At 37.1% G+C, this 72,089-nt stretch overlaps 3 protein-coding genes across 4 annotated transcripts; 1 reads left to right on the forward strand and 2 right to left on the reverse strand.

Annotated features, from left to right (window-relative positions):
• Positions 1 to 17,591: 17,591 nt before the first annotated feature.
• Positions 17,592 to 23,325, forward strand: LOC110785672 (uncharacterized). Its single transcript, XM_021990153.2, has 7 exons — positions 17,592 to 17,784; positions 19,511 to 19,798; positions 19,995 to 20,050; positions 20,153 to 20,231; positions 20,317 to 20,455; positions 21,900 to 22,013; positions 22,691 to 23,325. The coding sequence occupies exons 2-7, from the start codon at positions 19,632 to 19,634 to the stop codon at positions 22,880 to 22,882; spliced, it is 747 nt and encodes a 248-aa protein (XP_021845845.2). The 5' UTR covers positions 17,592 to 17,784; positions 19,511 to 19,631; the 3' UTR covers positions 22,883 to 23,325.
• A 497-nt stretch (positions 23,326 to 23,822) lies between these two features.
• LOC110785673 (phytanoyl-CoA dioxygenase) lies at positions 23,823 to 33,805 on the reverse strand. Of its 2 annotated transcripts, XM_021990154.2 has the most exons (9): positions 33,589 to 33,804; positions 33,387 to 33,508; positions 33,229 to 33,289; positions 30,841 to 30,909; positions 30,538 to 30,656; positions 26,893 to 27,040; positions 26,668 to 26,812; positions 25,818 to 25,904; positions 23,823 to 24,201 (listed from the first exon to the last, which is right to left on the reverse strand). In XM_021990154.2, the coding sequence occupies exons 1-9, from the start codon at positions 33,641 to 33,643 to the stop codon at positions 24,159 to 24,161; spliced, it is 849 nt and encodes a 282-aa protein (XP_021845846.1). In that variant the 5' UTR covers positions 33,644 to 33,804; the 3' UTR covers positions 23,823 to 24,158. The 2 variants fall into 2 exon arrangements, with proteins under 2 accessions (XP_021845846.1, XP_021845847.1); XM_021990155.2 differs by lacking the exon at positions 30,841 to 30,909 and having other exon boundaries at positions 33,589 to 33,805.
• Positions 33,806 to 53,458: 19,653 nt separating this feature from the next.
• Positions 53,459 to 54,487, reverse strand: LOC110785664 (uncharacterized). The gene has a single exon (XM_021990146.2). It carries the CDS (start codon positions 54,485 to 54,487, stop codon positions 53,459 to 53,461), a length of 1,029 nt encoding a protein of 342 aa, XP_021845838.2.
• Between the last annotated feature and the right edge of the window lie 17,602 nt (positions 54,488 to 72,089).

Here is a 72,089-nt window from a genome sequence, read left to right on the forward strand (position 1 = left end):
AATAACTTGTTTGAATTGCATGGTTGCTTTAATTTCAAGTTATTATTCATGATAAATGTTTAGACTTTGCATGCTTCAATGTATGTTTTAATTATTGTTTATAATTAAATATCTTGCACTGCAATAAATCCTTTTAGAAAGGTAACAGTAAATTTCCTCGATCGGTAGTGAATCCAAGAACGATTCACGGAAATGAAGAAAGTGAGCAATTTAAAATGTACGTTTCTTATAGCGACTTTTATGGTTGTTTTCGAATATCAAAATCGAATGGCAAACCAATTGGTGCTTGTGAATTCAAAATACACTGTAGTTTTGAGATCATAAAGCATTGAGTTTAATACGCTCAGCTTTACCAATGGTTAACAACCTAATATCTTTGTCCATTTAATTCTCGAATGAGTCTAGTCCCTAGACATTCGAATAGATCGATGCTTAGAGAACTTTAGAAGCTTCTGGTAAGATCATCTAGTTGAAACAAAATATTCAACATAAATGGTAAAGAACCTTGTTGGTGACATTGGACATGTCTAACAAAGTATAAAAGTCAACACTAAAGAATTCAATTCTTAAGACTATAAGAAAGGGTACAAGAAATAGGAAAACAAAGGAACAAATGAAAGGAATTTACGATTCCGGTTCTACCTATAAGTTTAAAGAGAAGTGACCTAGCAATCAAACTTCCTTGGTATCATATACCGCTTGAGGTTCTTACTTCGGTAATAACTCAAACAATGGAAGCTAGGATACACTAATGACCTACAAGTGGGAAATAAAGCATGGCAATGCTACATTAGTTGTAGGGTCATCTAGTTTGTTTTAAGTCCTTTCAAGGCTGGAACTTAATGGCTATTTTGTTCCATAATCAGCATACCTAAATTTCTGCTTCAAACACAGAAAGACTCACATTCAAGAAAAACAAAAACAATGTTTGTTTGTTTATTTGAATGAAATGGTCAATTACAGGTTGAGTCAATATGCTTGATTAAAACAAACAACTCTTTAAAGAACTTTACTAGGTTCAAATCAACCCCTTGATTTGAGTTCCACTAAATCTTTGGCATTGTTGCTTAGACCATATCAACAAGTTAACATTCAAAAGCTCTATTTTAATGGACTTTTGAAAGTTGATTGATTTCTAGATCAATTTAAGACGACAAGTCTTACTTGTTGAAAGTAACAAAAGATATGAACTATTGTTAGAACGCCTAGACAATAGAGTTCAAAGCTAAAGAAAGATTTTATGACTTTATTATTTCACATGGATTTGAGTGAATATAGGTTTATTTACTCAAATGTGATATAAGTTGAATCTGTTTGGCTAGTTCAAAGATTCAGAAGTATAAAATCCACTTGGCAAGAAATCATAAAGATCTAGGTTAGATCATGTTGATGATTACTTGAGACCAAATATGATCATCAATGATTGTGTGTTGTAATTTCACAATCTAGGTCCATAAGATATGGCATATCTAAGTTGGAATGATCGAAGTCGATTAGTACTTGATTCGATCAATGATGAATCATAAAGACTTTTCCTATAATTTCTAAAACAAAATGCTCAACTACCACCAAACTAAACCAAATTCGTCAAAGCTATTGAAAATAATTTCAGGATATCTTTTCAATTATATATATCTAAAGAGTTGCTAAACTCAGTGGGAGCTTAGTGTTTGTTATTCAACAAACTAAGGCCCAAGTCTAGATATATGTTTCATTGTGATTTATTCAAATGAGACACAAGGGTATTGTTTCTACCACGAATTTTTGAGAACATAATGTTTGTTTGCTCGAAATAATGTCCTTTTGGAGATTCGTTTCCAAAATGACAAGTGGGAGAAAATAGACCTCGAAAGTTTTCGAGGCGAACAACAAACATAAACGGACATTCCGGAGGCTTTTCGAAGTGCTTCAGAAAATCCGAACTTATTCTGAAAGGACTTTAGAAGTAGCTTTTAAAGAATAGACATCTCTTAGAAGACTTTACAAGTGCTTCAAGGAGAATAGAATATTCAAAGGACTCTCAAAGTGCCTGTTGATATTCTATTGTTTGATGTTCTATACCCAAGTAGGCATAGAGTTCAAGTCACTGAAACTATGAGACTCTTCTATTAGATAGTGAAGAAACATAGAGATCAGGTCAATGAAACTATGAGATTCTTCTATTAAATAGTGAAGAAACCTACAACTTGCAGTCAAACTATTATCATGTAGATTAATTAGTTTGTGACTTGTAAGAAAGCTATGACGAAACCCAGATTCCCAAAAATGGTTAGAGGCCATATATAGACTCAAATGTTTTAAATGGTTAGAGGCCATAAAACATACTCAATGTTTTGATGACAAAATTGAAATTTTGTTGATTTGCAAGAATGGGTTCACACCTATTGGTTGCAAGTTTGTTTTAAGGATAAAAACCATCAAACATGGAATTGTGTTCACACACAAAGCTAGATTAGTTGCTAAAGGTTACAAGCAAATTCATGGTGTAAATTGTGTTGAAACCTCATGCATAATCGTAATGCTCAAGTCTATAATTCAAGCAATGATTGCATATTGGTACATATAGCAATTGGATGACAAAACGTATTCCTCAATCAAATGTTGGAATAAACTATGTACATGGTATGTCATAGGATTTGTGGATCCAAATAAATGCTTGAAAAGGAAAGCTAGCTTATAAAATCTAAGTACAGATTTAAGCAAGCAATTGGGAATTGGAACTGTATTTTAAGTGAAGCTAATAAGCATTTTAGTTTCATAAAATATACATGATTCTTATAGATGTATAAGAAGTTTAGTGGGAGTACATAAAAACTTATTTGGTCCTATGTGTATCACACACATATCTCTCTATTGTGAAATAACATTCAAATGCTAATGACTTAGATTTGAAATTATTCATCAATGATGGACCATGGCGAAACTTAGTACATACTGGGTATTAAGATCTATTTACAAAAATCTTATGATATTGTTTTGGATTAAGTAATGGCATTTACTAAATCAAACACGAAAGTCTCCATTGGAGATATTCGACCCATGTGAATAAATCTAAGTAAAGGATGTTTGAACTATGTATAAGCATTTACTAAGTTAAACATCAAAGAGTCTAAATGAGATTCTTAACCTATATTATATGTCAAAGAATTTAGCTGGATTCAGTATCTGCTGAAATTGAATAAGCTAAAGTTACATGAATAGAATTCAATTGGGAATTATTCTGCAAAAGAATTTATCATGTATGATATAATATGAGGATCGCCAAAAACGTATCGTATGACTTTAGCCATGACGAACATATACCAATCTCTATTGATCTAAGTGAAAATCAACTAGATTGAGATCAAGAATACTTATGGTACTTGAAAAGGTACATAGGAATAGTTCTTGATTCAAGGAAATAAAGATATGCTAAATATTGATGCTACACGCATAAACACTGGCAAAGGATCAAGCAAGACCCTTTGGAGTTAACCATTGATAAGGACGAGCTAGAGAGCATCGTGTTTTGAAATGGCAACATGGATTGGAGACCATGAGTTGTTGCGTGGGAAATTAAAATAATAATTTCTATGTTCTAAGATATAGTTGGAGAGTCTTCCACATATCTATGAACTGCTTGGATAGGTAAATCCAAACAAAGCATCACTAGCAACCTATACAGTTGAAGTAAAAGTAATTATTGCCTAAGAAGCAATAAAACAGGGTTGTTTAAAGTTCTTCACTGAACTTGGGAAGATCACCTATCTGCTGGCTTGATGGTTCTTCATTGAAAAATGCGTAGAACCACTCTTGAAGCAAGAAAAAGATCTGCTAACTTGATGGTTCTTCATTGAGAAATGCGTAGAACCACCATTGTAGCGAGAAAGACTAGATCACAAAATAAACATACTCAAAAGATCTTATCATCTATCTCGAAGAACATTCGATGAAAAGGATATTAAGATTGGCAAAGCATGATAACTAAACCTATGCAACAAGTGAGAAGCAACACTTACATTGTAGCACTGGAAATCAAGCATAGCTTTGAATTCCATGAATTGTTTTAGAAAATGGGTTTGAGGCCCATGGTTATAAAACATTGGGGTTGAACATTTATCATATATGAAATGTATTTTCATATTCCATTTAATCTTGGTTTAGTATTAAATGATGAGTCCCTTCAAATTGACGATATATTCAAGATAGACTGTCAGGACCAGTCCTGTGACTAAGAAATGTCTGTCAAGTGAACTTGAATGTCAAAGATTGAAAATGGTCCCTAATCGGAGTTTTCTATAAAATTGGACGCATAGAAAACGTTAGACGATTAGAATGCAAGATGACTAGTAGTTCTGTTTCTTGAACTATGTGGACATGGCAATGTCATAATCATTTGCATAGATACTTACTTTGGGAAGACTAGTATCGGACAAGACCTATGAAACTTTACTGTAAGAGATGAAAGTCTGTCATAAGTAAATTTCATTAAATTATTAGACACTAAATCCTCAATACCTGAGTGATTTGAGATTACTTGTTTGAGAACTGGTTGCTTTGACGTTGACCAACCGTCGCACCGTAAAAGGAGGCTATAAAGGCAACGCTCAGGTAATCACCTATCAAACGAAGTCTAATCTCAAGATCGCAAGATTGGGATTGTCCTCCCATAAATCGGGAAGAGATGCTTGAAAGTTGTACAAGGCCACTCGGAGAGCTAGAAACTGTGAAATGCATGGCCGTGCTCGGATGAATCATAGGCTATGATTATCTGTTTATTTGATCAGTTGAACTCTGAAACCGAGGAACACCTCTGGACATAATAAGGATGACAACTCTTACCTTATGTTCAAGAGCAAGCATCGAGCGACAAAGGAATTAGGAAATGCACACTTGTCCCTAAGGACAAGTGGGAGACTGAAGGAAATAATGCCCTTGGTCCAAGTATGCATTCTATGTTAAGTCTAATAAATGCGGTTCAGTATTAATTAACAAGTTAATAATTCAGTGAGATCAAGTGAGCTGAATGCCTAGCTAGAGGCCGCTTCAGTTCAAGTGGAATTAATGATATTAATCCACAGCTTACTCTTGACTGAACCCGTAGGGTCACACAAATAGTACGTAAACGGATCAAGTATTTAATGGCATTAAATACTCCATCTATGAATATTCGGAACCGACGGATCTTGGTTTCAGTGGGAGCTAAGATCGTCACAGGCAAGAAATGAATACTCCGGAAACGATGATATTGCCGGAAACGGAAATATGGATCGTATCGGAAATATGAATATTATCCAAGTCGTAGATGTTGCCGGAAACGGAAACATGGTACGTATCGGAAAATATTATTGGAAATGGAAATATTACCAGAATCGGAAATATTGCCGGAAACGGAAATATTGTCAGAATCGGAAATATTACCGGAATCGGAAAATAATTCCGGAAACGGAAATATTAAATATTTGTTCGAAACGGAAATTAATTCCGGAATCGGAAATATTAAATATTGTTCGTATCGGAAATAGATTCCGGAAATGGAAATTTAATCGGAAGCGTATCGTACGAATTAGCATCGGACGAGGCTTGCCGGACGAAGGCCCAGCACGAAGCCGGGGCCATCGCCCAGCAAGCATGCGCGCCACAAGCCCAGCCAAGGCAGCGCCCAGGCCTACCGCAAGGCAGGCCCAGCGCGCGCCAAGGGCCACGGATGCGTGGGCCGTGCTGCGTGGGCTGCTGCTCGCACGCGCATGGGCAGCCCTTGTGGCTGCCGTGTGTGTGTGTGAGTTTGTGCTCATGCGTGATTCCTGAATCTGCAAGAGTCAGTGTATGATTAAATTTCTATTCCTAATTGGATAAATTAATTAAATAGAATTCATGTAGGATTCTAATTTCAATTAATTCGTATCCTACTAGGATTACGATTCCTTTTCCATAACTCTATAAATAAAGGCCTAGGGGTCATAATTTATACACAAGTTTCAAAGTATTCAAAAGTGAGTTTTTGAGAGAAAATTAAAACACATCTTGCTTAAAAGTGCCGAAATTTTCTAGTACCTTAAGGGCGATTCTAGTTGGTCAATCTTAAGGCGGATCCGGACGTGCTGTGGACTATCTACGGAGGGACGACACTTGGAGTCCTAAAAGACTTGTTCTTGTTCGGTTCGGGCGCAGCTAGGGAGGGCACGCAACAAAGAGTATGCATCTAAATTATGCTATATGATTATGTGTAAATAATATGTTGTCCTGGGTTAATGGTTGTTTCCGCATGATCTATGTAATGTCATATGTATCATAACCTAACAAGAAGAAGATTCCCCTTCGAATTTCTCTTCGTCTTCTATTCGCGCCATGAAATCCTACACAGGCTGAAGACTTGGCTCAAGACGAGGGGCAATACTTGAAAAGAGAAGGCGTCAAAAGGACAGGTTGACGCCCTCAGTTTGACGTAGCCCTTGCATAGTTAAGAAGAGAGAATTGGGAAGGATCAAAATCAACAAACAAAATTTCTCAAAAGAAAGCATTACCTGATAGATCAAAGAGAATTTTTGAAGAAACTTGATGAAGAACTGCAAGAACAGGGCTTTGAAGGTTGTGGCGGCGCTACAGTGAATTTCGGTGGATGTAAGACGCCGGAAATCGCCTCCTCTTATAGCTCTCAAATAATCACTAGAAATGAGGGGGAAAGTCACTCAAAATGGCCACTTATTTACGCGTCGTCATCCCATTGAACACTCCAAGAGCAGTGAAAACTAACGTCTGTTTTCACTCCTCATGAGGGGCAAATGATGTGGGCTTGAATATCTCCACCATAAGGCCCAAAGAAGCTACAATGACCAATACAGGCCAGCTGGGCCCAAGCCTAGGAAGTAGGCCCAAACCTTGGTACCTAAACGAAATAAGAGCACAGCCTTATTTTGGAAAGCCCACCTTCTCTGAGAAGCCAGGCCCAATTTGTAAAAAGGCTCATCATTGTTGGCCAAATGACACGTGTCCTAAATCCCCAAGGGGCACGCATCCCACAGCTAGGGTTGAGGGATCGATTCCCAAGAAACCCTAGCCCTATAAATAGCTCAGATCCCAAGGTAAGAGCAATCAATTCATTCCCACCAACCTAAAACTATCTTTGCTCTGCCTTCTCTCTACAAGTTACTTATCTCTCTAGCTTATACTTACTTAAGCATCGGAGGGAATATTCCTACGGAAATATTCTTGTTTTGCAGGTTGCCGGAAGTTCGTGCCAGGTCATACTTGATACCTCCGAGAAACGCGTACCACGTCAACATCGTAAAAGATCCCACAACAGTCTACATTTTATGATCTCCAATATCTCCCAATTACCGCCCACGATAACATTTAAAGACTCTTAAATATATTTATTTTTTATTTTGTTCTATACAGGCATTAATCAACAACTTTTATAAAAGATTCGTTAGTCGTCTTCTTCAAAATGGTCAATTAATTGGTTCTTTTCTTCATCATATTTGTTTGGTTATTTTGTCGACAAAATGGGAGTACATTTTACAAGTACTCGTTATACCTCATAGTTCATATTATTCTTTTTATTAAATTTTCTTGTTATAAATAAAAAAAATATTACTTTACCAACCATAAACCTTGTTATAATTAGTACCATATAACGATTGGGTGTTATCATCTTATATATCGCGACTATAGTCTTGTACTTTTGTATTGTTGTATGATTTTATTATCATTCATATACTTCTGTATGGTTGTTGGTATCTAACTAGCAACAATTTTATTGCTACACTTTTCATACAGAGTACTAAATTCATGTAAAACATTATTGGATTATATATTTTCAAAATATGATATGTTTACTAATATACTTTAAAAAGCGTAAAAGAAATTTGACTTTAAATTTTAATTAATATATAAACCAAAATGTTTTCATGTAAAACATTGTTGGATTATATATTTTAAAAATATGATACTTTACTAATATGCATTAAAAATCCTAAATGAACCTCGAATTACTAAATGTTGTAGATATCTTTTATGATGGATGGGTACACCTATTGTGTTAGGATGATTCACTATGCACATTATATGATCTCCATATCTCTCAATTACCTACCCAAAAGGTGTAAGGGTTCTTAAATAATTTTGGTGTTGTCCAAAATGGAGAAAGAAGCACTTAAGTTATGAATAGGTGTAAATATAATAGGAACATGATAAATCGATTGAGTACGTTAAATAGAAAATCATTTTCTTTACTTACTTTGTAATTTACCACCACACTCTTGTTTTTAGGTTAGAGGTTTTTATTACAACTAAAGCTATTACAGAGTATTACAATAATGTTTTCCACTTTAAATATTTTATGACAACTGAATTTTTATTAGGAAAATTTGTAATTATTAATCCAACCTTTGCCCGGTTTTCTTTAATTAAGCCTAACTATGCGATATTTCTAAATAATCCAACCTTTATGACCCAACTACTATTATTAAGCCTGGATGACCGGTTACCTGCTACAAAGTCAAGGAAAATTTGTAATTATTAATCCAACCTTTGCCCGATTTTCTTTAATTAAGCCTACCTATGCGATATTTCTAAATAATCCAACATTTATGACCCAACTACTATTATTAAGCCTGGATGACCGATTACCTGCTACAAAGTCAACGTTAAAAACGTTGACAACCTAAAGTTGGTTTCCCTGCTAAAATATTGGACAAGTCATCATCACTTGCCACCTAAACAAGGATTTCATTTTTTTTTCTCAAAAAACCCTTAACCCTTCTCTTCTCTGTACCGTGTTTCAATTCATCTCTCCTCCATTGCTGTTGCTTCAACCACAATAGTACTGGTTCATGACATCATCAACGATTTTCTTGTGGAAATAGGTGACTTCATCCACGCGCATTCAAATTTCGTCTCCAAAATCGTACAATTGAAGGTGAACTTACGAACCTTAGCGGTTTTGTTCCTGTTTTAGTAAATTTTGAATTTTGGGCTTCCTTGATGGTCAGTTTGTAAAAACCCGAACTGTTGCAATAATATAGTTTTTTTATGTTGTGGGATGTTGGTTATTGTGGTCTTGTTAAAAATTTAGAAAGAAAAAAAAACCTTGAATTTGAAGAAGATCAAGATCCAGCAGGCAATTGCTTTACCCCAGCCATAGCAATTGCTGATTATTTTTGATGAACTTCGAATGGAGAGGTATGAGGGATCGACAATGGTGAAGAAGAGGTAGAAGAAAAATAATGGAGAGGAGTTCAGAGATGAAGCAGAAAATCGCAGAGGAGAGAGGAACGAAAATTAAAATAGCAATTAAAGAAAATAAGGGGGAAAAAATTATAATTGTTATATGCCACGTAAGGGTGAATACCGCCTATAGCAGGTTAGTAACTTGTTAGGCTTAATAATAGTACTTGGGTCATAAAGGTTGGATTATTTAGAAATATTGCATAGGTAGGCTTAATTAAAGAAAATCGGGCAAAGGTTGGATTAATAATTACAAATTTTCTTTTTTATTATAATATTGTATGAGGTTTAAATCTTTTATTACAACTAAATTTATTATTGCACTAATTTTTTGCGCTTTAAATATATTATTGCAACTTCATTTTTATCATACTAGTGATTTTAGATTCAAGTACCTAGACGTGGGACACTGAGTCACACAACACCTCATTCTCAAAAATTGAGTTTTTGATTGTTTGTTTTGATTTTGAATGCAATCATTGTAATCAATGTTTTAAGTTTTTAATGTATGTGGATGACACGTGATAGGAGGAGGGAGAGAGCCCGTGATATTATATACATGTACTTCATTAAGAATTTTTTCTAATAGATGGCTATAGATAGGTTACCTTATACAAATACGTACAAGTAGCACTAATGTCTAATTATCACGAGATACATTGGCTTATGATAAACTAGTCTTATATGCACGCGATGCGTGCGAAATTACATAAAAACTTAAAAATTTATAATTGCAACTCATCCAAACAAATATTAAGCAAGAAATTATTCGCAAAGTTCATATTTTAAAAACATTAAGGCCATACTATAGGTCAATTTTGCAATCTAAATTCATATTTACCTAATCACAACGGTTGCATCAATCAAAAATCTATTTATGTAAGAAATGTAAATAATAATACAAAGTGATAAACATTTTACATTAGTTTCATCTCCTAATATTTGCTGTTGAAATACTAACACTTAGACCAAAAGATATCCATGCTAGACAATTATACATCTTAAAAGAATGCCAAAAAGAACCATACACAACAGAGATGTGATCTTGGTGAACACACTTGGCTTGAGTCAGGTGTCTAAGATCATAGCTTTTTCTTTTTGCAGCAAACAACACAACACACAAACCTTAAGTACTCTTTCTTTCTTGCGAGCAAGATTATGAGCCTTAACCACCTGATCCCTACCCACTTTAATACACACAAAATAGTCTAAGTTTCTAGCAGCAGAACGAATAATAGAAATTAAAGAAGTAATATGGGCAGCAACTTTCTTCGGTTCCTTGATGGCTTCTACCGCTTCCAAATCTGATTTTATCACGACATTGGAGGCAATTTGAGCAGCCTTAGTCAACCCCCACCAGATGGCATAGCACTCTGTTCCTTGGAGGTTGATCCGTGTCTTCTTCCCAACTCACTGCTGCTTGACTTTCTTCCTGCCTTTCCAAGAAGCATCAACCAATACAGCAATAAACTCATTTGCCTGCATCATGAAATACATCGAGTAGCAACTAAATTTGAACCGATAGAATTACACGCAGCAAAACCAAACTACCGGCCTTTAGGACGATTAAAATTTCAAAGACAACTGCCACAATTACATCAAACCAGATATAAGGATCAACTAATGGAGGTCCCCATTTCCACCCGAGATTGAAAATACTACTCCATTCCATGTTATTTGTCTACTTGACTTGCTTATTATGTTTCATAATATCTGTCACTAAAATGTCAATGTGCTAGTACTTGTCAATGAGCACAATCAAAACACAACATCAGCTCATCACCAGCAGCCTAAAATTCAACACAACACCCACTAAACAAATTCAGCCTAAAAACCCATTTCTATAAATCAATCATCATAAATAACAATTCAACCCTAATCCACTCACAATAGCAATTCAAATAAATACAAACAAAACAGTCTATAGACAAATGCTCACTCTAATGCACCACAAAATACCCAAATTAAACCAAAAAAACAACATCTAATCACAAAATGCAGGTGAATAATAATACGAAAAATACCTAGAAAACAATACTCAAAAGACAACAAAAAATGGAAGGAGATTTAAAAAAAATATAAAGAGGAGTGAGAGAAAACAGAAGGAAATCAGATAGTGTGTTTTGAACCCAGATGCTACAGGGGTTCAAAACATTAGATTACACGAAACCTCCCCGGTAGGCTCGCACAGGAAATAAGCAACCTGTTTTTCTCCAGACTCGGATAATATACTCATTGTTTTCTTGGCGTTAAAAAGTATATCAGGTTGTTTCTTACTAAATGAGACACGGAGGTTTCCTTTTTCACCCTCTGGTACATTCTTTATTTCCACAAATTCCAAAAGAACCTGATAAACATAAGTAGAAGAAAATCATAAATTACTGGTATGTATAACACCAAAGTTAAATAAATTTTCAAATTCAATAAGTGTACAGGCTTCAAATGCAGAATTCACTATAAGTTTGTAACATTGTACCTGATATCCTTAACAAATCATGAAAAGATTTCATATGGTTTTAGATATAGTCAATTCCATTCAGAAAACTTTAAAGAATGTAAAGAGCATTCAATCCACATTGACAGTCATGCCAACCATTATACAAAAGCCTTCATCATAAAATATTACAATCAAAGTATTTAAAATTGCATTGAATCAGATCATACAATTTCAATAATAATCATAGTAAAGCCCGATATTTTAATAATTATCAATATTTTAAAAATAATCACACAGAAAATAAAGGAAATAAATAAAAATTATCAAAAAGAATTAACCTTTGAAAGAATAATATCAAGCAGCTCCGCCCCAGCTTTCAAATCGTTCATCTCTGAAGTATTACTGCATAATAAAATGATCAATTAAAATCAAATTAATTCCTCTAATTTAAAACTAAAACTAAAAATTAAGGAAAAAATAAAAACAAACATGCCTCATAAAAAAATGAAGAATAATTGCCCTTATAACCGTGTAAGGAAGAATCAGGTTCTCAACTTATCCCTTGTAAGGAAGAATCATGTTCGCTGCTTATATCGACAAAAAAAAATAAAAAAACAAAGAGTAATTCTAGAACAGCCAAATACCAAGTTCAAACATTACATATGTTCTAAAAATGAGCTAATGGTGAAAACTAATCACAATTTTCCACGAACCCCAAATGCACAATTAAACATCAATCGGTGAACTCCAAAATCAGGAAATTAATACACACTAAAAAGTAAGGAAAAACAAAAAAATAATAGAGGGAGTAATGATGAATTCCAAAATCAGAAATGGAAGAATACCAAATTTGTGATCTGGATATCTTGCAGATTGTAGAAAGGTTCGATTTTTATTTAAAAAAAAACCACCTCAGAAAACACCTGCAAAATCGAGAAACAAACAGAATGTGATATTGATCCAACAAAAATCAACAAATTAACCTCAAATCAAATTCAAAATTAAAAAGTCTAGGAGAGATAAACAAACAATTCCATAAAATAACAAAAATTAAAAAGTGTTTGCATTATTCTTCTGCCTGTACTATTTCTGAACAAATTGGAACAAAAATGAACAATGTTTAGAGAAATTAGCACAAAAACTGTAAAAAACCGGATGAAATTAAGAAGAAATATTACAAATTCATACTGCAATTGATTTTTCAGTAACTCAATTATACAGATGCGTTAGAAGGCCTATTGTTCCAGGAATTGCTAAAAACGTCTAATTGCAAGAAAAGAAAGATATAAACATACCTTCAATTTCGATGAGCCTCCAAACAATGGAAAACATGACAATCTTCAAGAATTTCGGCGATGGATTTCCCAAAACCCAAAACATTTGTTTTCTCAAATAAAAATAATAATTTCAAAATTTTCTAGATCGAAGAATTACCAGCGAAAATCATAACCCGATTACCAGCGAAATCAATTTGTCGATTCAAATGCGTTTCGAAAACCTGGAATTCCGAAATCTCCAACCCCAAATTCATCAGCTCCTACATTTGTCGCAATTTTTGTACAAAACAATCAGGAACGCCTAGAAGTAATGAAAGGCATTTGATTAAAAAAAGTAAAAAATAAAAGGAATTGATTGTAGGAGAGATCGAAGATGAGATATTGAGTGAAGGGAGGAGAGATCGAGATGAGAGATTGAGTGATGGGAGGAGAGATCGAAGATGAGGGAGGAGAGAGAAAGTAGGCGAGAGTGAATGAGGCGGAGGAACTCTAACCCTAGAAACGAAAGTGAGGGCCCAGCAAACAGTCAAGCATCCGTAAACATCGAAAGGAGGGGTATTTTGGTATTTTTCAAGGTGGACAGAGGAGAGAGGAACGAAAATTAAAATAGCAATTATAGAAAATAAGGGGGAAAAAATTATAATTGTTATATGCCACGTAAGGGTGAATACCGCCTATAGCAGGTTAGTAACTTGTTAGGCTTAATAATAGTACTTGGGTCATAAAGGTTGGATTATTTAGAAATATTGCATAGGTAGGCTTAATTAAAGAAAATCGGGCAAAGGTTGGATTAATAATTACAAATTTTCCTTTTTATTATAATATTGTATGAGGTTTAAATCTTTTATTACAACTAAATTTATTATTGCACTAATTTTTTGCGCTTTAAATATATTATTGCAACTTCATTTTTATCATACTAGTGATTTTAGATTCAAGTACCTAGACGTGGGACACTGAGTCACACAACACCTCATTCTCAAAAATTGAGTTTTTGATTGTTTGTTTTGATTTTGAATGCAATCATTGTAATCAATGTTTTAAGTTTTTAATGTATGTGGATGACACGTGATAGGAGGAGGGAGAGAGCCCGTGATATTATATACATGTACTTCATTAAGAATTTTTTCTAATAGATGGCTATAGATAGGTTACCTTATACAAATACGTACAAGTAGCACTAATGTCTAATTATCACGAGATACATTGGCTTATGATAAATACTACTCCTACTAATTATCACGAACCAAGATTTTATCGTTTTGGACACGATTAATTCACTAACATATATACTAGACTTATTTAAAACTATACATAACATATTAAATACAATAGGGGGTCTACTTTATTCAATCATTTGCAAGCATAATTATTTAACAATGGTTTAGGATAAGAAAAATAGTAGTTACCTTTGTTCATAAGGGGAAAAACCATATATATATATATATATATATATATATATAAACCAAATAATAGATGGGGATTTCGATCGTGTTAGGGTGTGGTGAACATGAATGTGGTTGATCATTGGCTACATTTTTGTCCTTTGACCAAGAATAATATATTCATAGCTAAATAGTTACTAGTATTTTAGTTATTAGCGAAATAAAAGGGTTATAATGATATAATCCCTCTGTTTCATAAAGATGTTATAATTTAGAATTTTGACATTGTTCACAATTGAATAGAATCTTATAAATTATTTCCAATGCATAAGAAAAAAACATATTCATGTGGGGTTTTGTTTGATTTGTCTCAACAAGTACTTTAATAATATCAAAAATTTATAGTTTTTGTTAATAAGTAATTAGATATATAAATTATACAAAATGCGCGTTGGCAAACGTGAAAACTGCAAATTAGAACATCATTGTGGAACGTAGGGAGTAGTATTTTTATTTATTTATGGTTTAGTTTCCTAAAACATATTGGATTAAATAGTTGCATCATTACTGTCTGGTATAATCAAACAAGTTGGAGAATATAAGTTTGAGTATGAGCCTTAGGCCATCGCAACATATAGCAAGTATTAATTTTATTTTGTAAGGAGTAGTACACACTTTATTTTTACTCTTTTCACCTCAAACCAATATAGTAGAGGTAGAAAATCATAGTTGGGGATGCCCAAAGTATTAGGTTAAAATAAATATGAGAGTTCTTAAGGGATAAGAGTTACGAAATAAAAAATACATAAGAAAATCATATTAGGACCTTCCTATTATTCAAAATAAAATTATTCCATTAAATATTGGAGTATTCCTTATTAAACTTTTGTAGTAGGACCTTCAAAAATGTGAAAAACCGTATTTAAAAAATAAGTCCATACTTAAAAACATCTATATTTAAAAAAAAAATAATAATAAATAAAAAAACTTCACATATAAGAAATGTATTTGAATTATTTGATATAGAGTGATGCTGTAAATGTATAATGTATGTATTATACATAGTATTATTTCGAAAGTAAAGATTATTTGAAGAAAAAAATTAAAAAAAAGGATTTTTTTATTTGGTAACATAGACAAGTACAACTGACAAATGGTAAAGATAGAATCCCACAAACACACGCCTACAATTGCGGTTTGATTATTTTTGTTTAATTAATTGAAATTGCACTAGCTTCAAACAGAAATTGATTATTTTTGAATTAATTAAATTGAAATTGATTAGTTTTGTTTAATTAATTGAAATTTTTGTTTATCAATGGCTCTTAGCGTATAGCTTCAAACTTTTATCAATGGTGGCATCAATTTTCATTAAACAATCCTCCACAGAGCATAATCTTTCTTGATAAATTACATGAGTCTTTCAACGGAAATGTTAAAATCATAATTAAATTGATCTCAAAACGTAAAAGTTTCAAATTAAGTAAATACCAACGGCATACACGTATAATAGAATATTGTCTTATCCTATTTGTATATATACTAGTGAATCCAATGATTGTAGGAAGATGATATTGAAGATGAAGGCTAACAATGGAGATTGTGGATGAAGGTTAATAATGGAGGTTTAAATTTAAGGTTGAAGAATAACTTTGAAAATGGAGGTTGTAGATGAATGTTAACAATGGAGGTTGTAGATGAATGTTACGTTTTTATGTTCATAAATAACTTCAAGTATGATGGTTGTGAAAGATTTTTATTATTTTTTATATTGTTGTCGATATTGTAGACAGTTGCAAAAAAATGAATTAGTGATTTTTAAAAAATATTAATTTTACTCCCTTGTTAATCAACCAAACAGCCCTTTAAGTGATTTTTGTCATTTAAATTAATTCTAAGTAATATAAGTGGATCAGATTAACCAATATAAAAATGGACGGCTAAGATCTTTTATATTTAGCGTAGTCGGCGGTAGTCGTCGACTACGGTAGAATTATTACTAGCTTTTATGTATAAAACTATAACTTTTACTAAAACAAGCCTTATATCTATTTAAACAAGGCTAACTTTTATGCATCAAACTATAACTTTTATGCATAAAACCACAACGGTAAATTCTTTATTAAAATCATGTTAAAAATCTAAGCAAATATTCTAAACTTTACATTTTACATACTTAACTTTTACTCTGAAAACCTCAACTTTAACTTTGATATCTGTAACTTTTTCAAACACCAATATTCAGCTAAACCAACACATTTACATAACTTTTACAGGAATATCTCTAACTTTTACATTCATAACTATAACTTTAACTTTGAACGTATAATTAATTTTTCCAATGCATAATTACTCATAACTTCAGAATCAGAAATAATATGAAAACAAGGCTAACTTTTTTGCATCAAACTATAACTTTTACGCATCAAACTATAACTTTTATGCATAACTATAACTTTACATTTCACATACTTAACTTTTACTTTGAAAACCTCAACTTTAACTTTGATATCTGTAACTTTTTCAAACACCAATATTTCAGCCAAACAACACATTTACATAACTTTTACAGGAATATCTCTAACTTTTACATTCATAACCATAACTTTAACTTCAAACATATAATTAATTTTTCTAATGCATAATTATTCATACCTTCAGAATCAGAAATAATATGCCGTTCTTCAGCTTCGATTTCGTTAGTTGCCTCTTCTTCTTTACGTTCCTGTGCCAAAGCATTGTTTTCTATACAATTGTTGAGAAGGTCCTCCATTGCTGCATCTTGAATATCAGGTTCAACCGGAACTTGAATTATTTGAGTTGATTGAATCACACTTCGAATTAGGTTTTCCATCTTAAATTTGATCGAAAATTCAATTGATTTCTCGCGATGCAAATTCCGCGATTTCTTCTGCAATTTCGACGCGATTTCAGAGATTTTGATTGTGATTTCAGAGATTTCGATCGAGGTTTCGATCGAGGTTTCTCTCGTCCAGGTTTCTTCTCTCTCCTCTTTCTGCGTTCTGCGTTTTTTTTCTTCTGTTTAATTTTTTGCGTGAAATTTTGTGTTGTGAGTGAGTCAGCTTCTTTGCTTCATTAATTTCGCACGTGTGAAATTTTGATGTACATTAAATTTAATGTGCACCTGTTGCACCCAAGACTTATTGGTACAGTAATTTACTGTACACCCTTTGTAAACAAGATTTTGTGTAGACTAAATAGCTACAACAACGAATATGCTGGAGACTCCTCTCGAAAAGATTCTCAAACCCACGCGCATCTCGTTCCATGTGATCCGCATCTCTTCTCCTTCGATACTCCGTACTATTTAACCACCAATTATTAAGCTTTTTTTCCTCCAAACAATTTTAACAAGTACATAAATTAATAAATTCGAATCAGAGTTTCTTTCTTCATTCTAGCTTCTTCTCAAGCTTCTGGGTTGCGGATTTAGCTAGCTGTTGTCCTTCTTACTCAGGTTTGATTTATCTCTCTTAATTTCTTTGATTAATTAGCATTGCAATTTTTTAAGATACAATTTATATGATTTTTTTTGTTCCGGTTATTTGTCATCATATTGAATACCGTGATTTTTCTTATAGGCAAGAATTATATGATTCTACTTGTTCATTGTAAATCTGTGACTTTTTAGTTTTTGACAAATAATTAATTATAAGAACAGGGTACTTTTCGGAGATGTAATTAAGTTCATGATTGCAAATTTGCAATTGATATGATTTATCCCTTCTTTAATCATAAATGTTTAAGAAGTCCTTTTTTTTGGGTGTAAAAGGGCATTCAGTTCATAGTAAATAGAAGCATTGCATAGTCAATCACAATCCGCAAGATAAAAAATCCATACAATAACATCCTAGTTACATTCATTGAAGAGTCGAGGCGTCTAGAGTTCCTTGCTATACATCCGCTAATTTGTTCCATTGTTGACCAACGACATAACCTGAACTTCCTTCAACTGCTGGCATAGCTCCCTACAGTAATGAACAACATTAAGATAGATATTAGGAAGGGATCATGCTCCCGCAACATATCAACAACATTTGAACAATCCTTGTAAATGATAGTGGTGCCTAATTGGAAGAACCTTGTTGCCAAATTACTCATATGATCTCGAAAAACACCCGCAAAAGCTGCTGGTTCACCTGTTCTCTTAAAAGAAGCATCCACATGAACCATGTTCCAAGTAAAGGGGAAATTTGTGCCCATAGGAGACTGGATAGGGGTTGGAGGAGGGGAAATAACAAGGACTTTAGCTAAAAGGAAATCCCAGACAGGAGGACCTTTCAAGCAGATGAATTCTTAAGTTTCTAAAAAAGGATGCAATTCGGGCAAATGAGTGAATGATTCTAAATTTAATGGAAAGGGGATATGTTGATCAATTGTGGCTTATCTCCCTTAAGCTATTGAAATCAAAGAACAATTGAATTTTGGTTGGATAGGTTTTTTTTTTTCTAGGTAGGTTTTAGTGTTGAAGTGTGCATGATTTTGTGTTCAAGGACTCGAAAACGGGTTTCCTTGTCTACTTAAGGAAGGTATATGATGAGTATGTTTTTTTGAAACAACTAAGTTAGTTTTGAGTTGGTGTACTTACCAAGGAATACAACCGTCTGGCTTTCAGCAATTAATATTTTGCTCCCACACCCTTAACTAGACAAAATAGGAACATGATTTGAAAGCGTGGTTATTTGCAGACTGTAATGGTGCCACACACTTTTTGAACTTGATTTACAAAATAATCTTCCTCTTGTTTTCCTGGTCTTTCAGGCTGATTCACTTGCTGTTTATGTTTGCTGTTAGAAGAGAAATTGAATGATCTAAAACTTTAGTTTTCTGTGGTAAAATTTGGAGACAAAATCAACAACTCAGAGATGATAACTTAAACTCAATGTTGTGAAATGTGAACATAAGCATGTCCTATGTTTGTAACATCTTATATCGATTTACCTCTCTAGTATAAGGAGAAAGTTGCACCGCGTTAATTATATTGTTTATCTGTTAGTGGGATTTCTTGGGACTCTCAACATTGTTGAAGGCAAATGTATCAAGTACTTTTGGTGTTTCGGTAGTGAAATGCAGTGGAAAAATTTGTCTGAATCCTGATTAAGCACTTCCTTCATGTATTCTTCTTGCATGCAAAATCCTTGATAATTTCGCACTGTTACCTCTATTTGCTACGTTATTTACAGAAAAGCTAGTTATAAGCTCGGCTTGCAACTGACAACAAAATTTCCTGTGGCAACGAGTCTTTTGACTGCTGGCTGTAAGTTACTGTGGGTTGGCAGTTCATGATTAACAACTAAGCAGGAGATGGGTCCCCAGAGTGCATTGAATTCAAGTAGAGCGTTAGAAGGTGTCCATGGAGTGCAGGTGGTGCCACATGCTCCATTTATTGTTGAAGAGGTCACTCAACTTGGGGACCAAAGGCCAACTTGTGAAGATTCAAAAACTAGAATTAGTCGACATGTATTAATGCAGTGAGTGAAAGAAATTTCTTTTCCTTTGTTATATTATACGTATTAAAATACCATATTTTCCTTGTCAATTTGTTTTATCACTTTCATCTGCATATGATAGCAGCCTGGGAAGCATTATACTTTTTACTGACATTTGTGATAACAATGAACCAACACTAATAACTTAATTGCTTGTTTGGACTTTGGACATCATCAGACGTGTGCAGGAGCAAATAGCTATACGTTTAAGACCTGTCCACTGCTCCCATACCGGTATTCTAGAATTCTGCTCATTGCATTTATTTGCTAGATTAGCGTGTATTGTATCTAGTTAAATGCCACTGAAGACACTCATAGCTATCCCTTTGCCTGTAGGTGATCAAAATCTTGCTGAAACAGTTGCTAATGTTGTAACTTCCCTCCCATTTATTGCGCTTGGAGCCCATGCACCTAGGTATTTTCTGTCGCCTCTTTTCTGGTATCTTCTTTCTAAAATTTCACTGCAGTACCTTATCCCTTTTTTTATGTTTGTGACGCAGGAAAAGTTTGAATTCCAAATTGTATGCAAATTCTCTGATTGGAGTTGGAGTTGCCTCTAGCATGTATCATTGTTCCAGGGGCAGGATCAGGAAGTTCTTGAGATGGGTTGATTATGCTATGATAGCAACTGCGACTGTGGTGAGTTTGACATGGAATACTTTGTCATTTTCAGTTAGTTGCACTTGCTTTTACTACAAAATAACTTTTCATTTACTATAAGAGGCCAACAATACTTTCAATGTGAGCATAAGCTGGTGATCTTAGAAATGTGATGGGTGGGTGGATAAATTGACCTTTTGCATTAAATATTTACATTTTAGGGAAAATCCTAACTTTAACTTTGTTAACTTGTCAATTTGTCATTATTTTGTGAATAAATGAGCACAAATTGTTTTTTCATTAAAAAGAAAAGCGAGGTCAGAAAGGCTGCTCCAACAAGCAGAATTTCTGATGTTGTCTACTGAAACTACAAAGTCCAGTAGAAATCAAACCTTCAATTGACCTTTATTTCCTATATGTTCAACACTAGGCATGTGATTTTCACTTCTAAGAACTTCTTTTTTCATCATGCTTAAAGATTAGAGGTTTACTTATTCTGCTATTGCAGGTTATCTAACTACTGAAGAAGTGGCAGTAAAAAAATAAAGTTGAAACATCATCAACATAACTTTCTGGTGCTATGAAACAATCCTAAGAATCATATTCTTTTTCATATAATCTATACTAAACCAAGTACCTACAAAGTTATGAAATTGTTATATGATTCCCCTTCCGTGCAAAATGAAAAGGATCATAAATATTCAGGAAAGATAGCATGTGATTAAATAGATGTCCTGGAATGATGGAGCTCGATCACTGAGTGACATATAAACCTTGAGAATGAAAGACTTCACAGTTTGTCTTTGTATTAGTGTTTATTCTAACTTCTTGTTGGAGTTAGAATAATAGAATGTACGATCCGTAGATTCTTATGATGTTTTCCTAGACCAAAATCTTAACTGTTTAGGCCTTTTAATGTCAGGCACTAATTAGTGATGGGTGGTTTAACAGAAGGCAGACTTTGTGACAAAATTCTCAACATTTTGTTACTAGTCACCGGTAGTTTGTACATAGATAGCATCACATGTGGTATAGAGACCGGATGAACGCATTCTTGATTGAATTAAAATTAACATAAATGTCAAACAAGAAAAACTAGCTATCTTACTCCCATCAGACTGCTTGCTTATACGCTCCCCTCAAAATATAAAAAATATCAAAAGCGGATACGCTTCAAATTGTAGAAGAGATCTGTGCTATGAAGCAGATAAAGTAAATAATTGTGCTGCGTTTTCATGTTCTCAATACACACGAAACTATTTTCCTTCTGCTAGTGGCCAGAGACCAAATGATTATCGGGCTAAATTTCTTTAAACTAGCCATGGAGGAACCTGAAGCCCGTGCCTTGGCTCGACGGTCAAGTGTCTATTTGCTATCTGCTCATCTGCTATAGATATAACTTCCTAGGTTTGCAACATTGTGATTGTAATAGCATTTTTCTTGTCCATAGTCCACATACCTAATGAAAAGAGAATTCTTGCAGTGTCTTTCAAGAGCACTTAGGAGCGAACATCCGAAACTTCTGATGGCTGCATCTGCTGTGTGTCTACCCTTCCAACCACTCATGGTTTCAGTTGTTCATACTGGTTTGATGGAGGTAGATTCTTACACTTCGATATCTCTGCTTAATGTGTTTGAATAAATATGGTTAGTATTTTGGAGTTTTATTTTGAATTTTTTTTCCAAGTAGCAAGTTTTCATCTGGTCCTTTGGGAAGGGAAGGGAGGGGAGGGGTGGGTGGCAGTGGGTGGGGGGGAAGACCTGTTTGCGTAATCGTGAAATTTGTGCTGTGGCCAATGGAAAACCATGCCAGGTCTAGTTGCTTGTAACTCCCTATGTTTCATAATACAATGCACTCATGTAATTCAAGATTGATTACACTTTGACCTTGGGTTTATCGCATACTGGGTAAAACCATGCTTAATTATGTACGTAGTATAACATGAACAATATTATGAAGTTACATTTGAATACGAATGTATTAGATATAGTTTATGTTTCTTAACTGCGTATCATCAATATGGTTTTCAAGATTTTAACTGTCAAAATACACATCTTTCGGAGCGTGGGCGCTTTATATTATGATTGATAGGATATTCAGTAACCTCTAATTTTCAAAAATAATTATAGCAAGGGGGGAAAGGTAGAAAACAATCTTGGCTTACCTTTAATGATACTTCTTTAATGACAGTTGCTTTTTTTATTCATTGGTGGTTGTTTTTGAATATTTTTGTTCTATCGGCTGCTGTTGTACTTAAGCTATCTCTTTTCCAGGTGGCATTTGCTCAAAGGGCAATCAAAGATCCAGAGTTAAGAATGGCTCATAATGTCCACAAGGCATGTTCATTGTTGGGCGGCGTGTTATTTGTTGCTGATGATGTTTTCCCAGAAACTCCATATCTTCATGCGGCTTGGCATCTTGCTGCAGCTGTTGGAGCTGGCACGTGCAACAAGCTTCTTGAGTAGTGCAGGTTTATACACATCACACATTTTTTTGAAGCTTTTACCTATTCTTTTTGGTGAAGCCTAGAGGGTGGAAAAAAAATCTAGGAGTATTGTATAAAATTATTGAATTGGATCTTGTAAATAGTTATGTAGACTGTAGCATCGTATGATGGGGGGGGGGGGGGGGGGGGGTGATGAGGGTGGAACAAGAATGTAGTGGAGTGCATATGCAATGGCAGCTATTGCTGCCTTAGGAACTCAATATGAGATTCTTTGAAATCTTATGTTCGGTACGGCATCCGAGATCAATTAATCAATCTCCAAATGGAGTGAATTGCAGTGTCTCCTAGAACAGTTTCTAACGTAAAATCAAATTCAAGGGACTAATGTTAGATGTACTTTGAGTATTTTTTTACTTTTGGCATATTTAGTTGATATGAATAGATTTTACATGTCTTCTATCGGTGGCTTGTGCCTGTATTCGGCCTTTTGATTCTTCTGAAAGACTTTCGTTGATATAAATATTACGGTTTTAGAAGATTTGTCATACGCGTAAGACGGTTGAGGTTAGCATTGAAAATAATAACCTATTCGATTAGAAACTATAACTATTAGATTATGTCTATTTGACTGGATAGTATAGTTTATAATAGTAGCTGATGCCAATGTGTAACTATTTCATTAAAAATACAACGATTTGAAAAATTAAGAGTCAAAGTCATATGTTAGAAAAGTAAAATTCAATCATGGTGCGATATTTATGAAATGGATGAAGTATAGGATTTTTACGGAATATTATGTACTCCATACATGTTAGCAGGAAAGTAGGTGTGATGAGAGATGTGGGTGAGTTTTTTTAACTAGATGACAGAGGAAGTGGAAAAGAAAATAATAAAATATTAGTTAGACTATGCCATTAAAGAAGATGTCACAATTAAATTTGGATGGACATAAAAGAAAATTATGACAATTAGATTGGGAAGTATAAGATTATGCAAACTTTTAAGGCCCCCATTCACGGCTCATATGAGTCCTATCCAACACTTACATAAAAACACAATAAACGATGTATGAACTGAACGAAACAAAAATATAGCAATTTCCACGACATGACTTTTAAGTGCTAACTGAACCTAAAATAATACGGGGAAAAAAGGAAACAAAGCTTAGTTGGTACTTGCTACTGTAATGTCGAAGTACAATTGTAGTACTGATGCAACTCAAACTACGGCATAAAAACTTGCAATTGCGCCAACAATCGAGAGAACAGGCCCACCAGTCCACTGGAGGTGCTAGATCAGGACACGTATATAGGCTCTGGTTCCTGCTTTCTTCTAATCCTGCAAGCAAGACGACGGGTGGAAGCAGAGTCCAATGAGAACCGAAATATTGGAAACCATGAAAACTTAAAAATATAAAATTCTAATCCTACTTTGTATGTTAAATTTTCTGAAAAAAACTACCAGGTGCTCGGTAGTCATCACTTTACAGATGACTAACAGCAGAGTTTTGTAAACTAAATAAGTAACTGCTAAATTCACATACTGGATACATTGTGAGGCACATCACATTTCCATCTTCTCAATAAATCAGTCAATGTTTCTAATTGTCTAATAAAGAAACTCCTGTGTAGTTAGCGCAAGGGTTTGAATCACTGTCCCTTTACCCACCTAAAACTGAAAAGTGTTTTCTATCTTTCCCAAACTGACACCTAGAAGCAATTCCACTTCATAGCAGCCTACAGTGTTAAGAAGACATATAGTATGACCCTAACAAATCAGGGCAAGAAGAAACATCATCAAAGTCTCCACATTGCACCATTGACTGTTTTGAGCACCAGTTGGGAACTCAACTTGTCTCTAAATTAAGCAAATACATTGCGGTATAAACAACTCAAGCACTTACTGTGTTTAAGTAGTAGCAAGGTAAGAAGACAGGGAAGGAAAGAAAGGGAAGGGGAAAGGAAGGAGAAGGGAGGGAGACGTAGCGTTCCGTTTTCCCTTCAAACTTTAGAAGGAAAGCTTACTTAAAAGGTAAAAGAAGTTGGATCCTCCCATTCACTTCCCTAATCCATATCAACATGAATGACAATGGATCTATCACTTCCCTCCCCTTCCTATCTATTTAAACATATTGTAACACAATTAGTCTATCATGGGCTCATGCCTCATGGTCCCATACTCCCATCAACTGAAAGCGGCGTTAGCAAATACAAACCCAACTTAATCACCAACTCAAATTGACCCCGTCCCTAGGAACAATGGCATCAAGTTTAATTTTGTGACTGGCAACTCTAATTTGACAAAACTAGAATGTACAAGAAAACAGGTCAAACCTTAGGTCAGCTGGTCGGGTTGACAGCTTTCATACTAAATTCTGGTAAAGGCACATACTATGATTTGCATTGGTCCAAATTTTTTTAAAAAGTATACCGGTGAGAGATGATAAACTAAAGTCAAAGAAATTTCATAATTTTAGAGTCAGATTTCAAATCTTCACAAATTTAAGAAATACTGATACAGAAGGCACTTGTGATGGTTCAAAAAAAGCGGCACCATTACGCAGTTGTACTGACGTCAACCAACCCAAACTGGTGATCAAGCATTTTACAACCAAAAAACAATATGATCCAACTAGCAAATCACCAAATACAAATCAAAAGTTACCGGACCCAATTTCACTTGTTTGACAGGAAGAGATCTATAAAAAGTTGACAGACAACAATAACTAAAATGACAGATACCAAGTCTTTTTTCATAAGGGAATTTCAGTTCATCCCAACTTGTGCTCACATATGCAAGAAATAAAGTCAAAGTTCAAACCAATATCATTTTCTCCAAAGGATAAATGAGAACCTCATCAAACAAATTAGTTTATCTCCGATCATACAGTGCAAAAAGTTGGCACGATAAAAATTTAAATAGAATTAGAATGCAAACAAAATCTAAACCCTCACCAATTGTCTTCTGCCCACTTACAACCATCAGTGTCCACCACATGCAAGCTATAAGCATGCCTCGAATTTGGTGACTGGTTCTCAAAACTACAGTGATCATATCCAAAACGAGAAACATGTTATAGATTTTTTTTGAGTGTTCGAAAAAAAAATCCATAAGAGTAAACTAACCTCTGATTAGTGGTGGACACAAACATAACTGCCGTGAACAGTTAGGAATTGACTCGGCTAAAGTTTGGTTCGAGTTCGGTTTGTTTATAACCGAGCCGAGCTTGAGGTCGAAAATATTGTTCGATTAATTAACGAGCCGAACTCAAACTCTATGAGTTCGGCTCGAAAGCCCGCAAACTTTATCAATTTCTTTGTCCAAAAAATTTTATTTTAGAATCAATTGACTTTCGCATCATCAAGAGCAAAAATAAGCTCCTTAATTATATTTCTCAATACCTACTCAACTATAATTAAATCTCTTACCTTTTTTAACTTCGTTTCTTTACATTTTTACTCCTGAATCATGGAAACCAAGATTACTAATTCCAACATATGGTATCAATAACATACATCCCTAATTATAATTAGTTATGATTGATTGCATTTAATTATTTAACACTATATATTTCATAAGATTTTTTTACCAAAAAACTTGTTAAGGTAAATATAAAAGTACAGCTCGAATAATATTTTGGCTCGAATTATTATCAATTGAATTGGAGTCGAGCTCAAACCCGAACTGTGAATCCATCAATCGATCCGAACACGAGCTCAAAATTGAAGTTCGAACCGAACTCGAGCCTGATATACAAATAGTTAAACGAGCCGAGCTTTGTTAATGTTCGGCTCATGGCCATACCTCTGATGAATAAGGTCACCATGAATGACAACCAAAGAACCAGCTTTGACTTCAATTGGAACAAAATCTTTCTGGTCATATGATGGAGATGGACGGTCAAAATGTACCCCTTCAGCATCTCTAATGAATCTTCTCACAAGGCCATCTGAAAAATAAGTTTGAGAAATTTAAGTATTATTTTGCATGTAATTTTATACCACAAGGTTAAACTAGAAGGTCTTATACTTTTTTGAGAACCAGGTATGGCCCAAAGGCAGCCATTGATCACTGTGGCATCTTCTAACGCAAGCCACAATCCTGTGCACGTCTGTGGGTCTGTATAAAGAAATGAATTATCTTGGTGGGGCACCACTTCTCCACCAATACCTGGTTGCTGAAAATGGAAATCTTATGATCAGCTTATTATTACTTCACTATTAGATACCTTGTCCTAGTCTTATATCTACTAGCACCAGGACACTCCTATAACAGACAAGATAGCCAATATTTTGTCTTTTCCAGGAAGAAGGCTTCACATTGGATGAAGGTATGTGTAAAGTCACCGATCTTTCATCTTAAAATGACATTTAACTCTAAAACTCTCTCAACAGAACATAGAATCAAGTATTATGCACTTCAAAACTTCACAATTTCTTACCAATATTTTCAGGCTAATAATCCTTTATTTGGGGAGATGGCTAAAGTTTATTGTGGCTTACGAGAAAGCTAGACTTCTAGGAAGCAAAAGGCAATCTCTCTTCTCAGAAACTCGTGCTTTTTTGAAGATTTGCGAAACAAAAAGCTACTGATCTTTGGCTCCGTTTAATGGAAAACACAATTGTAAAAAGGGAAGTGGAAAGTGCAGGATAGATAGGAAGAGAGAAAAAGAAATGTACGGGGTAGGGAGGAAATTTTGGCATTCCTTCTTTACAAAAAGAAAATGTTTTCCACCCCTTAGTAAAACAAACAAAGGAAAATGAGAAAATCATTTTCCGTTAAAACAGAGCCTTAATCATCACTACAGATCTTAGGATCTACCAGCAGGAATAATTTTCTTGAAATTGACTGTTAATCTATTCTATATTCATTTAGCCATATAGTGATCCTCAGTAGGCCTGATGTAGCCCAATTATCTAGAATTATGTTGAAGATATCATCCCTTGCGACATTAGTATAACAGTTGAAGGGAGACATGTGCTTAGCTTTTAAAAAAGCATACTTTACTAAATACTAGTATTGCGTCGGTTTATAATAGTAATTTTTTCCATTCTTGTTCCTTATCCAATATTTCCTCACCACATGGTGAATAAGAGACTACTCCCTCCGTATATTTTATATTTTTATGAGTCACATGTTGACCGGCACAAGTATAAGGAATCATAGTTGTATTTGATATAATAGGAAATGGGGTAGTTGACAATAAAGAAATGTACAAAAGAACAAGTGTGTAAAAGCAGCAGCAACAATTAATGGTTCTACTTGCAAGAAGGACAGAGAACAGTAGTTTAAGGAAAGGAGAGGAAAGAGAAAGGCATGTTGACCTCAAGTCACTAAACCAGGATATTTATAGCCTCAAGCTACTTTTGTAAGCCTAAATTCTGTTCTGAGTTTTCCCTTTATCAAAACAAGCAACTTTTCTTCTTGAGTTTATTTGTATCCGTTAGCAGGTGTTGAGTTCATGTGTTGAGTTCATCTCAGAGATCTCGGCTTGCGTAAGGCTGGTTTCGACTCGATCCTTCTTCTTGGTTTTGTTCTTAGAGATTGAATCTGGGTTTTCAAGGTTTCAAGTTTGTTTGAGGATATGTCGATGGAGGATTTTAGGGATTTTCAAATTTAATTTTAATGGTGTTGACTGTTGAGCTTCTTGAACCAGAAGAAAAGGAAGGGGTGAGTGAAAAGAAAGAAAAAAGAGAACAAAAATTAAATTAAAGAATATTAAAAATGGAGTTAATTAGTTAATTAGGGGTTCATTATTAATTAATTAGGTTAATTAAGGGCTAATTCGAACTAATGACTAACGGCGTTAGACTTCCGTTAGTAATAAGGGTATTTGGTGCAAAATAAGTTTAAATAGGGGTATATTATGTGATTTGAAACAAGCAGGTGTATTTGGTGCATTACGTGAAACCTCAGGGGCATTTCATGAAAAAACCGATTATTTAAATCAAACAATTTTTTTTAAACAGGGGTGCCGCCCGAATAAGGCGGCCCAGACCATGGTCTAACCGATCAGAATTAGCGGCGGCAACCATGGCCCAGCCGACAACCGCCGATCTTGCGCGGCTGAGCCATGGTCTCCGCCGATATATCTGAGTGGATGGACCATGGTCTTGGCCGCCATATTTGGGCGGCACCCCTCCAGTGCCAGAAAATATATTTTTTTTTTGAAAAAAAAAAAAGTTATCGGGTTATTTGTTGTGAAATGTTGGCTGTTGCCGGCAATTCAATTGCAAAATGTTGTTTTGGTGTGTTAAATTAGGTTAGTGTATGGACATGCGGTTTGAATTTCTACAACAATCCAATGATTTAAGGGAGAATTAGGGTATATCGTTGAAGAAATTGTCAAATTGGAATAAGGGGAAATGGAGCAACCACTTAGATCCTGCCCTCCCTTTTTCCTCCCGGGTGGGGTTATGTTGGTCGTAAGTGGCAGAGTAGGTGTTTTACGAGCAAAGCCGCTTTTGTGTTATCTTGTAAGCAGTATACTCGTAGTTCATTGGTGGAATCCATGTCATTTTTAGTTTATGTATGATGAGGTTATGCATACAGTTGTTTTAGAATCTTTCAGTCGGAGCAGTAGTGCCGTAGTGGTGCCGTAGTGGTGCCATGGCAGAAGGTGAAATGTAGGTGAAGGGTGAAGGCCTAGGATGCTCGGACTCGCGCCACCACCCCGTCGTACCAGTGTCGACACGACACGACGCGGGTGCGGACACGGAATCCGGACCAGACTCGCCATGGAAAAGTGGACTCGTCTTTTAGGGTTTTGAAAACCCAGATCTAAAAATAGAGGCATCAAATCACGGATATGGAGACCGAAAATTTAGGGCTTTTGGTCGCCTGAGAAACGCGAGCTCACTAGGAATATTCTCCGGCCGGATTTGATGCTTTTGGATGCTGCAGACAGACTCCATGGAAGCAACCTCCATGGAAGTCGATAAGTTCGTTGTGAAAAAAAAACAACTTTAGGTTTTCTTATTTTTTGTTTTTAAAATAAGTAAAAGTAGGTGTGGGACAGGTGAGGAACAGCTGTCTATAATAACATGGGATAAGTGAACAGTAGTGGACCGCTGGTCCCGTCAAAAGAAAAAGAGTAAACATGTGTCAGTATCATTTTAGGTAAATTTTTATTTTTTAATTAACTTTTGATATTCTTTTTTACTTCTAAACCCACTCTCTTATTTTGGGAAAAGAGATGACAGTGATTTTTTAAAATTTACATAGTTTCAACTTTCAAAATATTTACTGTCATCTCTTTTCCCATGACAGTGAATACTCCATAGTTTCAACTTTCAAAATATTTACTTTTAATTTATTTTTATAATCACAAAAAAATACTTCCATTTATTATATTTATACAGTCATTCATATAAATATTTAAATGCTTGTCGTGTCTCCGAGTCCGTATCTGAGTTTTGGACACTTCTAAAACGTGTCCCCGAGTCCGAGCATCCTAGGTGAAGGTTGCAGGGGGAAGGGGGTGGGGGTTATTTTCATAAAGGGTATTAAAGTACTTTCGCCATTAATACGCGGGCGACTTTAGCGAGTTAGGACATCGAATAAAAACCCCCTAATGAATTGGAGTTCAAGGATTAGAAGTTACAAGTTGAATAAAATGTATGCATAGAAAAATCAGAGAATAGGCATCAAGGGATGGGAGAAACATAGATGTACCTTAAAAATGTACATAGACTGAACGACTGCCGGCCTCTTGTAACCTAAACTTGAAAGCAAGCTTGAGAAATTCTTTGAGGAGGAGAACTCTTTGAAAACTGGATCAAGCTCATGTAAAGCTGCAGTAGTATTTGAAACAGACTTGCTCAAATGTTAACATTATAAATCCTGAAACTATATACAACGTTATTAAATGCAACCGTTACAACCATCACTGCTGAAAGAAGTGACGAGCAGCAACAGAGGCAAAAAAAGAACTGGAAAGAATCTCTACCAATAATATTTCCCATGTTCGTAACATACCATGACCAACTTTATTGATAGATAGTTGTTTAGGCTGCTTCAGTTTACCTTCCTCGTCAAATGCTTTCTCTAAACAGAGACCAGATCATCAAAATTCAGCATATAGAAAACAATAACCTTTTAAAAACAATATGAACACAGCTCTTGCAGCTACAGTTTATACTGTTTGGAAGACTAGGAATGACGCATACTGGAACCTTAAAGTAATTCTTGTTGATAAGGCTGTAAAGGATATTTAATACCTTGTAAAAAATAGGATCACACATATTATAGGAGTAAAAGTCAATGCCCCTGATGTAGCTTGGCTGAATTTATTGTAGTTGGTTGTTTGTCCAGAATTAGGAGTTTTAGGAGGTTGCAATACCTCTGATTGTTTTTGCTCAAACTCAAAAGGTTGAGAGTCCTTCGACTCCTTCCTAGAAGGTTTGTCTGCTTTTGGAGTTTGTTAGGTTGTAAATCTTTTTGTTCTTAGTAATGAAAATTTTGCTTGCTTATCAAAAAAAAAAAAAAACAATATGAACATGCATTTCTATGGAAGTTGACCTCTGAAAGAGGAATACAGGACTTGGGCATCATACTCATGAAAACACACATCTCACCCAATCTTCTACAACATCAAATTTCTAAGGTGTTCATCTAGAGACTCCTCCTCTTTTTCTTTGTGCTGAAATGTAGCAGGAACAATGTATAAAAAAGCTCAAGGTGCATGAAGGTGATTCAAAGTTCCCTGGCCCTTAGGAGCAGCTCACTTCAATTCGGCGCACCTAATGAATTGTTTTGTTAACAAACTGTAGTGCGCCTCAGTGCGGCTAGGCGTGTCTCTTTGAGGCCTAGACCACAGAAAACGCATGACCCCCAAAGCCTTGTGCCTGGGCGCGCATTATAAACACTGGGCAGGAAGCTTCCCCCCCTCACCCCCCCCCTCCCTCTTCTATATCAGGGAAGAAAAGTTGTTGTGGCCAATACTGCTGACATGACAAGTTGACAACTATTTTAGCATGGCACTGGAAGAAACAATCCTCATAACTCGTTCAATACCCTCACCTTTTTACCAATTCATAACAGACATATACTTTTGTAATCTCATGCAGATTTTCTGGGTATGATCAGATATGATCTGAACCAAGAATCGAGATTAAGCTTACTGGATCCATGAAGCAATCAAATTCAAATTTCCTATCAAACAGACAGTGAAATTTGCACTCTGTAACCGTAGCTCAGTAAATAATCTAAGTGAACCCACACATCAACAATAAATAGTAGCCAAGCAAAGTCCTGAGACCAGCATCAAGCTAGAAAACTTCTGCTATCTTTCAAAAAATCAAACTCAATTCAAGAACTTTACAGGTTCACTCTTTGAGTATCAAAAGAACCTCAATGAAGGCCTGTTGAACCTAAAATATAACTTAACTTCTGCCTTTCTGACAAGCTTAAAAATTCTAGCATAAAAGTGTTGAATTAACAACTCTCATTTGAGTATGGAGAAATTACCAATCGAGTCTTCAAAAACAGCACAAATGGTAACTAAATTTGACCTTTAACAACCTTCGAGTGAAGAGAATCAATAAGGGGGTAAAATGTAGAGTGGAAATTACTCTCACAGGTAAGTTATTGTACACAATAGTTAGAGAGGATAATAGATCACTTCCATCACAACAGATTTCCCTACCCCTTCCTCGAGTAATATTTTACTCGTAAGCAATGATTATAGACCTTCACCTAGAGCTAACACTCACCAGCACCACCTCTACCCATACACCACTCCCTCGTTATAGTCCCTAACTGATGTCTACTACCCGCTAATTTCTTCTTTCTCATCCCAAGCTAGCTTTAAGGAAAAATCCTCCGTATTTAAATGCAATCCTCCATCCCTACTTACTATTTACTGCAATTCAACTTCCACTCCTCAAATTACAATCTTGTGATATGTCTCGAGCTGTTTAGCAATCAAAAAGGCCAGATCAGTGATAGCCAAAGCATACATTTGGCGGACAAGATCTTGAATGAAATTTTAAAATGAGAAAATAGTATTTATCAGCAAATCCTGTACAAAACTCTAATTCAAAATTGACCCTTGAAAAAAATCACATATTCTATTTCATTTGCAACAGAAACCCAAAATTTTTAAGATTTTTTTGATGTCGTCCTCATGTTTCACTCCTCGATATTAAAATATGTGAAAACCTTCAATAACGGCTTCTACTCACTAGTTTTTCCCTCCTTCGTCCTTCTAATATTCCCATAATTCTGTTTACTTCTTCAAAATTCTATTTTAACTTAAGCAGAAAAAAAAAATCATTGAAATAAAGGTACTAGGGCCCATTTACACTTCCACGACAATTTGAGCAACAAATAAATTGACAAAAAAAAAAAAACAATCAATAATACCTTCAAAGAAAAACGATATCTTCTCCGCGCTATCGAAGAAATAATTGTCTTTCGCATGACTCTGATCACCAAAACACAAAAATTATCAACTCAGGGATTCTTTTTTAACAAAAAAAAAAAAGTCAAATTGATAAAAATATCTTGAATTAGAAACAAACATGGTCTTTAGTAGAGAAGATAACAGAAGAAGGGGAATCAAAATCGTGAAGCAATTGTTCCATTCTATTCCTCATTGATTTAATTTCATCTGGGTTTACAAATGAATCTAACACCAAATATCCTGCAAAAGAAATTGAAAATTGAGATTGAACTGTAGAATATGAGAGAGAAAAGTGGTAAAGAAGTGGTGCGATTGGTGACCTTGCGAATTGAAAAATTGGAGCTGATTAGGGTTCAGACTGCCGGGATATGCCATGTTTCCTACAATTCAGTCCGGCGATGATTATTGATGACAACTTTGGTCTTGGTCTGATATCTCGACTCTACAAAATGGTACGCGCCGTCCTTCGTTGAGATATTTTTTTTTATGAAGGATCGATATCCTTAACCGTTATAAAAGGATTAAACCGCTATGAATGTCTCTAAACTTTGCAAGGCATGTTCGGTATTAATATTTACGGATTTTTCATGAAATACCCCCGAATTTTGGCGTAATTCACCAAATGCCCCTCGACTTTCAGAAATTCACCAAATGCCTCTCACAAATGACTTAATACCCAAAATACCCTTACTAATGATGCGCCGTTAGTCCTCCGTTAACCTAATTTTCAAATTCACCAAATACCCCTATTTTAATACTTATTTCACCAAATACCCTTATTCAGAAACTTAATTCACCAAATACCAATAACTTAAAATTACTCATTTTGATGCTCAACGGCTAGTTTTTGTGTTTGAAAATTAGCCGTTGCTTATTGTTTGCTTATAAATACTCTTTTTCTGACGGTTTATTGTAGTTTTCCTATTATTTTGTTAATTTCATATCATTTTTGTCATGAGTTTTCTTTCAAAATCATCATCCACACCCAATGAGTCCACATATGTAAGAGTCCCAAATAAATTTTGTTATCATGGGAGAAAATTTGACATCCGAATATCTGATACAACACTCAATCTGAAGCTCCGGTACAACACTAAAACATAAAACACTCCTAAAAACACCTCAAAACGTCGCAACTCTTCAAGAAAATAGCTACTTCTTTTGTACCTTATTCTTTATGTGACCAATTAATTATATTTACCATGCAATCGGAAGGTATTCCTTTTTCAATATGGGAAATATCTTTAACATATGCAAACAGATTAAAAATAAAGCTCTTATTAATTTTATTCTAACGCATATGTTCCAGCTACCTCGGCTTCTATTGCTTCCATGCCACATATTTAACGTTAACTCCCTTTTGTCTCCTGTCTCTACTGCCTCCAAACATTTTTCTTCAATCTCCTAACTTTCTCTCAACCTTACAGTCGAGGCATAAAGGTTTTCCCACTTTTCTTTTGAGCTAGGTCCTATTGACATGGTCAGATTTATGGACAAATGTCTATTTTTGGATTTGAGGGAACAAGAAAAAAAAAATGAAACTAAGGTATGTTCCAAAGCTCATGAACCAGTGAAAAAACATGAATCTTGGCACAAAGATTTGCCTCCAAACTCAAGATTTTCACATCATGAATCCAAGTTGAAATCGAGGTTGTGATAAAAATGTATGTGTTATTGAACTTGATTTCTTAGTTTCTTTACCATTCGGACAATAAGAAAATTAAGGTGTTAGCTTTAGATTGAATTACTTCAGCTTCACTTACATAAGATCCCTTTGAAAATGGGGTTTTTTGGCCTTTTGCTCAGCTAAAGTGCATTGTCTTTACTGGATGAGGCCTGAACTTATTGGATCATAATTGAAACTTACTGAGTGTTGTATCGGAGCCTCAGATGGAAATTTCCTCCCATAATATTAGAAATTGTTTGGGACTCTTACATATGTGGATTCATGGGTGTGGATGATGATTTTGAAAGAAAACTCATGACAAAAATGATATGAAATTAACAAAACAATAGAAAAACTACAATAAATAGTCAGAAAAGGGGTTTTTATAAGCAAACAATAAGCAACGGCTAATTTTCAAACATAAAAACTAGCCGCTGAGCATCAAAATGGGTAATTTTAAGTTATGTGTATTTGGTGAATTAAGTTTCAGAATAGGGGTATTATATGAAATAAGTTATAAAATAGGGGTATTTGGTGAATTTAAAAATTAGGCTAACGGAGGACTAACGGCGCGTCATTAGTAAGGGTATTTTGGGTATTAAGTCATTTGTGAGGGGCATTTGGTGAATTTCTGAAAGTCGAGGGGCATTTGGTGAATTACGCCATAATTCGAGGGTATTTCATGAAATATCCGTAATATTTAGTTTTGAGTTTTCGGTTTCAAGAAAACAACTAACTGATTTTAGTTTTGTTTTGATTATTTTACAAATCTAATATATATATATACATATATAAAGGAGGCATATTTGCTGAACTATTAGATCGCCACCTAGGATTACTAATGGTTTCGGCCAATGAAAAATAAGATTTATAATTTATTTTTGAATTAAAAAAATTGAGTGCCACGTGTATAATTAATTAGGTGCCACGTAGATATTTAAATTAATTAGTTAATTACTAATATATACAATTTCATCCAAAATCAAATGCTCTAATAATTAAAAAATAAATCTAAAATAAAATTCATCCAAAATCAAACATTAATCTAAAATAAAATTCAATCTAAAATCAAACATTAATCCAATATTAGAGCGCCATGTAGGAAATCTAATGGTTTCAGCCAATGAAAAATTAGACTTTAAAATTATTTTTGAATTAAAATGTCGAATGCCACGTACATAAATAATTAGGTGCCACGTAAATATTTTCATTAAATAATTATTAATATTTCTTATATACAATTTCATCCAAAATCAAACACTATAATAATTAAAAAATAAATCTAAAATGAAATTCAATCCAAAATAAAAAAAATCAATTTGATCTAATATATAAAAAATAGCAGTTGATATACGTAGGTGTTTTATTTTACCGTAATAATTTAATAGAAATCGTGCATCGCACGGGCTAAAATCTAGTCCAATAAAAAACATAACTTTTATTTCGTTTAATGGTTCAGAGATTAAACTCAATCTCACAAACATCTCACCAAGAATCATCACTTCCCTCTCAATTTAAACTCTCCAGTCTCCAATGGTGTCAAATCGGGTCACCGGATGGGTTGTGGTTTGACCCATGACAGTTCGGGTCTATTCGGTTCGGGTCAAGTTCGGGTTAAAAGTTTTCGGGATCAGATCGGGTTTGGGTCGGGTCTATTTAATTCGGGTCAATTTCAGGTCAATTGTTGTGGGGTCCGGGTAAATTTCGGGTCGGGTCAAGTTCGGTTCGGGTAAAAAACGGACCCGGTGATCCCGTGTCGGGTTGTAAACAGGTTTTGTCTGGTCAAACTAGGGCCGGGTAACTTTGGGTCGGGTAGACTTTGACTCGGGTCATTTCAGTTCGGGTCAATTCAGCACCAGTTCGATTTCGGTTCGGGTCATCTCAGTTAGGTCTCGAGTTAGATCGATTTCATTCTAGATCTTTTCAAGTCATTATCGATTAATGTTTTCATTCTATTTCTAATTAAACAAGTTATTAATCTACGTATTTACGAGTATTTTTAATTTACTAAACTACAACGTCGTTATATCAATTAGAGTTTGTTTTAAGTTATAAGATGATTAATGATTATATAACGAGAACCATATGTAAACAGTAGATACACAATATATATAAATCTACAGTAGAATATAACTCTTTGAGTTGACACGAAATTCAACTTACTAAATAATAACAGTTCGGGTGGAGTTTAGGTCGGGTCAAATCGGTGTCGGTTAGACAACAGTTCAGGTCAAATTAGATATTTACAGGGTCAAATCGGTGACCGGTGAAGTTCAGGTCGGGTCAAATGTCGGGTGGAGTTTGGGTGGAATCTAACCGGTGACAGGTGGAGATCGGGTCGGATTAAACTGGTTACGGATGGAGTTAGATCGGGTGAAACGGGTGTCGGGTAAAGTCAAATCGGTTACAGATCAGGTTTCGATCCTGAAATTTCCGGGTCAAACCAGTTCGGTTGAGTTCGAAATAGATGGTTTTTCGGAGTCGGGTCAGCTTCTGACACCTCTTACTCTCCATCCATCTTTAATTGGTATTCCTTCTTATCCATCTTCAAGATTTCTCCAGCTTCAACAATTTTTCATATTAGACGGATTTTTGAGCTTTTATATACATCTTCGCCATTAATTACCAAATAATCCACTAAGCAACAACATATATTTTCCAATACTCAATTAGCGGTTTTGTTGTAATTTGAGGCGTTGTTACTCTATTGTCGTGGATATCAAATGATTTTTTTTTCTTTTAAAGTGTCCATGGTAAATGAGAAAAAGAAGGAGGGAAGAGAGAGATGACACAGAACAACGAAGAGATGCTTGAAGACGAGAACACAATTCCCACATAATCAATATCAAAACCTCTGTATAATATCTTTGAGCCGAGATAGCAGGGAATGGAGGTGGAGATGGAGGTGGAGATAGCAGGGAACAGAGAGGCGCATATAAAAACAAAACTGGCAAAACCACTTTTAGTAGTTTCGGGTTTTTCGTTGTGGTTTTATAAAAAAGCCCACATATTTGTTTTATTAAACGCGTTAGCCGAACAAATTTGATTTTACTTTTTTGATTAAAAAAGCGAAAAACAAGAAACGACAATAATGCCGAACACTCCCTTAGTTCCTCAAAATGGATGAAAACCGCTACTTTTATTCACACTATTTGATTTTTCGTTAAATTTAATAAAATAGTAAAACTGCTTTAAAAAAGAGAAATTAATTTATATGTGTAATAATGATTTGAAACAGCTGATTTGATTATCTCTTAGCCTTATCAACTTACTTAGCCTTTTCACATGGTTTTTTCTCCATTTACACGTTTCACCCTTTTAACTTCCCCTTTGTGGGTTCTTCCACTCATTTTTTGGTGGCAACTTTTTTGAAACAACATCAATGACAATGTTGAGTGAGTATAAGAAACAACTAACACCAGTTTGTTAGGGATTAACACAGTGTATGAAGCATTACCTCCTTTACATACTCCTCTGGTGCAATCATTGCCCCATTGGACCCTGTTGTTGCATGGCTTGACTAGTCCTGATTCAATTGCTTCAACATTGCCAACTAAGAGTTGATAATGGTGTTTAATCTCTTCTATGGTTTTGTATCCTGGATTTGAGATGCTATTTTCTCCCACTTTTCTTCTGTATAATTCTCTGAGTAAATTGCTACAGCTACCTCGAATGCCTTGTTCCAATGGGTGAATAACATTTACCCCATCCCCTTAGATCTAAAAGCCTCCGCAACTATCCTATAAGCTATAAAATCAGGCTTACAATCTCTGTTCCTCAACTCCTCTAATGCATCATAAGCGTCAAATACCCCTCCTACCTTGCAAATCCCGTGAATGATCAAAAGGGAAACTATCGACCCATAAAACCTTGAAGCACAACCCCTAATTGTATCCAAGACATCTAAGATAGTACCCATTTCAGATCTCTATAATACCTCCACATAAACAAACCAATTTTCCAAGAGTTGTAAAACTCACATCTCTTACAAGCATTTCATCGAACAGTTTACGTGCACAATCAACATGCCCTTCGGACACCAACCCAACGAGGACATAGTTACATGTTTCCACCCCAATATCGAAAATTGATGAACTAATACTATTCAGAACCATGAAAACTTCATGTGATTTCTTCGATTTGACGAGGGAAGCAATAACAGGGCGGTAGAAAGGAACAACGATCAAGTTTCAAGATTTGGCCTCTCTAAGAAGCTTCTCTAAGGAGTTGAATTGGCGTGAAAGAGAAAGGGATTTTAGAATAGAGTGGTAAGAAATGGAGGAGTTGGAAAAGTTGGGCTGCTGAGATGCCCAGTTGAAGAAACCGAGTGAAAGAGATGGGTGGCGGGAAGAAGGAACATAGAGATGATTATGGAGAAAAGCTAACTTAAATACATTTGCCTTTATTTTTTAAATGTTTATAGGTAAAAGTAACTGTTATTTTGTCGTTTTCTGCCTTTTAAATTAAATTGTCTTTATTTTTAACTCATTTAATAGACGTTAGTAACAGAAGCCAAAAAGCAGCGATTTCCATCCATTTTGAGGTACCAAACTGCTCCTTTTGAAACTTGAGGGACTAAACTACTCCTTTGGGCAAAGTTTAGGGACCTTCAGAGCAGTTTACTCCTTATTAAAGCAAGAACCACAAATTTAGAATAGTAAAATAACGTTCCTACCCTTCAAATCCTTCTTTAAAAATCTTAGATTTTCCTTAAGAATAGTAGATTTACGGTTTTAACCTTACTATGCTCCATTTACAATTTTATCCCTGCTTCTTTCTTTTCCATGTTGTCACTCAGTAATGGCAATAATAACTTCATCAACCCATAAATCAATCACGACTCTGCTTCTTTCATTCTCCTCCTCTCTTTTTCAATTTTTTCCAGAACCATGAACTTTCCTTCATGTCGCCCTCTCTTGTTCTCCTCTCTTTTTCCAGCTTATTTACTCCAGATCAAGGAGCTCCATCCTTCATCTCCTCCCCCGATTTTCTCTTGCAGTTGCGCTAACCAAGCATGGGATTCAAATTCAAAACAAGAAAAAGGAAAACAACATTCTAGGGTTGTTTCAAGCAGAAGATCTTTTGATGGCAAGGATGGATATTTTTCTTTTCTTTTGATTTTCCAAAAACGAGGTAGAGGATATGCTGCAATCGTAGCCGAGATCGTACTCGTGTCGGTCTCTTCCTCATTTTTTGCAATTCAGAACAAATTGAAAAAAATCCCTACGAAATCTCGCCATTGTTGGGTTTGTTTGAAGCAGGATGGTGGATAATATTTAAATCCCTTTATTTTATTTACAGTTGATTAAAATTAATTAACTTAAATTTTATCAAGGTTTTAATTTTAGTAAAATAATTATTACAAAATAATTTATAATAATTAAATTAATCAAAATTAAATTCCGAGAAAAAATTAAATTACGAAATTAAATTTAATTAAAATTGTTTTCAACCGAAACATAAACAAAACGGCCCAACGTGCCAAGGCAAGGCCATAGGCCGAAGCCCATGCCTCGCCCAAGCACCAACTCCGCAGCGCACATGGGCCACGTGCACAAAGCAGCGCCCAAGACCAGCGTAGCTGTGGCCGAGTGATGCACCATCGCAGCGCAACAGCTCCTCGCTGTGCCTGCTGCCTGCTCGTCGCTGGCTGCGCGCTGGGCTGTGGCATGCGCAGCGGCACTCGAGCTCCCTTGCTCGTTTGCTGCTGCCTTGCCTCGTGCCTTGCGCTACGATGCATCGTTGCCCAATTTGCTCGACCACCCACACAGCCCACACGGCACAGGGCCTAGCCTGCCGCACATTGCTTGCTCATTGCCTCGTACCGCATGGGCGACGAGCTCCCTTGCTCGTCGTCGCATGCCTGCACTATGAAACACCCCTTAAGGGTAACACTTAGATTCCATTGCTTCGCGCATGCAAGATTGGTGATCGGTTTTATAAAAATTTATAATTTTTATACTTTAAATTTGATCGACAAATTAATAAATCATATTAATTTCATTAAATTTGGGCGATAAATCGAAAATTTATTATTCAAATGAATTTCCGATTACATTTATTTTAAAACTTTTCAATTTTAACAAATTTTATGGTGGTTTTTAATCATAGGATCCTAATTAAATTGCTAATTAATTATGAAAATCAAAACAAATTCTAAATTATTCGAAATTCAACAAATTAATTACAATTACAAATTAGGTTGTATAATTAACAAGATTAGGCTTTAAAATTGTTAAACATATACAATAGGTCAATCATAGATTCAAGATTTACATACAAGATTCGCAAATATTTAATTTAACATCATAAAAATTACAAATTTTGCATTCGAAAAACTAAAACCTCCGAAAAGTCATAGTTAGGCTTCTAATTTGGGAATTCTGGGTTTGGCGACAAATCTTGGATTTTTGTCAAAATTTTAAAACGTCGTTTACATGCGAAATTCACTATAAAATTATAAGGTTCCGACCATTATTGACAAAACTGCCGAAAAATCATGCGAACATATAATTAAATAATCGCAAGAATTTGCAATTAATTACATACACGAAATTAATCACCCCTTTAATTCATTGCAAATTTATAAAATTTAATCCATGTTAACTATAATTGAATATGGAATTAATTAGAGGCTCGTGATACCACTGTTGGGTTATGAAAAATATAAACAATATAATTCATGTGGAAAAACCATAAAAGCCAGGAATTCAAATTAATTGTCACATAGTCAATTAGCATAATTAGGATACATACAATGTGATGCGTGCCTTCCATAGCTGCTCCCGAAACGAACAAGAACAAGTTTAGGACTCCAAATGTCGCCCCTCAGTAGATATTCCACAGCACGTTCGGATCCGCCTCAGATTCAATTAACTAGAATATTATCTAAGGTTTTATGTGCACTCGGGAAACTTATTATAATATTAGGCAAGTATTAAATTCTCTCTTGAATCTAATAATGTAGAATAGTATATTGAATTGCATTATAAATTGTGATCATGAATCACATATTTATAGAGTGGAAATAACGGAGTTTGAATTCTACTAGGAATTGAATAACTAAATCCATTAGGATTCTAGTTAAATAATATCATTAGAATTTTAGGTTTAATCAAATACCTAAGTATTTCAGATTTAACTAAAATATCCAATTTGAGTAGAATTAGGAAAACACGATTACTTGACAACTAAGTAATCCTAACCGGCCAAGGCTTGGTCGTGTAGCACACACAGCCCGCAACCCCGCAGCACGCAAGCCCACGAGTGGGCGCTGCTGCTTGCTTGGCCCAAGAGCGCGGGGCGCTGACAGCAAGCACGCGGCCCATCTCGTTTGGGCGTTGGTGCTGCTCGGCCTGCTTTGCCTCGCTGCTCCCGCGCGCGGGCTTGCTGGGCGCTGGGCCTGGCGCTTACGCTGGGCCTTGCGTCTCGTAAGTGAAGGAAATAATGCCCTTGGTCCAAGTATGCATTCTATGTTAAGTCTAATAAATGCGGTTCAGTATTAATTAACAAGTTAATAATTCAGTAAGATCAAGTGAGCTGAATGCCTAGCTAGAGGCCGCTTCAGTTCAAGTGGAATTAATGATATTAATCCACAGCTTACTCTTGACTGAACCCGTAGGGTCACACAAATAGTACGTAAACGGATCAAGTATTTAATGGCATTAGATACTCCATCTATGAATATTCGGAACCGACGGATCTTGGTTTCAGTGGGAGCTAAGATCGTCACAGGCAAGAAATGAATACTCCGGAAACGATGATATTGCCGGAAACGGAAATATGGATCGTATCGGAAATATGAATATTATCCAAGTCGTAGATGTTGCCGGAAACGGAAACATGGTACGTATCGGAAAATATTGTTGGAAATGGAAATATTACCAGAATCGGAAATATTGCCGGAAACGGAAATATTGTCAGAATCGGAAATATTACCGGAATCGGAAAATAATTCCGGAAACGGAAATATTAAATATTTGTTCGAAACGGAAATTAATTCCGGAATCGGAAATATTGAATATTGTTCGTATCGGAAATAGATTCCGGAAATGGAATTTTAATCGGAAGCGTATCGTACGAATTAGCATCGGACGAGGCCTGCCGGACGAAGGCCCAGCACGAAGCCAGGCCATCGCCCAGCAAGCACGCACGCCACAGCCCAGCGCGCACAAGGCCACGCATGCGTGGGCCGCGCTGCGTGGGCTGCTGCTCGCATGCGTGGGCAGCCCTTGTGGCTGCCGTGTATGTGTGAGTTTGAGCTCATGCGAGATTCCTGAATCTGCAAGAGTCAGTGTATGATTAAATGTCTATTCCTATTGGATAAATTGATTAAGTAGAATTCATGTAGAATTCTAATTCCAATTAATTCGCATCCTACTAGGATTACGATTCCTTTTCCATAACTCTATAAATAAAGGCCTAGGGGTCATAATTTATACACAAGTTTCAAAGTATTCAAAAGTGAGTTTTTGAGAGAAAATTCAAACACCCATCTTGCCCCAAAAGTGCCGAATTTTCTGAGTACCTTAAGGGCGATTCTAGTTGGTCAATCTTAAGGCGGATCCGGACGTGCTGTGGACTTTCTACGGAGGGACGACACTTGGAGTCCTAAAAGACTTGTTCTTGTTCGGTTCGGGCGCAGCTAGGGAAGGCACGCAACAAAGAGTATGCATCTAAACTATGCTAAATGATTATGTGTAAATAATATGTTTCCTGGGTTAATGGTTGTTTCCGCATGATCTATGTAATGTCATATGTATCATAACCTAACAGTAAGCTCGTTCGTCGATCGTTCGTACGTCGCGCTTCCGATTCGTTTTCCGATTCAGGAATTCATTTCCGATTCGAACAAATATTTAATATTTCCGATTCCGGAATTTATTTCCGATTCGAATAGATATTTAATATTTCCGTTGCCGGAATGTTTTTCCGATTCCGACAATATTTCCGATTTCGGTAATATTTCCGTTTCCGGCAATATTTCCGATTCCGACAATATTTTCTATTTCCGATAATATTTTCCGATACGTACCATGTTTCAGAACAACTTGGATAATATTTATATTTTCGTCATGATCCATATTTCCACTTTCGGCAATATCATCATTTCCGGAGCATTCTATATTTTTCCTTTTGACGATTTAGTTCCCACTGGAACCGAGATCCGCCGTTTCCGAATGTTCATAAAAAGAGTATTTAATGAATAATATATTCACTCAAATACTTGATCCGTTCGATACATATGACAAAACATAAATCATGCGGAAAACGTTAATGCCAGGAAACATATTATTTACACATAATCATTTAGCATAATTCAGATGCATACACTTTGTAGCGTGCCCTCCCTAGCTACGCCCGAACCGAACAAGAACAAGTCTTTAGGACTCCAAGTGTCGTCCCTCCGTAGATAGTCCACAGCACGTCCGGATCCGCCTTAAGCTTGACCAACTAGAATCGCCCTTAAGGTTCTAATAATTTTCGGCTAATAGGCTACAAGTGTTTGGCTGATTTTGTTCCAAAGTCTTACCTTTGAATACTTCAATTCTCGATGTAAATATGTGACCCTAGGCACCTATTTATAGAGTTTATGGAAAGAAATTATAATCCTATTAGAATACAAATCTATTTAATTATAATCCTACTAGGACTCTAATTAAACAAACTTTATCTATTAGGATCAGATTTAATCATATTACGAATCCCGGTAGCCTTAGGATTCCGAATAATACACACGAGTGGCAATGCACCGCACGCAGGCCTTACTGCCCACGCACAGCGCACGGCCCAGCTCGCCGCTGCCTTTGATGCGCGCGCGCCCAAGTCCTTGGCTGGGCATGGCCTTTGCGTTGGGCCTGGTCTTGGCTTTGGCGTGTTTTTGCGCTTTGGCTTGCTGGGCGATGGCCCGGCTTCGTGCTGGGCCTTCGTCTGGCAGGCCTCGTCCGATGCTAATTCGTACGATACGCTTCCGATTAAATTCTCGATTCCGGAATTCATTTCCGATACGAACAATATTTAATATTTCCGATTCCGGAATTAATTTCCGTTTCGAACAAATATTTAATATTTCCGTTTCCGGAATTATTTTCCGATTTCGATAATATTTCCGATTCTGACAATATTTCCGTTTCCGGCAATATTTCCGATTCCTGCAATATTTCCATTTCCAATAATATTTTCCGATACGTACCATGTTTCCGTTTCCGGCAAAATCTACGACTTGGATAATATTTATATTTCCGATACGATCCATATTTTCCGTTTTCGGCAATATCATCGTTTCCGGAGTATTCACTTGCTTTCCTTTGACGATCTCAGCTCCCACTGAAACCAAGATCCGTCGATTCCGAATATCCATAGATGGAGTATTTAATGCCATTAAATACTTGATCCGTTTACGTACTATTTGTGTGACCCTACGGGTTCAGTCAAGAGTAAGCTGTGGATTAATATCATTAATTTCACTTGAACTGAAGCGGCCTCTATCTAGGCATTCAGCTCACTTGATCTCACTGAATTTATTAACTTGTCAATTAATACTGAACCGGATTTATTAGACTTAACATTATATGCATACTTGGACCAAGGGCATTATTTCCTTCATCACGTACTATTTGTGTGTCTAGGAGTTCAGTCAAGAGTAAGTTGTGGATTAATATTATTAATTCCACTTGAACTGAAGCGGCCTCTAGCTAGGCATTCAGCTCACCTGATCTCATTGAATTATTAACTTGTTTAATTAATTAATATTGAACCGCATTTATTAGACTTAGCATTGAATGCATACTTGGACCAAGGGCATTATTTCCTTCAGGCATTGTTCACATACATTGTTGGGAGGAGAGAGAACGGGTACATTTTTTACCCGCCACATAAATGAGTGAAGAGTGTGAAAGCACTAGTCTTGAATTCCACGTACATTTGTGGTTTGCTCTGCGTGACGATTGTTAGGGAGGATTTATGGTCGAATAGATTTGGTTGGTTGACATTGATGCATACTTGTTTGATTTTACCTTGAATCGTATCCATTGCATTAAGTTGTGTTTGTGGTGAAGTTGATTTATGTATTCATCGATGATTTCTTTGTTTAGGGATAAGAAAAGATCTAGCTTGGGGAGTTTGATATGCTCATATTTTATAGTGTTTTTACCCCCGTCCCTTAGTACCTTTTTTTTTATCTCAAATGAGCTATTTGGAGCAATTTTTAGTACTAATGTGCTCCTTGTAGTTTGTTTGTAGTTTCAGGTTCATCATTGTAGGAATTAGCATATTTTTGTGCATTTCCTACTCACTTGAATCAATACGAGAATTATGTACTTTCGAGAGCACAAACATTGAGTTTGAAGAGTTTTCGAGCAAAGCGAATAGTGAAAGAAGTAGAAAACCAACACTCGTCTACTCTTTTGATCATAACTCAAGTTATACAACTCAAAATGCAGCGATTCAAATTGGGTTGGATTTGGGATTTCAAGAGCTTTCCAAAGAGTGGTAAATCTCCTAATTCCGACTTATAATGAAGGAGATATGATGTTTTTAAGATACGGGATCGTGCAGTTTGACGAGCAGATCGACCGATCGGGCGGCCCTTTGCCCGATTGGGCGACGACAACCCATGGAGCGCGGATTTTAGTTTATTTCCAGATTTCTTTTGTTTTTTTGGGCAAACTACAAATACCAAACCCTTATTATTTAGTTGGACATTTTATTTTCAGGATCTTATTTTCTAGTATTGAATACTTAGTTTATTTCATGCTTAGTTTTATTCTCTCAAATTGTTAAAAACACTTAGTTTTATTTTCAATCCAAGTTTCAATTTTTCATTCATTCTTCCGTTCTTCGTTTAGGTATTAATTCTTACCTTGCGTTATTATTTTTTTAATTATGTTTTCAATAATATTATTTGCTTTATTTATTATTAATATGAGTGAGTAGTCTAATTTCTAGGGTTTAGGGGATCCATAAATGTATGATTGGGGATTGTATTATATATAAATTTCTGATTTTTAACTATAATTTCTATAGCTTGTTTTGTTTGTTCGGCAATTCTGTTCGGCCAGACTATTTTGATTGAATTTGATGAATCTTAGATTATGCGCCGAGAGGTAAAAATCTGATGTTCATGATATGTGGTTATAGATAGGATTCATTTCTAGTACATAGCGAGAGCCTGATAGTTGTAATTTCCTAAGGAATTCATAAGATATGAGAGATGCATGTTTTCCTAGTTATGGTCATTAATTGTTTATTATTGTCTGTCGTCAATCCCTAGTCTGCATTTGTGGTGAACCGTCGCCCTAGATTCTTTTAATATTGATATTTTCGTATCCTATTATTGTCGTAGTATTAATCAACCAAATCAACCCTTTCTTATTCCCAATAGTCTAGACCTGTCGTTTAATTGTAGAAAGAACGATGTTTCCCTGTGGATTCGACCCTGACTTCCCTTGCTATTTAGCTAGTGATTTTAGTATATCTTTGATTAGGTGATACGACTTTAGCATGTCAAATTTTGGCGTCGTTGCCGGGAAAACGGTTTAATCGACGAACCAGACCTGAATACTGCCCCGAAACCGCACACTTGCCGCACTGAACCGCACAACCGCACACCGTGACCGCCTGAATACTGCCCCGAAACCGCCTGAAAATTGCACCGAAACCACCTGAATACCGGACCAAAAACTGCTGTAAAATGCACCGAAAAACCGCCTGAATACTGCCCCAAGACCGCCTGAAAACTGGACCCAAAACTGCTGTAAATTGCACCGGAAAACCGCCTGAATAGTGCCCCAAAACTGCCTGAAAACTGGACCAAAAACTGCTGTAAATTGCACCCAAAAACCGTGGAAACCAATCTGAAAACGCCTGCAAATTCCGAGCCTGAAAGTGTACCCCGGAACTCGCCCTGAACCGCCGGAGTAACCGCCCTAAACTGCCGGAGTAACTGCCGGATTGACTGCCGGAATAGCCACCGTGAAAGCGACGTGGGAGATGCCCTAATCGCCTAATTTGAGAGAAAACTATTATTATTATTATTATTATTATTATTATTATTATTATTATTATTATTATTATTATTGTTATTGTTGTTATTATTGTTGTTGTTGTTATTGTTGTTGTTGTTATTATTGTTGTTGTTATTATTATTATTATTGTTGTTGTTGTTATTGTTGTTGTTATTATTGTTGTTATTATTATTATTATTATGACGTGTCACGCGTTCCTCGGAGGTATCAAGTATGCGCTGGCACGATCTTCCTGCAACCTGCAAAACAAGAATATTCCCGTAGGAATATTTCCTCCGATGCCTAAGTAAGTATTGGCTAGAGAGAGAAGTAATTTGTAGAGAGAAGGCAGAGTAATGATAGTTTAAGGTAGGTGGAATGAATTGAATGCCCCCTTTTTACCTTGGGATTTGAACTATTTATAGGGCTAGGGTTTCTTGGGAATTGATTCCTAAACCCTGACTACATGATTGGATGCTCTCTGAGATTGAGAGATGTGTCCAATAGTAGGAGGTTTGTTTAGACCTGATGGACCCCTTAGGTTTGGGCTTAATCTTGGATAACTTGGGATTTTTACCAAGCAAGTGGACCTCCTGGGCCTAAGTAATGAGATTTGGACCAATATATGGACCCTGGGCCCATATAAATTTGGGGTAGGCTTGAGTAGGCAATGCAGGTCTTCTGGCCCATTGTGGTGATACACCAAGGCCACATCAGGACATGTGCCTGTTTAGAGGATGCAATCTGAAGCTAAGGGTGCTTTTCTGAGTTGGACCTGCCTTTTGGGCTATCATAAGAAGGCCATATGTCACCTTTTAGTTTAGGCCACATCATTTTCCCCTCAAGGAGGGTGGCCTTTACCCTTGTGGAGAATTCTCCTTGACATGGTTGTGTGCCACGTGTGGTTGCTTTCAGGATCTTGTTTTTCCTTTAAAACCTCCACAAATCGTTTATTTCCCTCTCATTTCTCTTTTGTTATTTCAGAGAGATATTTTAGAGAGAGAAAACGCAAATTTTTCTTTCGAAGATCTTCTTGTGGGAGCCTTGGATGTTCTTGGATTTTTTGGATTCTTCATCCATTGTTCTTGGAGTTTGGACGATTTTGACTGAGAGTTCAGTAGTTTGATTGCTTACTGGTACGTGTTCCTGTTAGTTTTCTGTTTCTTCATTTGTCTATATATTTAAAGTTCTTTTGGTGCTTCTATTTCTTGGGGAGACGTCTTGTCGATCGCCGCGCTCCTCTTGTATCTGGACGACGTCTTCGCTTTTTGCTTTTTCTTCCTTTCTTAAGTCGGACATCCTGTTCCTTATGCAGGGCGGCATGTCACGTATTAAACAGACGCCCAATGTGGGTGCATGGGCAGCACCCCGAGAGAGGGACAACAGGGCTCCCTTTTTGAACCCGTCCCATGGAAATAGGGGACGAGTTAGTTCCTCACATCATTCAGGAGCCGGGGGTGCCAGGGCGACCCGTTCTTCAAGGAGAAGAAAGAGTGTGGCCTGCCATCCTCGTGTCCCTCGTGAGGATTTCGAGGATAATTCTTCTAGTTCTTTGGACGAAGAATTTGCCAAGCATCTTCCTCCCATGGTCCGTGGAAAAGAGGATGTCGACTTGTTTACTTCTGATATCCTCCCAAGTAGGAAATGGTTGAGGTACCTAAAGGAGCAAGGGCGTGATTTTGAGCGTTTCTTGCTCTTGCCTCGTGGTTTTAGCTTTAAGTGCCCTCGCTCTCATAGTACTGTAGATCGTCTTTCCTTGGGGGAGGTTGCTGTCTATACGGCCGCCTTCCGACTAGGCCTTAGATTTCCCTTACACTCTTTTGTAATGGACGTTTTGAATGGTTTTGACATAGGCCTGGCCCAACTGACCCCTAATTCTTGGGCAAATATTTTTGGTTATATTGTCAAATGTGCATTAAGTGACGTCACCCCTTCCTCTCCTTCTTTAGTTAGACTCGTAGATATCGCCCCTTCTTCTCGTTCTCCCCAGGGGTGGTTTACCCTGTATAGTCGACGGGGTTATAAGACCGGTAGTAGGTAAGTCATCCAGCTGGGTATGGTGGAGAACCAAATGGTCCATTATACGAATGGAGGATCTTTCCCTCTCATAGCGTCTTTCTCGCTGGAATTACAGGCCGCACTTCTTGTCCAGGACTGACGCCTACCCTCGCCTTCTTTCGAGAGAATGGAGGCTTGTAAAGCCTTTGTTTCAGGCCGAGATGTATCGGCTGTCTGCAAAGAGTCACGCATGGGTCCCTAACAGTTGGCTTCCCCATGTGGGACAGTTCACCAATATGGTCTTCCTTGCGGCCGTTGGTCTTTGCCCTCATTTACGTAGAGGTAGTATTATGTTAATTTGTTTTCGTTAATAACGTTGTTTTTCCTGTTCTTCGCTAATCTCCTTGGCTTGTGTAGACTCTACTATGGATCGTTTGTCCCCAGAAGACAAGGGATTGGTGGAGATGCCTGCATGGTTGTCCCAGGTGTATACGGACAATGTTCTCAAAGCCGTGGAGGCAAAGAAGAAGGAGTCCTCAAAGAAGTCGAATGAGGCGACTTCTGGTGATCTCCCCAAGGTTGCGACCTCTGTCGACCTCCCTAACGTACTCTCTATTTATTTGGACACGTCCTAAAGTTTTTAGGGGTTTATGCTGACTTTGATCTTCTTCGTTTCTAGGGGCCTGCTGCATTAGTTACCGGGAAGCGTCCTGCCCCTTCGTCTGCTGCCCTAAAGCCAAGCGTCCCTTCTTCAAAAAGTTGAGCAGCGCGGATGCTGCCCCGACCCCCGGGTCGAAGCCATCGGCTACACCGGCTGGGGGTGTGGGGGTCTCTGCTCCACGAGTGGAAGATCTTCCTCCTGTCTCCCCTAGTGGAAGATGAAGGTGGTTCTGTGGACAAGGAGGCTTCCACCGAGGCGGCTGCAGATGTCGGCCGTGCCGTTGAGCATGTTTCTGCTTCATCGTCTAGGGAGAAGGTGAGCAGGGAGTCAAGGGACCCTTCTCCTGCTGGGGACGCGTCGATGCCCCCTCCCGCTTCGGTAGCCGGTAAGCTTCGTAATTGTTAGGACGACTTGTTAACTTTGTAATTTGTTACTGATTGATGTTTATATGTTTGCTCAGGTGGTGTCTTCGAGCGGATGAAGCGGGCCGAGGTGGCTCAGATTCCTCCATCTGGCGGTTTCAGCTTAGAGGAAAAGGACAAAATCCTTTCTACCATCTACGCAGCTATTCCCAAGGAGTATGTAAAATATCTTCTTGGGATTGACGAGGGGTACTTCGGGGCCATGCAGTCTCTTGTGCTGAACGTGATTACACTACCAATTGTCCTTTTACGAATTCTTTTCAGCCCCTCCCCTAATGTTTTGGCAGTGACTTAAGCCTGCTCTGATTTTTGACAACTTTTTATCCGATATGCCGAGGGCAGACAGTACCGCTTCGACATGCACCAAGAGATTCTGCACCACAAGGATCATATCGAGAATCATGAAAAGTACGCCAAGAGGAAGGAAAAAATGATTGATGAGGACATGGACGTGGCCGTCCGGTCTGAGACTGCTGCTCTTAGGAAGGCTGAGGAAGATGCCCAAAATTACGAGAAGAAGCTGATGGATCATGAGGAGAGCTGACTTCTCTTAGGACTGGGTATGCTGCCGTCTCGAAGCGAGTTACAAACTTCTCCACCAAGGTAAAAGCCTTGGAGGGAAAGCTCAAGGCCACCCAGGCTAAGGTCGAAACTATTCGGGGAGAGGCCGCCTCATCCTTCAAGCTTGGGGAGGAAGCTATCCGGGAGGGTGCTCGGCGAGCTTGGGATTAGGCAATGGACGGGAAAGACTTTTCTTGGTTTAGACGTTGCATCTCGTACCAAATGGCTGTTTTGGCAGCTCAGCGCCTTGGGCTCGAACCTCCTGAGTTTGTTAGTGACGAGGAGGACGAGGACGTGGAGGAGGAAGAGGTGAATTCCCCGGAAGATCAAGACGTCCAGGACGGTAGCTCGACGGCCCCTTGTCCCTAAGTTTATTTTTACTGTTGGTTTTTGTGGCGCCGTAGGCTCTTTGTATTAACATTGATGCCTTTAGGCATTTCTTTTATTTGGGTTTGCTGCGCCGTGTGCGCATGTATGAATATTTGTGTTCTTTGCACGTATGTTTTTATTCCATCTTAGTTTTGTACTGACTCTTTCAGGAACAAGTTTTCTTTGCCCAATTATGGACGGTTACCCCAGTGTTTTAGGTGATCAGCCTAATTTGGGGCGCTAATCTAGGCCACTCCTCAGGCCGTCAACCGATTAGTCTTTTGTGACGCCATCAAATGAGAAGGCGTCAATATTGAGTGACTACTTTTATGGAGTCAATTATTTGCATTTTTACGTCTTATTATACCTAATTAATCTAGGCCACTTCTCAGGCCGTCGGCCGATTAGTCATTTGTGACGCCATCAAATGAGAAGGCGTCAATATTGACTGACTACTTTTATTGAGTCAATTATTTGCGTTTTTACGTCTTATTATAGCTAATTAATCTAGGACACTTCTCAGGCCGTCGACCGATTAGTCATTTGTGACGCCATCAAATGAGAAGGCGTCAATATTGAGTGACTACTTTTATTGTGTCAATCATTTGCGTTTTTACGTCTTTATATCATGATTTTGAGTTCTTTGTGCGATGTGTGCAATGATAATGAGAGTATTAGAGTTTGATAGGAAGAATATTATCATAGAGTTCATATTTAGCTAAGCAGTAAAAGTAGATTGGCCGTTTTGTAGGCGCACATTACAGGCCGTTTTGTTGGCTCTTACATAATTTTTAGGCCGTTTTGTAGGCTCTTACATAAAGTACCCTGACTAGTCTAATGAAATTCTATTCCTTAGCCACTTTTCTCTAGCTTAACTGGTATAATCTCGCTAGCTGTTGGTGGCTCTTCTTCATACTTTCTCTTGCCTTTGATCCCGGCCGAGTCCTTCCTCCATGCTGACGGGTTAAGAGTTGTGAGGTAACAATCCCTTGCTTGCTGTTGATCCCCATGTATAGTTCCTATTGCTCCGTCGTCACATACATACTTCAGGAGCATGAGATGGGTGACGACCACTGCTTTGATTTTGTTCAGAGTGGGGCATGACATTGTATGCCGTCAAGTCTTTGACGATTAGGAAGTCCACACCCATTTTTCTCCCATCATTACGTCCTCCTATTCGTATTGGCAAGGTGATGACGCCTACAGAGTGTATGATGCTTCCCCCAAAATCAATGATAGGGTAGTGGATGTTTTCGATTGTCTTAGGGTCGTGTGCTAGGCGGCTTAGGCACTCCATGCTCATTATATCAGATGAACTTCATGTATCTATCAATATGCGCTTTACTCTCATGTTGGAGATTTTGATTTCAACCACGAGAGGGTCGTCATGTGGAGTGGCTACGCGCCCTCCATCTGATTCACATATTTCTATCCGGGGGAAAAGATCCACTGGTGATTTTCCTGATAACATCACTTGACCTAGCCGGCGGGCATAGTCTTTTTGTCCCCTCATGGTGGGTCCTCCAGCAGCCGGTCCTCCTGATATGACAGAACAAATCCCTCTTCGCTGTGATTTCCTTCTGTAGCTGAGACATGTGACTTGTTTTTCTTGTACTGGTTTTTTTCCGTGCCGTGAGTGCTGCTTTGGAGATAGTTCTTCAGGTGCCCCTTGGAAGCTAGGCCATCCAGGGCTCTCTTCAGGCTTCTGCAATCCTTGGTGTCATGACCTATATCTTCGTGGAACTGGCAATACAACTTAGGATCTCGACTCTCAGTAGGAGAGTTCATTGGAAAGGGCCATTCAAGGTCGAACCTGGTCCCTACGTCCACTAGGATTCGGAGGAGGTCTGTATTGTATTCAAAATATTCTATCTCTTGTGGCCATCCTCTCTTTTGTCCGGGAGAATTGGTATCATGCTCTTTCGAAAGGGCCCAAATACCATTAACTCGTGGGACTTTCCTGTCCATCTTCTCTTTCTTCCCCGAGGAGTCTGTTGCCTCTCCAGCCTTCCCATCTTTGGACGCACTGCATATTTCTATTGCATGAATAAAGGCTTCGGCCTCGTCTAGGACTTCGGCCATCGTTTGCACACTTTTCTTAACTAAGTTAAACTTGAATGATCCCTTCTTCAGGCATCTGATAAAATTATCAAAGGAGACGCCATTGGGCAGATCTGGGATCTGTCCTGCTTCCAGATTGAAACGTTTAACATAACTTCGTAAAGACTCATCTTTCCCTTGTTGAATGAGTCCCAAGTGCATGCTTGTTTTCCTTTCTTCCTTGTATGCCATGAACCTGGTGGAAAACAAGGTTTGTAGCTCGTTGAAGGAAGCAATTGATCCTGGGGGCAACCGTACGAACCATTTGGACGCTACTCCTTTAAGTGTAGCTGGGAAGTATTTGCACCATGTGGCTTCATTGGTTCCTTGAAGATACATGTGGTGACGGTATGCAACTAGGTGCAAGTCTGGGTCTGTAGTACCGTCATAAGCTTCAATGGAGGGAGTTTTGACTTTAGGCTCTTTCGGAGCGTTCATTATGGCCTCACAGAAGGGAGTGCTCATGTGCCTCAACGTCAAATTATCCAGTCCTTGTTGGATATGATAAGTTGGTTCACGTGAAGGAAATAATGCCCTTGGTCCAAGTATGCATTAAATGCTAAGTCTAATAAATGCGGTTCAGTATTAATTAATTATGCAAGTTAATAATTCAGTGAGATCAAGTGAGTTGAATGCCTAGCTAGAGGCCGCTTCAGTTTAAGTGGAATTAATAATATTAATCCACATCTTACTCTTGACTGAACCCGTAGGGTCACACAAATAGTACGTGAACGGATCAAATATTTAAGTGAATTAAATACTCCATTTATGGATATTCGGAATCGACGGAGCTCGGTTCCAGTGGGAGCTGAAATATCAAAAGGAAAATTATGAATACTCCGGAAACGATGATATTGCCGGAAACGGAAATATGGATCGTATCGGAAATATAAATATTATCCAAGTCGTAGATATTTCCGGAAACGGAAACATGGTACGTATCGGAAAATATTATCGGAAATGGAAATATTGCCGGAATCGAGAATATTGCCGGAAACGGAAATATTGCCGGAATCGGAAATATTATCGGAATCGAAAATAAATTTCGGAATCGGAAATATTAAATATTTGTTCGAAACGGAAATTAATTCCGGAATCGGAAATATTAAATATTGTTCGAATCGGAAATAAATTACGGAATCGGAAAATGAATCAGAAGCGCGACGTACGAAATAAACATCGGACGAGCTTGCTAGACGCAAGGCCCAACACGAAGCTAGGCCCGCGCCTAACGAAGCCCACGCAAAGCGAGCAGCAACAGCAGCAGCCCGCCTAGCAAGGCAGGCCCAGCCAAGCACGAAGCAAGGCCAGGCCCAACCAAGGCAAGGCGAGCAAGGCAGGCTGGTAGCGCCCTTACCTGGGCCGCGTGCCAGCGCTGCTGGGCCGAGCCGCGCGCGTACACAGAGCCCCTCGTGGGCTGCTCGTGTGTGTGTGTTGTGTTCGTGCATGCTACGAATCTTTAGACGCTTAGGATTTGTCCGGTTAGTTGTTTTCCTAAATCCACTAGAGTTAGTCGTTTAATTAAACACTAAAATACAAAGGATTAATTTAAGTAGAATTCTAATTGAATTAGTAAATTGTATCCTAGTGGATATCTAAGTCCGATAATTCCTCCCTATTAATAGGTGATACATAATCACAATTTATATAACATATTCATAAGTATTCATATAGTTTTAAGATTAAACTAAGCTTAATAATTTGCCAAATAACTAAGTTCGAATAACATAAAACCTTAGACTATATTCTAGTTAATTGAATCTAAGGTGGATCCGAACGTGCTGTGGATTATCTACGGAGGGACGCACTTGGAGTCCTAAACTTGTTCTTGTTCGGTTCGGGAGCAGTTAGGGAAGGCACGCGTCACATGTATGTATCCTGAATTATGCTAATTGACTATGTGGCAATTAATTTGGATTCCTGGCTTTATGGTTTTTCCGCATGAAATATATGTTTTATATTTGTCATAACCTAACAGTGGTATCACGAGCCTCTAATTAATTTCATAATCAATTATAGTTAACATGGTTAAATTTTATAAATTTGCAATGAATTAAAGGGGTGATTAATTTCGTTTTTTTGTAATTAATTGTAAATTCGTGCGATTATTTAATTATATGTTCGCACGATTTTTGGTAGTTTAGTCATTAATGGTCGGAATTGTATAATTTTATAGTGAATTTCGCATGTAAGCGACGTTTTAAAATTTTGATTAAAATCAAAGATTTGATGCCTAACCCAGAATTCCCAAATTCGTAGCCAAACTATGACTTTTCGGTGGTTTTAGTTTTTCGAACGCAAAATTTATAATTTTTATGATGTTAAATTAAATATTTGCGAATCTTGTATATAAATCTTGAATCTATGATTGACCTACTGTATATGTTTCACAATTTTAATGCCTAAACTTGTTAATTATACAACCTAATTTGTAATTGTAATTAATTTGTTGAAATTCGAATAATTTAGAATTTGATTTGATTTTCATAATTAATTAGCAATTTAGTTAGGAACCTATGATTAAAAACCACCATAAAATTTGTTAAAATTGAAAAGTTTTAAAATTTTATGACCTAGATTTGAATCCATGAAAATAAATATAATCGGAAATTAATTTGAATAATAAATTTTTGATTTTTCGCCTAAATTTATGAAATTAATATGATTTCTTAATTTGTCAATAAATTTAAATAATAAAAGTTTTAATTTTGATGAAATCCGTTCACGAATCTTGCACGCACAAAGCAATGGACGCTAAGTGTTACCCTTAAGGGGTGTTGTATAGTGCGGGCATGCGACGACGAGCAAGGGAGCTCGTCGCCCATGCGGTACGATGCAACGAGCAAGGCCGTGGCACATGCGCGCAAGGCAGCAGCCCTGCTATGCGCTGTGTGCTACGTGCACGTGGGCGGAGAGGCGAGAAGCAAGGCAGCGATCACACATGGCCGCGCGCGCGGGCAGCGAGAGCTGGCTCGACTAGCGAGCGCTGCCCAACCCAGCAAGGGATGCCTCGCCACAGCGAGTGAGCGTGCTGCGCGCAGGCGTGGCTTGCTCGGCTTGCTGCGTTTGCTCGTGGCTGCTCGTGTCTTGCGGTACGATCAATCGAGTGGCAGCCCATGGGGCGCTGCTGCTACATGGGCTCGACGAGGCATGGGCGCAGGCTCATGGCCTTGTCTTGGCCCGATTGGTTCGTTTAATTTTCAATTTTTTGGTTTAAAACGATTTTAATTAAATTTAAATTCGTAATTTAATTTTTTCTCGGAATTTAATTTTGAATAATTTAATTATTATAAATTAATTTATACTAATTATTTTACTAAAATTAAAACCTTGATAAAATTTAAATTAATTAATTTAATCAACTGAAAATAAATTAAAGGATTTAAATAATATTATATGAGCTTTAAATTTTATTTAAATTTATAAGTTTCCGGTTGGACTAGGAAATACAATTTTATGTTTAAGTTTGTAAGGCATGTAAATTTCTTGGTTTTAGTGGGAGCGTTTTAGTCATAAACTCTTGATTAGGTCTAAATTCCTTTAAGGTTAAAACAACTCGATTAGAATTAATAAGGATTGAATAATTTGTAGATTATTGGAAGCCTTGATTAATTGCTGCAAATATTTATGTGATGCATAATTTGTTCTACTAACCAGCTATGTGGGACATTCATTGATAAATGAATGGGTGAATGGTATATTGTAAATGTACTGTTTTGCAGGTTATGGAAAGTGACTAGTATGGCCCAAATAGGATAGAAAATATGGTCTGCGTACCATTAATTTAAATATAAAATTGGTATAAGGCACCAAAGTTTTTAATTTAAATATGGTCCGCGTACCATCAAATAGTTGTAATTAGTTTCAATTATAGCATATCCTATTTGAAGAAAATGGCGCCTCCCATGGTGAAATTCAAGACGGAGTTTCCAATCCATTTTCAAGACGGAGTTTGAAGTTGAAGCTTCAAGATGAAGTCGGGCCATACCAGTTCACATTTATATCTTATGCATGCTTTAAGATATTTATTGCTTTAAATATGTCTTAAATATGCATGAGACTGTTGCTTGATTATGTTGCATGATTAAGGATTTTAGTTCACTTAAAATCTAACCAACATAGTAAGAGCCTTAAGTTTCAAACTTTAAAAATTGAGTTAAAAGGTGCCATGCCAAAATAACACTTACTTGGATAACCTTTACATCAATCTTAGTAATAGTTTTCCGCCATAGCGAGGTGTTACTTATTGATCCTAAAGGGGTAAGGTACACAAATAATTGTGAGTACATGTTAGTTTTGGTGAAACTCAACGATATAAGTAAGGAGTCCTTTTATGTCGTGGCAAATGAGATAGGTTTACCTAATAAGTTCTTAGACATACCTATCAACCAAGAGTAGTTTCTAGACTATTAGCAAAGGCTTTGCTTACCTAAAATATTTTAGAATTGAGTTTAAATACATAACGTGCTTAATTCTTCAATGATTTAAGGGTCTTGGAATCATTTTATTCACACCTGCCGGAACACATAACTTGAATAAAATGCTTAATAAATATTGAATTATGCATGCATGCTAGAATTTAATTTTATTAAGAGAAACTGTGAATGGTTATTTATTTGTTTATTCTTTTCAATTGTAGTTTTAACTATGGCAAACAACATTTCTTTCAACATCCGATCAATTCTCGAAAAGGAGAAGTTGAGCGGGAAAAACTTCCTTGACTTGCAAAGGAACTTGCAAATAGTTCTTATGCAGGAAGAAAATGAGTATGTCCTTGAAGAGGCGATGCCCGAAGCCGCTGGCTACGGGGTCCCTCAGGCTGCCCTAAATTGTTGGATTGATGCCAACAAAAATGTAAAATGTCTAATGCTTGCAACCATAAGTGAAAATCTACAGAAAACGTTCATCAACTCAGATGCTTTCACGATCATCAGTGAGTTTAAGAACATGTTCCAAGATCTGGCTCGAGTCAAAAGATTCGAGACTCATAGGCAAATTCTTGAGACCAAGCTTAAGAAAGGCGAGCCCGTAAGTCCACATGTTCTCAAAATGATTGGACTCATTGAGAATATGAGTCGGCTGGATCAGCAGTTCTCTCAGGAAATGGCCGTGGACACCATCCTCCATTCTCTTCATAGCGGGTATGATCAGTTCAAGCTGAACTACAATATGAATAGTCTGGACAAAACGCTCACTGAGCTTCACGGTATGGTGAAGACCGCTGAAAAGACGCTCAAAAGTGATAAGCAAGATGTGCTTATGGTGCGTGGGGGGCAAGTTCAAGAAATCTGGTAAGAAGAGGAATGCTAAGAAAGGTGGCAAGAAGGCCAGCCCAACTAAGCAAGCTGGCGGCACCAAGTCTGAAAAGAAGAAGGCGAGCCAACCCACTTCTGAATCTGAATGCTTCTACTGCAAAAAGAAGGGAATTGGAAGAGAGATTGCTTGAAGCTTAAGGAAGATTAGAAGAACGGAACGGTCGTTCCATCTTCAGGTATTTTCGTTATAGACTGTGTACTTGCAAATTCAACTTCTTGGGTATTAGATACTGGTTGTGGCTCACACTTATGTTCCAATTCGCAGGGACTAAGAAGAAGTAGAAGGTTAAGCAAGGGTGAAGTCGACCTACGAGTGGGAAATGGAGCACGGATTGCTGCATTAGCTGTAGGAACTTATTATTTGTCGTTGCCCTCTGGGCTAGTTTTGGAACTGGAAGAATGTTTCCATGTTCCAAGTCTTACTAAAAGCATCATTTCTGTTTCTTGCTTAGATGCGAAGGGATTTTCCTTTTTAATAAAAGACAATAGTTGCTCGTTTTATTTCAAAGAGATGTTTTATGGATCTGCTAGATTAGTCAATGGACTTTATTTATTAGATCACGAAAAACAAGTTTATAACATAAATACCAAAAAGGCCAAAAAGAATGATCCAGATCTCACCTATCGGTGGCATTGTCGATTAGGCCATATTAACATGAAGCGCATAGAAAGACTTCAAAAGGAAGGAATTCTAGAACCATTTGACTTAGAGGATTATGGTAAGTGCGAATCATGTTTACTTGGCGAAATGACAAAGCAACCTTTCTCTAAAGTTGGAGAAAGAGCAACTGAACTATTGGATTAATCCATACAGATGTATGTGGACCAATAAGTACAAATGCTAGAGGTGGTTTCAGCTACTTTATCACTTTCACTGATGACTTCAGTAGATATGATTATCTCTACCTAATGAAGCATAAGTCTGAATCCTTTGACGAATTCAAGGAATTTCAGAGTGAGTAGAGAATCAGTTAGGCAAGAAGATTAAGGCACTGCGGTCTGATAGAGGCAGTGAATATCTGAGCTATGAATTTGATGACCATCTGAAAGAATGTGGAATTCTATCAGAATTGACTTCTCCTGGAACACCTCAATGGAACAGTGTGTCAGAACGGAGGAATAAAACCTTGCTAGACATGGTTAGATCAATGATGGGTCAGGCCGAACTTCCAATAGAATTTTGTGGACATGCACTAAATACAACTGCACTCACACTAAATAGAGCTCCGTCTAAAGCTGTCGAAAAGACTCCATATGAGTTATGGTTTGGTAAGCCTCCAAATGTGTCTTTTCTTAATATTTGGGGTTGTGAAGTATACCTCAAACGATTAATTTCAGACAAACTTCAACCAAAATCTGACAAATGTATCCTTGTGGGCTATCCAAAGGAAACAAAGGGGTATTACTTCTACAATACATCTGTGAACAAGGTGTTTGTTGCTCGAGATGGTATCTTTTTGGAAAGAGATCACATTTCCAAAATGATAAGTGGGAGAAAAGTAGACCTCGAAGAAATTCGAGTCGAACAACAAACTCTAGAGAATTCTCAAGATGACATTCAGGTTAAAACTCAGAGATCTTTAGAAGTATCTGGTGAGAATCAGGAACCATCTGGAAATGTAACCCCGCGTAGATCGCAGAGATATAGGTCTCAACCGGAAAGGTACTTAGGTATTTTGACGAACGAGAGCCATGAAGTTCTATTACTTGAAAGTGATGAACCTGCGACTTACAAACAAGCTATGACGAGCCCTAGATCCAAGCAATGGCAAGAAGCCATGCAATCTAAATTAGACTCCATGTCTGAAAACCAAGTTTGGGATTTGGTCGATTTGCCAGATAGCTACCAAGCCATAGGAAGCAAAATGGGTTTTCAAACTGAAAAAGGACAAGGATGGGAAACTAGAAGTTTTCAAAGCTAGATTGGTTGCGAAAGGTTACAGGCAAGTCCACGGTGTGGATTACGATGAAACCTTTTCACCAGTTGCAATGCTAAAGTCTATTCGAATAATGTTAGCAATCGCTGCATATTATAATTACGAAATATGGCAGATGGATGTCAAAATCGCTTTCTTAAACGGCATTTTAACAGAAACTGTGTTTTTGACACAGCCTGAGGGTTTTTAGGATCCAAAGAATGTTAAAAACGTATGCAAGCTTAAGAAATCCATTTATGGATTGAAGTAGGCATCAAGGAGCTGGAATATACGTTTTGATGAAGCAGTCAGTGACTTTGGCTTCGTCAAGAACGCAAACGAATCTTGTGCATACAAGAAGGTCAATGGGAGCAAAATTTCTTTTCTAGTATTATATGTCGATGACATATTACTTATCGAAAATAACATTCCTATGTTGAACTCTGTCAAGATTTGGCTTGGGAAATATTTTTCGATGAAGGATCTAGGAGAAGCACAGTACATACTAGGCATCAAGATTTACAGAGATAGATCTAAAAGGATGATTGGACTTAGTCAAAGAACTTATATCAATAAGGTGCTTGAAAGGTTCAATATGGCAGACTCCAAGCGAGGCTACCTACCCATGTCTCATGGAATCACTCTAAGCAAGACTCAGTGCCTAAAAACACTGGATGGGCGTAGACGAATGAGTGGGATTCCATATGCATCATTGATTGGTTCAATAATGTATGTTATGATATGTAAACGCCCAGATGTTGCGTATGCACTCAGTGCTACGAGCAGATACCGGTTAGACCCAGGAGAGGCACATTGGACTGTTGCCAAGAATATTCTTAAGTACCTGAAAAGGCACAAAGATGATTTCCTGGTCTATGGTGGAGATGATGAATTAATTGTTAAAGGCTATACGGACGCAAGTTTCCAAACCGACAAGGATGATTTCAGATCACAGTCTGGGTTTGTCTTCTACTTCAACGGAGGTGCAGTAAGCAGGAAAAGTGCTAAGCAAAGCACCATTGCGGATTTTACAACTGAAGCGGAGTATATTGCTGCACATGAAGCAGCAAAGGAAGCTATTTGGCTAAGGAAGTTCATAGGAGAACATGGTGTAGTCCCCTCCATTAAAGGACCAATAGCTCTATATTGTGACAAATGGAGCTATTGCACAGGCAAAGGAGCCTAGACACCACCAGAGAGTCAAGCATGTACTTCGTAGATTTCACCTTCTACGAGAGTTCGTTGAAAGAAAAGAAGTCGAGATAAGCAAGATTGGAACTAACGACAACATCTCAGATCCATATTTTAAACCTCTGCCGCAAGCGAAGCACAACTCGCACACTGCAGCTATGGGAATCAAGCATGTTGGAGAATGGATTTGATGTCAATGTTTTAAAGTTTTAGAGTTTAATACATTGTAAAACGTTATTGGTTTACCATTCATATAAATGAATAGAATTCATTTTCCATTTAATTTGTGGTTTATTAAATGACGAGTCCCTTCAAATTGACGATATATTCAAGATAGACTATCAGGACCAGTCATGTGACTAAGAAATGTCTATCAAGTGAACTTGAATGTCAAAAGTTGAAAATGGTCCCTGGTCGGAAGTTTTCTATAAAGGTGGACGCATAGAAAATGATAGACGACTAGAATGCAACATGACTAGTAGTTCTGTTTCTTGAACTATGTAGACATGGCAATGTCGCAAACATTTGCATAGATACTTACTTTGAGAAGACTAGTATCGGACAGACCTATGAAACTTTACTATAAGAGATGAAAATCTGTCATAAGTAAATTTCATTAAAATTATTAGACACTAATCCTCAATACCTGAGTGATTTGAGATTACTTGTTTGAGAACTGGTTACTTTGACGTTGTCAACCGTCGCACCATGAAAGGAGGCTATAACGGCAACGCTCGGGTAATCACCTATCAAACGAAGTCTAATCTCAAGATCGCAAGATTGGGATTGTCCTCCCATGAATCGGGATGAGATGCTGAAAGTTGTACAAGGCCACTTGGAGAGCTAGAAACTGTAAAATGCATGGCCGTGCTCAGATGAATTATAGGCTATGATTATCTATTTATTTCAGTTGAACTCTGAAACCGAGAAACACCTTTGGACATAATAAGGATGACAACTCTTACCTTATGTTCAAGAGCAAGCATCGAGAGACAAAGGAATTAGGAAATGTACACTTGTCCCTATGGACAAGTGGGAGACTGAAGGAAATAATGCCCTTGGTCCTTGGTCCAAGTATGCATTTAATGCTAAGTCTAATAAATGCGGTTCAGTATTAATTATACAAGTTAATAATTCAGTGAGATCAAGTGAACTGTATGCCTAGCTAGAGGCCGCTTTAGTTCAAGTGGAATTAATAATATTAATCCACAGCTTACTCTTGACTAAACCCGTAGGGTCACACAAATAGTACGTGAACGGATCAAGTATTTAAGTGAATTAAATACTCCATTTATGGATATTCGGAATCGACGGATCTCGGTTCCAGTGGGAGCTGAAATCGTCAAAAGGCAAATTATGAATACTCCGGAAACGATGATATTGCCGGAAACGGAAATATGGATCGTATCGGAAATCTAAGTATTATCCAAGTCGTAGATATTGCCGGAAACGGAAACATGGTACGTGTCGGAAAATATAATCGGAAATGGAAATATTGTCGGAATCGGGAATATTGCCGGAATCGGAAATATTATCGGAATCGGAAATAAATTCTGGAATTGGAAATATTAAATATTTGTTCGAAACGGAAATTAATTCCGGAATCGGAAATATTAAATATTGTTCGAATCAGAAATAAATTCCGGAATCGGAAAACGAATCGGAAGCGCGACGTACGAAATAAACACCGGACGAGCTTGCTAGACGCAAAGCCCAACACGAAGCTAGGCCCGCGCTTAGCAAAGCCCGCGCAAAGCGAGCAGCAACAGCAGCAGCCCGCCTAGCAAGGCAGGCCCAGCCAAGCACGAAGCAAGGCCAGGCCCAGCCAAGGCAAGGCGAGCAAGGCAGGCTGGTAGCGCCCTTGCCTGGGCCGCGTGCCGCACGCGGCTCCTGTGTGTGTGTTGTTTTCGTGCATGCTAAGAATCCTTAGACGCTTAGGATTTGTCCGGTTAGTTGTTTTCCTAAATCCACTAGAGTTAGTCGTTTAATTAAACACTAAAATACAAAGGATTAATTTAAGTAGAATTCTAATTGAATTAGTAAATTGAATCCTAGTGGATATCTAAGTCCGATAATTCCTCCCTATAAATAGGTGATACATAATCAAAATTTATATAACATATTCATAAGTATTCATATAGTTTTAAGATTAAACTAAGATTAATAATTTTCCAAATAACTAAGTTCAATAACATAAACCTTAGACTATATTCTAGTTAATTGAATCTAAGGCGGATCCGAACGTGCTGTGGATTATCTATGGAGGGACGACACTTGGAGTCCTAAACTTGTTCTTGTTCGGTTCGGGAGCAGCTAGGGAAGGCACGCGTCACATGTATGTATCCTGAATTATGCTAATTGACTATGTGGCAATTAATTTGGAGTTCTGGCTTTATGGTTTTTCCGCATGAAATATATGTTTTATATTTGTCATAACCTAACATCACGGCGGCTTGAGACCATACGAGGACGCATGCTCACTCTGTTTGGTGTCATCTGAGTTTGTCCTCGAGTGGAGGGGTAGAATGGAGGATCTTCCATAACCGGAGTGGATCTAGTGTCAGATAATTCAGATTCGGCTTCATAGTGCTCTTGTCGTCTTGAGGGTGGCCGTAGAATGCCGGTGGATTTACTCGGGAAGGTTGTCGGGTTGCCTGCTCACGCCGAGGTGGAAGAGCTTGATGCCCGCGGTCAATCTCTGAGCGTTCTGCCAAAGGACTGGCTCCCCGGCTAGCTTGGGGACGGGAACTTTCTCCTGCTCTCCAGACGTTAGATCTGAAATGCATTCTGTTTATCCGATTGACGCCTAGGATCAGAGGCCTTTGCGAGGGCGTCCTTTCAGTGTTATATATCAGCATGTTCCTTCGTAATTCATCCTGCAACGTGGTGCTCATCTGGTGTTGGAAAGTTTGATTCTGTTGTTGGAACCCTGCTAGGATTTCGCGCAGCGATCCTACGGAGACGGGCAGGTCCAAATTTTGGTCCAACACGGCGTCCCTGATGCTAGGACTTAGATGGCCGCCTGGGGGAGGTGCCTCGACGTCTGGTTCCTCCTCATCAATTACCTCGGCCTTCTAGACTCGGCGTGGTGTGCTTCCAGGATGGGCGACTCGATTTGCTTCCTCTATATGTTGTTGGCTTCTTTCTCAGGGCCGTCGTTCCCTTGATCCGCCATTGTGCCCCTCACCTTCAGATTGCAGTTCGACCATGATACTATACCTCCCCACAGACGGCGCCAAATGTTGTGGGATCTTTTGTGGTGATGACTTGTCACGCGTTCCTCGGAGGTATCAAGTATGCGCTGGCACGATCTTCCTGCAACCTGCAAAACAAGAATATCCCCGTGGGAATATTCCCTCCGATGCCTAAGTAAGTATTGGCTAGAGAAAGAAGTAATTTGTAGAGAGAAGGCAGATCAAAGATAGTTTAAGGTAGGTGGAATGAATTGAATGCCCCCTTTTTACCTTGAGATTTGAACTATTTATAGGGATAGGGTTTCTTGGGAATTGATCCCTAAACCCCGCTTACATGATTGGATGCTCTCTGAGATTGAGACATGTGTCCAATAGTAGGAGGTTTGTTTGGACCTGATGGACCCCTTAGGTTTGGGATTAATCATGGATAACTTGGGATTTTTACCAAGCAAGTGGACCTCCTGGGCCTAAGTAATGAGATTTGGACCAATATATGGACCCTGGGTGTTAGGTTATGATAGATATAATTGAATATAAATCATGCGGAAAAACCATAAAGCCAGGAATCCAAATTAATTGCCACATAACAATTAGCATAATTTAGGACACATACACTTTGTAGCGTGCCCTCCCTAGCTGCGCCCGAACCGAACAAGAACAAGTCTAGGACTCCAACTGTCGTCCCTCCGTAGATAGTCCACAACACGTTCAGATCTGCCTTAGATTTAATTAACTAGAATTGCACCTAAGGTTCTATGAGTATGTTCGAATATTTTAGGCAAATATTAGACTTAGTTTTAATCCTTAAAACTAGGTAAATAATTGAAAATTATGTGTCTTTAAATTTGTGAATGCCATCACATATTTATAGAGTAGGAATAATGGAATTAGAAGTCTACTAGGATTCAAGTATTCTAAATCTATTAGAATTAGAGTTTACTTAAAACTAGTAACCATAGGAAATTAATCTTTTAATCTAATCCTAATTGCTTAAGGATTCAATGCATGCACAAACTCCAACACACACACGAGCACGGCCCACAAGCGAGCAAGCCATTCCCGCGCGCGCGAGAAGCCCATCGCTGACAGCCCACACGAGCTCGCTGCCTGGCAGCCTTGTTGCTCGCAGCCTTGGTCGCAGCCTTGGCGCGTTGGGCCTGGCCTTGCGCTGGGCCTGCCGTGCCATTGGCTTGCTGTTGTGCGCGCTGGGCTTGGTGGACGTGGGCCTGGCTTCGTGCTGGGCCTTCGTCTAGCAAGCTCGTCCGATGCTTTTTCCGTAAGACGCGCTTCCGATTAATTTCCCGATTCCGGAATTCATTTCCGATTCGAACAATATTTAACATTTCCGATTCCGGAATTAATTTCCGTTTCGAACAAATATTTAATATTTTCAATTCCGGAATTATTTTCCGATTCCGATAATATTTCCGATTCTGACAGTATTTCCGTTTCCGGCAATATTTTCGATTCCGACAATATTTCCATTTCCGATAATATTTTCCGATACGTACCATGTTTCCGTTTCCGGCAACATCTACGACTTGGATAATATTTATATTTTCGATACGATCCATATTTCCGTTTCCGAAGTATCCATTATTTGCCTTTGACGATTTTAGCTCCCACTAGAACCGAGATCCGTCGATTCCGAATATCCATAGATGGAGTATTTAATTCACTTAAATACTTGATCCGTTCACGTACTATTTGTGTGACCCTACGGGTTCAGTCAAGAGTAAGTTGTGGTTTAATATTATTAATTCCACTTGAACTGAAGCGGCCTCTAGCTAGGCATACAGTTCACTTGATCTCACTGAATTATTAACTTGTATAATTAATACTGAACCGCATTTATTAGACTTAGCATTAAATGCATACTTGGACCAAGGGCATTATTTCCTTCAGTCTCCCACTTGTCCTTAGGGACAAGTGTGCATTTCCTAATTCCTTTGTCTCTCGATGCTTGCTCTTGAACATAAGGTAAGGATTGTCATCCTTATTATGTCCAAAGATGTTTCTCGGTTTCAGAGTTCAACTGAAATAAACAGATAATCATAGCCTATGATTCATTTGAGCACGGCCATGCATTTTACAGTTTCTAGCTCTCCGAGTGGCCTTGTACAACTTTCAGCATCTCATCCCGATTTATGGGAGGACAATCCAAATCTTGCGATCTTGAGATTAGACTTCGTTTGATAGGTGATTACCCGAGCGTTGCCTTTATAGCCTCCTTTTACGGAGCGACTGTTGACAACGTCAAAGTAACCAGTTCTCAAACAAGTATTCTCAAATCACTCAGGTATTGAGGATTAGTGTCTAATAATTTTTAATGAAATTTACTTATGACAGATTTTCATCTCTTACAGTAAAGTTTCATAGGTCTTTCTGATACTAGTCTTCCCAAAGCGAGTATCTATGCAAATGATTGTGACATTGCCATGTCCACATAGTTCAAGAAACAGAACTACTAGTCATCTTGCATTCTAGTCGTCTAGCGTTTTCTATGCGTCCACCTTTATAGAAAAATCCGACCAGGGACCTTTTTCAACTTTTGACATTCAAGTTCACTTGATAGACATTCCTTGGTCACAGGACTGGTCCTGACAGTCTATCTTGAATATATCGTCAAATTGAAGGGACTCATCATTTAATACTAAACCAAGATTAAATGGAATATGAAAATACATTTCATATATGATAAAAGTTCAACCCCAATGTTTTACAACTATGGGCCTCAAACCCATTTTTGAAATAGTTCATGGAATTCAAAACTATGCTTGATTTCCAGTGCTACAATGTGAGTGTTGCTTCTCACTTGTTGCATAGGTTTAGTTATCATGATTTGCCAATCTTAATATCGAATGTCTTTCGAGATAGGATGATAAGATCTTTTGAGTTTGTTTATTATGTGATCTAGTCTTTCTTACTTCAATAGTGGTTCTACGCATTTTGCAATAAAGAATCATCAAGTCAGCAGACATGTGATCCATCCAAGTTCCGTGAAGACCTCTTTAACATAAACAACTCTATTTCATTGCTTCTTAGGCAATAATTACTTTTACTTCAACTGTTTAGGTTGCTAGTGATGCTTTGTTTGGATTTACTTATCCAAGCAGTTCATAGATATGTGGAAGACTTTCCATCTGTATCTCAGAACATAAAAATTAATGTTTAATTTCCCACGCAACAACTCATGGTCTCTAATCCATGTTGCCATTTCAAAACACGATGCTCTATAGCTCGTCCTTGCCAATGGTTAACTCCAAAGGGATATTGCTTGATCCTTTGCCAGTGTTTATGCGTGTAGCATCAATTATTTAGCATATCTTTATTTTCTTAAATCAAGAACTAATCCTATGTACCTTTTCAAGTACCATAAGGTCTTCTTGATCTCAATCTAGTTGATCTTCACTTAGATCAATAGAGATGGGTACATGTTCACGTTTTTGGCGATCCTCATATTATATCATACATGATAAATTCTTTTGCAGAGTAATTCCCAATTGAATTCTATTCATGTAACTTTAGCTCATCTAGTTTCAGTAGATACTAAATCCAGCTAAATTCTTTGACATATAATATAGGTTAAGAACCTCATTTAGACTCTTTGATGTTTAACTTAGTAAATGCTTATACATAGTTCAAACATCTATTACTTAGATTTATTCATATGGGTCGAATATCTCCAATGGAGTCTTTCGTGATTGATTTAGTAAATGCCATTACTTAATCTAAAACAATATTATAAGATCTTTGTAAATAGATCTTAATACCCAGTATGTACTAAGTTTCGCCATGGTCCATCATTGATGAATAATTTCAAATCTAAGTCATTAGTATTTGAATGTTATTTCACAACAGAGAGATATGTGTATAATACACATAGGACCAAATTAAGTTTTACGTACTCCCACTAAACTTCTTATACATCTATAAGAATCATGTACATTTTATGAAACTAAAATACTTATTAGTTTCACTAAAATACATTTCCAATTCCCAATTGCTTGCTTAAATCTGTACTTAGATTTCATAAGCTAGCTTTCCTTTTCAAGCATTTATTTGGATCCACAAATCCTATGACATACCATTTACATAGTTTATTCCAACATTTTATTGAGGAATACGTTTTGTCATCCAATTTCCATATGTACCAATATGCAATCATTGCTTGATTTATAGACTTGAGTATTACGATTATGCATGAGGTTTCAACACAATCCACGCCATGAATTTGCTTGTAACCTTTTAGCAACTAATCTAGCTTTGTGTGTGAACAAAATTCCATGTTTGATGGTTTTTATCCTTAAAACCAACTTGTAACCAATAGGTGTGAAACTATTCTTGCAAATCAACAAAATGTCAAATTTGTCATCAAAACATTGATTCTGTTTTATGGCCTTTAATCATCTAAAACATTTGAGTCTATTATATGGCCTCTAACCATTTTAGGGAATCTATATTTCGTCATAGCTTTCTTACAAGTCACAAACTCATTAATCCACGTGATAATAGTTTGACTGCAAGTTGTAGGTTTCTTCACTATCTAATAGAAGAATCTCATAGTTTTATTGACCTGGACTCTATGTTTCTTCACTATCTAATAGAAGAATCTCATAGTTTCAGTGACTTGAACTCTATGCCTACTTGGGTATAGAACATCAAACAATAGAATATCAACAGGCACTTTGAGAGTCCTTTGAATATTCTGTTCTCCTTGAAGCACTTGTAAAGTCTTCTAAGAGATGTCTATTCTTTAAAGCCACTTCTAAAGTCCTTAAAGAATACGTATTCGGATTTTCAAAAGAACTTCGAAAAGCCTCCGGAATGTCCGTTTATGTTTGTTGTTCGCCTCGAATACTTTCGAGGTCTATTTTCTCCCACTTGTCATTTTGGAAACGAATCTCCAAAAGGACATTATTTCGAGCAAACAAACATTATGTTCTCAAAAATTTGTGGTAGAAACAATACCCTTGTGTCTCATTTGAATAAATCACAATGAAACATATATCTATTCTTGGGCCTTAGTTTGTTGAATAACAAACACTAAGCTCCCAATGAGTTTAGCAACTCTTTAGATATTATATATTATTGAAAAGATATTCTGAAATTACTTTTCAATAGCTTTGACGAATTTGGTTTAGTTTGGTGGTAGTTGAGCATTTTGTTTTAGAAATTATAGGAAAAGTCTTTATGATTCACCATTGATCGAATCAAGCACTAATTGACTTCGATCATTCCAACTTAGATATGCCATATCTTATGGAGCTAGATCGTGAAATTACAATACACAATCATTGATGATCAATATTGGTCTTAAAGTAATCATCGTCATGATCTTACCTAGATCTTTATTATTTCTTGCCAAGTGGATTTTATACTTCTGAATCTTTGAACTAGCCAAACAGATTCAAACTTATATCACATTTGAGTAAATAAACCTATATTCACTCAAGTCCATGTGAAATAATAAAGTCATAAATTTTTTCTTTAGCTTTGAACTCATTGTCTAGGCGTTCTAACAATAGTTCATATCTTTTGTTACTTTCAACAAGTAAGACTAACTTGCCTTGAATGATCTAGAAATCAATCAACTTTCAAAAGTCCATCAAAATAGAGCTTTTGAATGTTAACTTGTTGATATGGTCTAAGCAACAATGCCAAAGATTAGTGGAACTCAAATCAAGGGGTTGATTTGAACCTAGTAAAGTTTTTATTGTTAAAGATTTGTTTGTTTTAATCAAGCATATTGACTCAACCCGTAAATGACCATTTCATTCAAATAACAAACATTGTTTTTGTCTTTCTTGAATGTGAGTCTTTCTGTGTTTGAAGCAGAAATTTAGGTATGCTGATTATGGAACAAAATAGCCATTAAGTTCCAGCCTTAAAGGACTTAAAACAAACTAGTTGACCCTACAACTAATGTAGCAATGCCATGCTCCATTTCCCACTTGTAGGTCGTTTGTGTAGCCTAGCTTCCATTGTTTGAGTTATTACCGAAGTAAGAACCTCAAGCGGTATATGATACCAAGGAAGTTTGATTGCTAGGTCACTTCTCTTTAAACATAAAATTTTAGGTAGAAACGGAATCGTAAATTCCTTTCATTTGTTCTTTGTTTTCCTATTTCTTGTACCCTTTCTTATAGTCTCAAGAATTGACTTCTCTAGTGTTGACTTTTATACTTTGTTAGACATGTCCAATGTCACTCCAACAAGGTTCTTACCATTTAATTTATGTTGAATATTTTGCTTCAACTAGATGATCTTACCAGAAGCTTCTAAAGTTCTCTAAGCATCGATTTATTCGAATTTCTAGGGACTAGACTCATTCGAGAATTAAATGGACAAAGATATTAGGTTTTTAACCATTGGTAAAGCTGAGCGTTTAAACTCAATGCTTTATGATCTCAAAACTACATTG

Source organism: Spinacia oleracea, chromosome 3 (genome assembly GCF_020520425.1).
Source record: "Spinacia oleracea cultivar Varoflay chromosome 3, BTI_SOV_V1, whole genome shotgun sequence".
Classification (NCBI taxonomy): Eukaryota; Viridiplantae; Streptophyta; class Magnoliopsida; order Caryophyllales; family Amaranthaceae; genus Spinacia; species Spinacia oleracea.

Excerpts from the sequence above, each read along its gene's own strand:
- LOC110785672 (XM_021990153.2), top strand. The coding sequence starts at position 19,632 with ATGGGTCCCCAGAGTGCATTGAATTCAAGTAGAGCGTTAGAAGGTGTC. Across the intron at positions 20,456-21,899 it reads TGATAGCAACTGCGACTGTG|TGTCTTTCAAGAGCACTTAG; the intron begins GTGAGTTTGACA and ends GAATTCTTGCAG. Across the intron at positions 22,014-22,690 it reads TTCATACTGGTTTGATGGAG|GTGGCATTTGCTCAAAGGGC; the intron begins GTAGATTCTTAC and ends TCTCTTTTCCAG.
- LOC110785673 (XM_021990154.2), bottom strand. The coding sequence starts at position 33,643 with ATGGCATATCCCGGCAGTCTGAACCCTAATCAGCTCCAATTTTTCAAT. Across the intron at positions 33,509-33,588 it reads CCAATTTTTCAATTCGCAAG|GATATTTGGTGTTAGATTCA; the intron begins GTCACCAATCGC and ends TTTCTTTTGCAG. Across the intron at positions 24,202-25,817 it reads AAGTGGGCAGAAGACAATTG|GATTAGAAGAAAGCAGGAAC; the intron begins GTGAGGGTTTAG and ends TCTTGCTTGCAG.
- LOC110785664 (XM_021990146.2), bottom strand. The coding sequence starts at position 54,487 with ATGAACGCTCCGAAAGAGCCTAAAGTCAAAACTCCCTCCATTGAAGCT.